A 70952-nucleotide genomic window follows, 5' to 3' on the forward strand; every position below is an offset into this window, starting at 1 on the left:
CCATTCTCCTTGCATAATTTCACATTTGCATATGAGGCAGAAATATGCCTAACTCCCTAAACAATCAATTGTCCGTTTCACATATAAGGCAAAGCTTATCCACAGGCCTTTCCAATGTACTGGACTTGGTTTTGACCCACACCCGACGAACAAGCCCTTTAGCGTCTGATGTGGTTTGCACCACTCTTCCCAGAAGCCAAGAGCTCCGGGGTGCGTTTTCATCCAGGATCATCACTATGTCTCCTGGCACAAGATTTTGTTTGACTTTAAACCATTTTTGGCGTTCCTGTATGCTGGGCAGGTACTCGCGCACCCACCTCTTCCAAAACAGATCAGCAAGATACTGAGTCTGCCTCCATCTGCGTCTAGAATAGTTGTCATCTTTGCTAAAAAGTCCTGGGGGAAGCAAGGGCTGTTTCTTTAGTAACAGCAGATGATTTGGTGTCAGCGCTTCCAGATCATTTAGATCTCCCGAGGATGTAGTCAGTGGCCTGTCATTAAGTATGCTCTCGACCTCGCATAGCAGTGTCTGTAGGCATTCATCATCTATTGTTTGCTCGTGCAACACTGACTTTATGATTTTTTTTACAGATCTTACTTGCCTTTCCCATACTCCTCCGAAGTGTGGACCGGCAGGCGCGTTGAAAATCCACTGGATAACCTTTTGTGCCAAAGCATCTTGTATTTTGGCTTGATTCCAATGCTTCATAGCTGCCCGCAAAACTTTGTCTGCACTGACTTGGTTGGTGCCGTTGTCCGACCTCATGATTGAAACTTGACCTCTCCTGCACAAGAAGCGACGGAGAGCGTTGAGGCAGGAGTCCGTGTCTAGTGTGTGAGAGACCTCAAGGTGCACGGCACGGGTTGTCAAACAGGTAAACAGCACGCCGTATCTTTTAACGATACTACGACCTCTTTTGACTTCCATAGGCCCGAAATAGTCCACGCCTACATTGGTGAAAGGTGGTTTGTCTGCTAGCAGTCTATCTGGTGGTAAGTCTGCCATTTTTTGCCCAAGAGCCTTTGCTTGCAATCTTCTGCATGTGACACACCTGGATATGAGTTTTCTCACTGCTGAGTTAGCTGCCGGGACCCAGAATTTCTGGCGTAGGCGAGAAAGCATAAAGTTTCTCCCAGCATGTCCAATCTTCTCATGTATGTCCCGCAGGAGCAGCATTGTGGGATGCACGTCATTTGGCATGATAATGGGATGTTTTGATTCCTCAGGCATCGCTGACTTACTGAGGCGACCCCCGACTCTCAGAATGCCATTTTGTAGCACTGGGTCCAGCTTACGGATTGGGCTGTTCCCTTTCACTAGCCCTTTCTTTTGTTCCAGTACTGAGATTTCTGTCTTGAACCTGCGGCGTTGGCAGTAACTGATGATCTCCAATTCTGCTTTGTTCAAGTTCTCCACTGTAAGTGGCCCTTTGTTCAATGACAACTTATACTGTTGCATCTTGCTTTTCTTATTATCCACTTGTTTGCTTGAGCCAGTATCATCCTGGGAAACTGCAACCTCCAACTCTTGACGCTTTTTGCTCAAAAGCAGCAGATTTTTTCTGAGTCGGAGCATCCATGCTATAGCTCCTTTTAAACGATGCCAGCTAGAATAGTGGTTCATTAACCTGTCCAAAGTATCAGAGCCTTCGGTTACCGCAGTGCGGTGCACGATGACAGCCTTCCTCACCTCATCATCATCCTCAGAAAGCTTCTCCAAGTCGAGCGTTTCTGAACATTGAACGTCTGGAACCTTTAAGACTGGCCCTTCAATCCAGCTCTGCTTGGCCATGAACTGCTTTGCAGATAGCCCACGGGAGGCACAGTCAGCTGGGTTCTCTGCGGTGCTGATGTACCGCCATTGGTCCGCTGTAGTTGCCCCTCTGTTGGCAACAAAGGTTTTAAGACGCAGTGACTCATTTGCTATGTATTTCAGCACAGCGGTGCTGTCGGTCCAGAACACTGAGTCCTGTAACTCCAGCTGGAGCTCCTTCTTTAATATTTTGTCCATGTTGACAGCTACCACAGCAGCAGTTAGCTCCATGCGTGGAATGGTGGTTTGCTTTAGTGGAGCCACCCGCGCCTTGCCCATCATGAAGGCACAATGCACATGTCCCTCACCATTTGTCAGTTTCAGAAATGCCACTGTTCCATAGCCAGTCTCGCTTGCATCCGAGAAATGATGCAGCTGTGCAGTAACGATAGGTCCAAATGTCTCAGGTTTAATGCATCTCCTTACTTGAAAGGTGGAAAGCTGAGACAGTTCATTAATCCAAGCGTTCCAGTAGAGTGCAAGGTGGTCGGGCATTTCCTCGTCCCATGTAAGCTTTCCTTTGCACAGCTGCTGGAGAAAGATCTTGGCTGGAAGCACAACTGGAGCAAGGAGCCCTAGCGGGTCGTATATGGAGCTTACGACCGACAAAACTCCTCTTCTTGTATTTGCCTTCCTGCCTATGTTAACTCTGACCTTGAAACAGTCAGACTCAATACACCAGAGCACGCCTAGCGCTCTTTCGACAGGAAGCACGTCTTTAGTCAGATCTAGGTCTTTTACCTCCTTGGCCCTCTCCCTCTCTGGAATCTCCATCAAAAAGGTGCGGCTATTGCTTGTCCACTTTGTCAGGTGAAACCCTCCTGAGGCGCACAAGGTTGTGAGGTCATTATACAGTGCGACGGCATCAGCGTGGTGACTGACTGACCTCAAGCAATCATCGACGTAGAAATTCTTGAGAACAGTGGCCACTGCTTCGGATGAGGCCCCAGACCTGTTCTCCTCCGCAGTTCTTCTTAAAGCGAAGTTGGCACAGCTAGCAGAAGAAGTGGCACCGAAGAGGTGGACAACCATTTTGTACTCTTCCATCTCCTGCTCCAGATCCCCTTCCGGCCACCACAAAAAGCGCAGAAGGTCTGTGTCTTCTTCTGGAACTCTCACTTGGTGATACATGGCTTCCACATCAGCCATCATAGCGACATAATCCTGTCGGAAGCGTGCCAGCACTCCAATGAGGGAGTTAGTCAGGTCCGGACCCTGAAGCAGCTCTTTGTTTAGTGACGTCCCCTGAAAGCTAGCAGCGCAGTCGAAGACCACACGCAGCTTCTTCTTCTGTGGGTGGTACACCCCATGGTGCGGGATGTACCACACTCTTCCGTCCTGTCGGGTCAGCTGAACTTCTGGTACCTTGACTGCGTACCCCTTTTTCAGCATGTCACCTATACAGCTTGTGTATTCTTGGTGAAATCCACTGCTTTTGCTGAGCTTCCTCCTGAGATTCAGCGCACGCTGCACTGCGGCACTTCTGTTAATTGGAACATTGATCACAGGTTTTTTCGTGGAGAGGTTGATGTAATAATGCCCATCTGTATGACATACTGACCCGGATACAGAGCCGATAAACCGCTTGTCGTCTTGTGACATTTCCAGAGTGTCATTGCAACTACGCTCAGGAAAATCTGCATTGTATTGCTGGATGAGTTGTTCTTCAACTGACTCTAGGGAAATCCTGTTGACTGTGACTGGGTGCTGTTCACTGTCGTCTAACTCACTGTCTCTGTGTTCTCTAAGCGGGCCATTAACGGTCCAACCAAGAACAGTTTTCACAGCATATGGGCCGCTGTCTTGGCTGTGAATAACATTCCATGGCTCAAAGGCTTCATGAACATTATTACCTATAAGAAGCCCTATTTCAGCATCAATGCACGGCAACTTCACTCCCTGAAGATATGGCCACTTTCCCACGTCCTCCTGTGACGGAATATGCTCCTTTGTTACCGGGATGCCTTTTTGGGTGAAAACCTTTGGCAAGTCGATGAAGTTATCTTCCTGAAGTCCACTGACCTCCAAGTCTCTGAGAAGGCAACTTTTTACATGTTTAGTTGAACTCATTGTAGTTAAGACGAGCTCAGTACTCTTTCCCTGAAGATTCAGCTGCCTTGCCAAGGAATCCGTGCAAAACGTAGCAGAGCTCCCAGGGTCAACAAATGCATACGTTTGCACAACTTTGCTACCTCTCTTTGCCTTGACATAGACTGGAAGAATAGCAAGAACACACTTGTCTCCGGCCTCATCACAGGCAATTTTCTTCTGATTTAGACTTACAAGTGTGCTTGAAACTACTGTTTGTTCTGAAAAAGCCTCCTCCTGACTTTCTGCACCTGCCTGTTGGGAAACAGCTTCCTTTCTTTGAATGTGCAGCATGCTCGGATGTTTTTGTGAACATACCTGACATGTCATTCTCCTTTTAAAGTCCTTACTTACATGCCCTTTAACTAGGCATCCAAGGCAGAGACCAGCCTTCTTGATGAAATCCAGCTTTTCCTTATGTGGTTTTTCTGCAATACCATGGCACTCCACTAGTGTATGATTCTTTTTGCAGAACAAACATGGCTTATTGAGAGCAGCATAGATTGGTGTTCCAATTGCATTCCCTTTTGAATGGTCGTTTTCGCCCCGTTTTGATGCAGCTACATTAGTAGCAAAGCTGCTTCCTTTTAGCCTTTCTTGCCTTCTTCCCTCCAGAAACTTTGTTTGTTCTTTCTTTTCAGTTGAGGCGCCTTGTAAATCTCCAAAGAGAGGGTCTGTGGCGATCTTAGCCTGCTTGTCTACAAAGGCAACGAGGTCATTGAATCTCACTCTCCGCCGACTCCTTTCCTGAATTTCAAAGGCTTGCGACCTCCACTTTTCTCTGTACTTGTAGGGCAACTTAGAGACGATAACTCTCATGTTGGTGGGGTTATCAAGCTCGTCCATATAATCCACATCCTGCAAGGCGTGACGGCAACTCAGAAGGAAAACTGAAAAGTTGTTGAGTGCCTTTGCATCCTCTGACTTTATTTGCGGCCACTTAAACACCTTTTCCAATAGCGCAGTGGCGATTTTCAGTGGGTTGCCATAGCGATCCTCCAACAGGTCCATGGCTTGCTGGTAACCATGGTCAGCAGGCATGTGCTGACAGCCCTTTACGAGGTCTTGTGGCTCACCTTTTGTATATTGCTCTAAAAAGTACAACTTATCTGCACTGTTGTCAGATCTTGAGTCCACTGTGTGCTGGAACGCTTTCAGAAAGGATCTGAAGTCAAGTGGGTCGCCACTGAACACAGGAACATCCCGCTGTGGCAGACGAGCCAACTGCTGACTTTTTACAAGCAGCTCTGTGATATCGTTCTGCTGCTTCATGACGTTGCAGATGTCATTTGCAGCGCTACCTTGTTGCTGCGGAAACCCGCTGGCTGATTGGTAAGTACTGTCCGCCTTTAGCAACTTTGGTCTAGCTCCAGCGAACGCATAGGACTTGACTGGCAGCTTTACATCCAATGTTTTGGCTGGGGAACTATTTTCTGCTTGTTACTCTGCAGGAGTGCGTGGCGTGTTGGCATCATCAGCATACTCGTATGTGATATCACCATTTTCCTGGGCGTCATATTCTTCGTAAATCTTGATTTTAGCCTTAGACATAGCCAAAGCCGTTTTAATTTTCAACTCCTCCTGCTCTGCTTTGAGCTGAGCCTCCTTTAATTCTTACGCTTGTTTTTGCTTAAGCCCAGCCGCCTTGGCTTCCAGAGCTGCGCGCTTAGCTTCTTCCTTTAAGCATGCAGAAGACGCTGATGACGCATTGGAACGTCCACTGCCAGACTTGGAAATACTGGAACGTGTCACAATAGAAACACTGTCCATATGAGCAACTCCAACTTCACATGCTTGAGTAAGTTCAACATCCTTAATCCACACATCAGCTGCTTGGATAAAGCTCTCAAATTTATCTGCTTTAGGTTCGTACCAATCATCCTGATCGACACTCTTTTCATCCTCATTAAGATGAAGCAGAACTGCGGTGTTACATTTCTTGAAATCCTCAAAAAGTGTTTTGAAATATTCCATCCTGTCTTTAACTTCCTCCAAGTTAAGGCCATTTTCCATTAACTCTTCAACTCTGTTAGACCTTCCAGTAAGTTGCCTTAATCTTCCTCTTCTTGCATTAATACAGTCATGCAACTTTCCACTCACAGTTTTTTCTGTGTCTTCGACCGCCCTCTTTTGGTCATCATCCGCAACTGCACCATTTGCAACCGCTTCACCGTCGGCTGGCTCAGCCATGACGTAGCCAGCCCCAATCAGCTCACGGCAGTTGCTCTTTTAAGGATACTGGAATCAGAAACTAACGTGAAACAGCCAACGTCCAGCCATAAAAGGTAACAATGTATCCACTGTCAATTTAGCGCTTTATATTCCTTATTTCTTCTTTGATCACTGTCGGCAATCCAAAGTAGTCAGGCGCGCTATCCAACGGCTCCAGAAATTAGCCTGATCCCTCGGGCTCGTTATCCAAACACCATCTGTCCATTTCGAAAGTTTTTGACTTAATGTTGTGGCCGACTAACCATAAAGGCCATATAGTTTGTAGGTTGTTGTAATTCGATGCTTTGACGCATGTGTCGTATCCAATCTTATTCCAAAAGAACCCATAGAACTCACGAGGAAGCAGGATAACTTGTGCGGGGTTTATTTATCCAAAAAAAAAAAAAAAAAAACATCAGGTAATCCAAGTTTACATGTTCTTCGGTCCAATACCGAATAGATGTTCAAAGTTATGATCCCTTTTTCTTTTACATGTTCATCCAATAGAACATGCCATGGAAACACGACGACGAAGACGACGACGACGACGAAGACGACGACGATCAAAAACTTATTTCGATCCACACCTACCAACTTCTCCGTTCTCCAAAAACCAACATAGAAACATTACTCTAACAGTCATGCGCAGAACCACAAGTTACGGCATTAATCGGTCGTAAAACAACAATAGACAACGCAAACTGACTGAACGCAAAACTAAAACATATTAAGTATTATTCAAAACGTTTCCTTACTTATAGATATAGCACTAAAAATAACACACCTTTACAAATTGAAAATAAACTAAAATTGGCTCTTACAACCCTGTTTCCCCAGCATACGTGTCACTTCCACAATACGTTTCAAGTATTCCCTTCTCTCAGTTATCTCACTGGAACTTGCAGACTCTATTTGCTGTAGAACACTGCCTGTTGATTTACTTGCTTTATAGCTATGCCAGCAGAGTACACTGTCTTTGTGGCATTGTTTGGTTTCATGTTTCTGAAACATGCTCAGTGCATGTTTCCAATTTTTGATCCCACCATTCACAAATTCCTCCTTTTTTAATCTCTTGCCGAACACCCTACAAGCAAAACAGAATGCAGCATTTCTTCTCAATGAATATTCTAGCCAAGTAAAACTCTGGAACCAGTTAGACTGAAAGGCTCTCTTTTGTATTCCAAACTGATCTTGTGGGTACTGAGGCAGCTTCAGTTGTTTAGGACCAGTGTCCTTATCACCTAGATTACAAGCCATATCTGCAGACACTGTTGCTTCCACTTTCTCCTTTATTTGTGCTTTTTCATGCACCTCTCTGGTCTGCTGCTCACCTTCCAAACACTCTCCTTGCTCTTCTCTTTCTCCTTAGTAACATAAACATAAATATTTAAAGACAGTCATCCATGAAATGAAGTTTAGACATAATGTGCTTTCTTTATATAGTTAGTGAGGTTGTTTGCCCCTATAACAATCAATGCCTTTTTCTCACCTGCTTCTTCCAGGTCTCGCACCCTCAGTGTGTCCCCCATCTCTCCATCCTGCTCTTGCCCTCTTTGCATTCGCACTCTCTCCATGCTCCTATCTCGCTCTTTACATACATTCAAACGTTTAGTAAGGAAGTAGTTATAAACTTTCAAAATAATAAATAAAGCAAACAAGCCGAGGGGCAAATGTCTGAGGTAAATAAAGTAGGCCTACACTATAACCTGTCCATGTGCAGTGGGACAGAGCAGTTTGTAAAGATTGAGTAGATAAATATGGGCAAATGCAATAAATGTGGTCAAAAATATGCTTATTATGGTCTTCTTGACTACCTGATCATGTTATCACCTGTTTCATCTTGCTCTCTTTTTTTCTCCCTCTCCTCATCTCCCCTTCTTCGTGCTGTCAGCAAAAAATACAAAGTAATACAGTATAACAACTAACAACAAAGAAATAAAGGCTAACACATTATTTGTTGCTAGATTTATATTATCTCACCTGGCTGACTTCTTTTAAAAAAATAACGTATGTCCATCTATGGAAAGCAGAAATGTGCATAAAGAAACTATGAATTAAAATGACTATCATTGTAAGCACAAACAGATGATCATGGGCATCAGGGCTATATATGTAGTCATAAAACAACTGGTACAACGTTATGGTAGCCAATACCGACTATGTGATCTGCTTCTTTCAAAACATAATCACAACGGTGCTGGAGCGCGACGCTTCCTATTGATGCTAGGGGCGGCATTTGACGTGCAAACTGCGCACCGCAGCGCTTCGGCGCCGGTGTGTTAGCTTATCATGCTTTAGCTTATCATGCTACGGAGTACGGACCATTACAAGCCCGACTAAAGCATGAAGCAATTCAAGAAGAGGCATAGATAGAATCGCCTTGCGGTCAACTGTCATTTAATAGATATCTAACAGATTATGTCAAGGTTTTAAAATGAATTATTACCTGGTCATGTTATGACGGACGAAACAGCAGAAACTATGTTATGTGCGCTCGAGCTGCATTTCGGATTTGTCAAACAGGAGACGCCCACCCACCAATCAGAGGTGAGAGTTTCCTGCAGGAATGTTGCGCTCGATTTCACTAGCCCATTTGAGCATGTTCATTAGTGTACTGTACAGCATCCATCCTCTCGTTGCTTGTGTAAAAAAAAAACGGTAGAATATTCGATTTGAGGACGAAACGATAGGACGGGCTAAGGCAGGTTTTGGGTGGGCTTGAGCCCACCCAAAAAAGGTCTAGCTTCGCCTCTGGTCCACAGACATGGTGACTAATATGATAGTAAGCAATATTGGCCCTTAAAATTAATATTCAGAAACAACACTGCCTCAAAAGGCTATTGGCCTAAGCAACACCAGTAGAGCCATATACTTTTCCTTGAAATGTAAACGTTGCAAACGTGCAAAGACATATCTATATGTTTATGTGGCATTCAGTCCAATGCTTAAAGGGGACATATCATACCACCAGGTGTGAGTGTGATTAGCCATTACAAGTAGGTTTGAAAATGTGCAGCATTTTGACATCACAGGTTGGCGTGTCCATCTATCCGTCACACATCTAGATGGACACGCCCACCTGTGATGTCACAATGCTGCACATTTTGAAAACGGCTTGTAATGGCTAATCACACTCACACCTGGTGGTATGATATGTCCCCTTTAAAATGTATCTGTGGCATTCAGTAGGCCAATGCTGTGGTAAAGTGTGTAAGTATGACCAAGTGTTTCTTTCTGTTCAAATGCCCACGTGTGTTTTAACCATCACTGATGGGTGTGATATTCCTAAATCGTCTGTATTGCAAAGTTACATTTTCCTTCTAGCTAAATATCTAAGTGTTGCCAAACATTTTATCTCCGGACTGATCAGGTTATTCCTGTTTGTTGGGGACGTCATCCCGCACTAATTTAACCACAAGTTTGATACCCTCACAATTTAGCCTATATCTATTTATGCCTATATCTTTATCAATTTGCAGTACTCCATTGTCTCCAAAACTTTTCTCGCTGCAGCCATTTTCAGATTCTTTGTGAATAGTTCTTACTGAGTTAGGAATCCTCTTGAGGACTTCTAAGTTCTCCTAGACTTAGGTGCTACTTTTAGGCCTAAAATGCTTTGTAAATTGCTCTTAGTCGAATAAATTAGGAGTCCTAAATGTAAGACTGACACATGAATTATTTTTAGGAGTTTCTCCTAAATCTGCCACTTATGAGTTACTTTTAGCCCTAAGATTCTTTGTGAATACGGGCAATGGTCGACCTGGCTGTTAACTTAACTCTTTGTGTCTTGTTTTGTTTGATTGGTGTGACTGTATGCCGATAATGGTGTAAATCAACACAACTATAAGTGAACAACTGTTGAATGACGCATGGCATATTGAACTTGTCAAATAGTTTAGATTGGAAAGATGATTTGATATTCACGCTCTGTGATGAATTCTACACTACATAACCCCTGAACCCTCCGTCTGAAAGAAGAGGAGGCGGTAGGATCACACACAGGTGTTGTTTGCTTACAACATATCTGAGCATACCACCTTCTCATTCTGGTCATCTCCCAGGTTACCTATAGAAACATTGCTTGGAACAAGTCCAGCAGGTGTAGCAGAGTGGCAGGTGTGAGTCACTTATCAAGTGGTTTACAAGTTAGTTGGTTTAAAAGATACCATGAGCAACCATACTGTAGCTTCACAGGGTAACCAGTTTCCACCATCGTCCCAGTCTACAAACCGACTGCTCCCAAGTGTGTCGACTTTTGGAGCTGTTGGACTGTAGACTTCTGTTGGACTGTGTCTGTGTGCTGCCGGAGCCAACAGGAGATCCGGAACCGTTGCTGAATCCCTGAAGCTGAGGGGTAACGATTTGGAGGGCCTTTGGAGTGTAGGGATGAAGGCTATGTAGCCCTACCAACACCCCCACCACAGACAGGAGCCCCACAGGTCATCCAGTCAGTATCTTTGATGTATAAGCAACACCAGTGGCCAATAAAGGGGTCCCTTCCCAGCACGATCATTACATTTCATCAAATTCAAGTTGGGGCGATGATGATAAACTGAGTGAGGGAATCGTGACAGCTGAAGCCCGACAATCACAATGGGGTAATGCCGGTAAGCACACTTTCCCATATCACCTTCAAGGACCTGCCATTGGCTGGAGGGCCGTGGCCGGGGTTGTGGCTCAGTCAAGGACACATGGAGAATCCCAGTTTGTAGCCGCAATTAGGATTATATATTTGGATCCTTGGCCGCAAGATTAGGAAGAGAACCACTGATGGGTTGAAGGAGTATCTCAGATCTGCACATTGGGAAGAACATTTTGGATGGGAGGTGGTAACCAGGACCTTTCTTCGTCACAAGCAAGGGGAAATACGAAGAGGACACCGTTTGGTAGAGAAAAAAACGCAGATCACAAGGCCCCTTCAGAATGACCGGGTTTTGGGGTGTTTAGGAGCGGGGCTTGTATGTTCACGGCAGATGAATGTCACTTATGACAGACATACAAATCATTCTATTTAAGTTTCTCATAAAACCTCATTCGTTTCATATTAGAAGAATCTCCCATGGAGTTAAATAGGTCGCTATCCTAAAATAAACCTCAAATTGGCTAGAGTACAGGATGGGGCTCTTAAAGTGGGAACACTGCCATGTCCCTGCACACAAGCTAACTAAAGTACAAGAAGAAGCAAACAGATTGAAGACCTTTCCTTGGATCCGAATGACAACCCTGACTTGTATTCGCCCACCTGCAGACCACAGCGTCAGGGAAAGCTGTTTACCCTCATCAGAGTCTTGCCTTAGAAAACCGCTTGGCCATCAGATTCATGACACGAGAGAGAAGAAAAACTTTTTCAGAGCTATGGATTAGTATTATCCCTTTTATTATTGGTCCAATATATCTAAATGATGATGTGAGGTAAAGATAATTTGCATCAAAACGACATCAATATACAGGCGTTTTTTTATTTAATTTTTTTAATCATGACAATGTTATTTAGCATCCAAAAGATGGTTAGAACAGATTTAGAAATGACAGACATGGATCAGCGGCCAGAAGCCAAGAACATGACCCAGAGCTGAATAACAGAGGGAGGGGAGCTGGATGCTAGTAGGCTGTCCCCAATAAGAACCCCTACCTAACCCTTATTACTGATGCGATAAACACGGATGAGTGTTTACTACACGTCTGTCTGTCTGTCTGTGAGAGAGCAAGAGCGAGAGAAAGAGAGAGACACACACACACTCCTGCCAATCAGGCTACCTGTCCGTACCATTCTTAATGGTGTGTCTTAATAAATTTATAATTATTAATATACAGTTACCTCAACACCCATATCCAGGCAAACATACACCTCATTGTAAACACATCAGTCAACATACCTGTTCCCATTATAAAAATAGATTCTTCACTTTGTATATTTTAAGTTATATTTGGGGATAAACTGTACGTAATGCATTAAAGCAGATAAATGTCATTGTCCAAAAGTCCCGGGTGCATTTTAAAGGTGATGTATAATGGCAGGGGGGTCTTCAGTACAGAGGGCGGTCAACCTCCCCTTCAGCCTAAACACTAGGGTTCACATTCTCTGGCCCAGTACCTCTCCAGAAACACACATCATATCCGGGTTTAATAAGAAGGCTGTCTCATGTTACTCCATTCATAGGCCAATAAAACGAAGCAGCCTCCATCTGAGGCAACACCTTGACTCAATGGACGTCAACGCTGCATATTTACATCTCGTCATGTCAAACATGAAAGGATTCTTCATGGTGTTATAAATCCATCCCGACACATTACAACTGTCAAGAGTCTTTCAAAGAAAACAGGGAAACAACAGATCTTGAAAAGTAGTTACAAAACAATTATGGTACAAAATACAATTTAAAAAATAAACTGGTCCCCCAGTAGAGTCGTTTGTTTACAGGGTTCAAAGGTGATAGAGGAGGGCGGACAAGAGGCCATAATGGTGGGAAAACATGTCATAAAAATGATATTAACAAAACCGCTGACCAAACCCCAGCCGTTGTTGCTGTAGACGTAGAGAAGGCTGTATCTACATCCGTACTTCTCACATGCTTAAAGTCACACACTGGTGTTTGAAGCAAGGACACACCATCCTGTTCAGTTTGTGTACAAAGAGACACTCTAACATCTTTAAGAGCCATTTCTAAATATACCCTATGGTGACATCCAAGCGTCCACCCAGATTCGGCCTGTACAAGTTGGTAATGTCCAGGTGATGGGGAATTTATCCAACTATGTGGCGGCTGTCTTCCTATACATGTATCTGGGTGGCCACGCCTACTTGTGACGTCAAAATTGGCTTGGAGTAATCCTCCCACCCCTTTATCAAAGCAGCCCTCAAACAAAGTTTGCATTGGTTAAATAGAGGAACCGCTGCCGTCAACCACTAGTAAACCTTTTGCTTATAAGAAAAGGCAATTGTTGGGAAATGTTTTGAGCACTACAAATGTGGTCAATATATTTTGTAGGAGTTACTGGTACACTTTGAGTGGCGAGGTGGCGGTGTTTCTCCAGTCAGTTCTCCACCTAGCCAGATATGGTCATTAAAAGATGTTTCGACGCCACTACCTGTTCTTATTAACTCACAGGGTTGTGGACACCAAAAATACAGACAATAACTCTGTGGGAAACAACCACAACTTCCAACAATCCCTTAACTCTGACCGAATATCTGTGTCATTCTTTAAGAACATAAAGAAGGGGGAATCACGGTTTAATCTGAGATGAAATCAAGATCAAGACTTAATCAAACATTTTCTCAGATAGAATTACACCTTGGGACAGACCTCTGGAATGTCCTGCCTCTGTCCTCTTCTTTCTTTGAACAATAGCATTACTCCATCACTATCAGCCAGTGAAACCAAACCAACCAACCAACCAACTGGAGTTCTGGATCATCGTCAAACGGAGCACAATGAAGGGCGTAGATTTTATTAGTGGCTCCTGCAGATAATTAGTGAGTAAATAAGAGGAATTAAGAACAGATATTCTGCTGAACAGGAGAAACAGAACAAACAGTGGAACCGGAGGCGACTGAAGACCACTCACCTAAAGTATGCAAACGCATTAAAGAGAGAATGATGGGTTCTCATTGGCCTTGGATGTGTTCACATGTGTGGAAGCAGTGAATAGTGATGGTATCAAAACTCTGCTCTCCAAAGACAGAAGAGCCTTTCCCCTGCCCTGGCCTGGAGCCAGGCATCCAAGGGCAGTTCAGACTGAATACATCCAAGTCTCCGTCTTCCAGGCCCCTGGAATAAAGGCCTAGATACAACCTCATCTAAAGCGTGAGCATCTAGAGGTCGGGGCGGTGGAGAGACACGAAGGCGGACCACCGGCCACTGAGTCGTCTACAGATATAAAATACAAAAGGTCTTAGAAAACAACCGAAAAATCACAACATCACAAGCGTCTCCACCTCCCTCCACTGTTCCTTTATCCTCATCACCGTGGTGTTGGTGGGGGCGGAGGCACCAGTCATCTCTTCTTCCAGTGACATCAGGTCACATGGAAAAAGGGGGGAGGGGCCAAGTCCAGCACTTAAAGTAGCCCGATTGGTCCTTTTTCCTTGGCATCGGAGAGTGTGTGTCTGTGTTAGTGTGCAATCTGTATCTGTCTCTGTGTGTGTGTGTGTGTGTGTGTGTGTGTGTGTGTGTGTGTGTGTGTGTGTGTGTGTGTGTGTGTGTGTGTGTGTGTGTGTGTGTGTGTGTGTGTGTGTGTGTGTGTGTGTGTGTATATATACGCGTCTGCATTAGTCGCAGTTTGTCTCATTGGTATTCTCTGCCTGGTCGTCCTGTAACTGAGAGACCAGAGACTCCCACGCTGACTGGCACTGGAGGGAGGGAGGGAGGGAGGGAGGTATAAATCAATTAATGACATCACAATTTTTTTGCATCTCACATCATAAATAGACAGCATCATGTTGTATTCTTTGTCAGAACACAGTATCTCCATCTCTCTATCTTCATGGGGAACGTGACCCTTTGGATGGAGCCCCCAGCCTCAGGCCCAGACGTACCTTCTCGAAGTAGTTAATGTTCTTGTCGGCCATGCTGGTGAGCAGCTGTCTGAAGTCCTGTCTCTTGTTGCTCTGCCAGCGCTCCCAGTCTGCCTTCAGGTCCGCATTGAAACACTCCACCCTGTCCTGGCACTTCTCCACCTCCACCGGCACCTGGGTACACAGAACTACAACTACAGCAGCCTTCAGAGGACAAACTACAACTACAGCCACCTTCAGAGGACAAACTACAACCACAGCAGCTTTCAGAGGACACACAGAACTACAACTACAGCAGCCTTCAGAGGACAAACTACAACTACAGCCACCGTCAGAGGACAAACTACAACTACAGCAGCCTTCAGATAACACACACAGAACTACAACAGTCTTCAGAGGACAAAATACAACCACAGCAGCCTTGAGGACAAACTACAACTACAGCAGCCTTCAGAGGACCAATTACTACAGCAGCCTTGAGGACAAACTACAACTACAGCAGACTTGAGGACAAACTACAGCAGCCTGGAGGACAAACTACAAAGACAGAAGCCTTTAGAGGAAAAACTGGAAAAACAGCAGCCTTGAGAACTCAAACTAAAATGACAGAAGCCTTTAGAGGGTCAAAAGATTTGACATTTTCTCACTTCCTTGTTGAAACGTGGAACAAAATTGAATATAAATGCTACCCCCTTCTGGTGGGAATTGTGCACCGCAACCCAAATCTAGCAATTTGACAGGAGTGAAGTCCTACCGGCGTCTTCTCCTCCTGTTTGCGTATGACGGCGGCCTCCAGCCGGCCTTCGTACTCAGCCTGGCTCTGGTCCCTCTTCTTCAACACGTTCTGGAACATAAATGTTTTGTTACAACAAAACATTCATGTGATCAGAAAGATTTTTACTAAAACATGTAAAAGGCCACTGTGGGAAGGTGGCTGTGTTTGCACTTGGTTTGTGTTCCGGTGTGGATCAGAGTCACATAAGAAATGTGCAGAGTCAGGAATGGGGAAGAGGATGTGAGTCACGCATAACTTCCTGTGCAGAACACGGTCAAAGGTTTTAAACCACTGCACATCCCTCAGGGTTATGAAGACCATGATGGTGCAACTCACTGTGAGATGGCAAGGCGGTTTCGTAATAGAGTTATGCCTTTACAATAAACAATAGGGTTAAACAATTAACAGACAACTCTATGTTTGCGGATTAACAAAACCTAGCATGTATTTTCTGTAGAGCCTTCCTACGAGTTGTAGTTCAGTAATACAACAGAAGATCACAGTACTGAACTGTTGGACCATCAAGTACAACAACAGGATTAGGACGTTTTTTGTACATTGGGTTTATCGTTTAATTACAGGGGACGACATAAGCTCAGGAAGTAGGCCAAAATGTAAATTACATTGTGCAGTTACATTGCACCAACACAGCGGATGAGCAAGGCTGACACTATTCTGCTCACAGGAATACGTCAGAACGGGTCGGAGGACCGTTCAGCCAGCCCAAACCGGTTTGGTTCTGGACCCCATGAGGCTCACCTTCATGGAATCGATGTAGAGGACATACTCTCTGAGGACCGGCAGCAGCTCCTGGCTCATGCCCTCACTCAGGTCCTCCATGGCCCCGCAGCACGTGGACACACAGCCGGCCACGCCCTCCAGGGGGCGCGTCAGGGCGTCCTCCGACCCCGCCCAGCCCGCGTACACCGAGCCGTACTCCCTCAGCTCCACCAGGTACTCTGAGAAACAGGAGACCGGTCACCACCCATAACACCCCCCATAGGACAACACCACCCATAACACCCTCCATAGGACAACACCACCCATAACACCCCACATAGGAAAACACCCCCCATAGAACAACACCACCCATAACGCCCCGCATAGGAAAACACCCCCCATAGGACAACACCACCCATAACACCACCCATAAGACAAGACCACCCATAGGATAACACCAATCATAACACCACCCAGGGGACAACACCACCCATAGGATAACACACCATAACTTAAACCTCTCCCTGAACACACCTTAACTTAACAATCTCCCTGAAAACACCTTAACTTAACCATCTCCCTGAACACACCTTAACTTAACCCTCTCCCTTAACACACCTTAACTTAACCCTCTCCCTTTACACACCTTAACTGAACCATCTTCCTGAACACACCTTATCTTAACCACTTCCCAGAATAGACCTTAACTTAACCATCTCCCTGAACCAACCTTAACTTAACCATCTCCCTGAACACACCTTAACTTAACCCTCTCCCTTAACACACCTTAACTTAACCCTCTCCCTTTACACACCTTAACTGAACCATCTTCCTGAACACACCTTATCTTAACCACCTCCCAGAATAGACCTTAACTTAACCATCTCCCTGAACCAACCTTAACTTAACCATCTCCCTGAACACACCTTAACTTAACCCTCTCCCTTAACACACCTTAACTTAACCCTCTCCCTTTACACACCTTAACTGAACCATCTTCCTGAACACACCTTATCTTAACCACCTCCCAGAATAGACCTTAACTTAACCATCTCCCTGAACCAACCTTAACTTAACCATCTCCCTGAACAGACCTAAATTTAACCATCGTAAGAATGATAACTTATAGTGATACCTAAAAATAAGGACCTAGGTCAAATAAGCACTAAGCTGTACCTTAACATTGATAAGGGTCTACTTGAGCTGTTATTATCTGTATCTATAACTCAGTGTGTTAACAGATCATTTCTTGCCTACTGTGCCACCATATGAGAAGGGAATCACAACCTGAATCAACCAGGATTGTTCTTGTTCTTGTCCCCCGGATAGCCTCCTGTCTGGTACCTGTCTGCTCCTTGAGGATCCTCTGGCTACCCTCCAGCTAGTGCTAACCCCGGATAGCCCCCTGTCTGGTACCGGTCTGCTCCTTGAGGATCCTCTGGCTACCCTCCAGCTAGTGCTAACCCCGGATAGCCCCCTGTCTGGTACCGGTCTGCTCCTTGAGGATCCTCTGGCTACCCTCCAGCTAGTGCTAACCCCGGATAGCCCCCTGTCTGGTACCGGTCTGCTCCTTGAGGATCCTCTGGCTACCCTTCAGCTAGTGCTAACCCCGGATAGCCCCCTGTCTGGTACCAGTCTGCTCCTTCAGGATTCTCTGGGCGATGCGGTCCATGGTGCCCAGCTTCTGGTTGAAGGTGTCGAGGTACTCCCCCATCACGCAGTACTCCGGTGGCCGCGCCCGCAGCTTGTAGCCCCCCGCCGCCTGCTTCACCGACTCCCCCACCTTGGTCAGCAGCGCCAGGCCCTGTCGCTTGTTGAGGTCCTGGGCGTAAGGGGACAAGACATGTTATGTCTACACACGCACAAAAAACACACACACACACACACACACACACACACACACACACACGCGCATACACAAACCCCCCCCCCCCCCGATAGCAAGACACTGTGGTGGTTGAAAACAAAACAACAGATGATAATCATGTGATTCCATCCGGCTTGTTAGGGTCTAGAAGCCTTGAATGCATCCATAAAACTGATTTCTAGTAGGTATCAGAATTCGCTGCTGTCAGGCCTGTGTGGCATCACAACCACTTGTACTTTTGGACTTTTGCGCTGTGCTTGCCAAGACAATCTAGACGGTTGACTCTAAACATTTAGAATTTGTGGACCTGATGGTAAATAGACAATCAATGATTATTTTCTGACAGCAACCCTTTGGTTTTTGTGGGATAGCTCAAGCGTGCCGGCTCGTTTATGGACCAGAACTAGTTTGTTACAGCGCTGGAGAAGGCTCTGAGGAGCATAACCAGTGTCCCAATTCACCTCATCCACTGCTTTACATGTTCCCCCAATACTGTACTATACATGAGGGGATTGGGGAAGGATACAACATTTTCACAAGAAGCGGCCTTGCACTGTCTTTCTCCGGGCTCTCTTTGACAACGGAGGTGTCTTCAGAGGTGTGACCTTACCTTGGCGGTTAGGAAGGCGTTGAGGTGGGGGTTGAAGGAGAGGACGGGGTGGTCCGCCACCCTCTTCAAGAACTTGTCTAGTGCCTTCATCCTGGTCTCCACAAACTCCTCTGAGAAGCGATCCACCACACCCTTCATCACAAACTTCTCTGGGAGAGGCTGGAGACAGGAGGAGGAGAAGAGAGGAGATGGTTGAGAGGAGGCCCCTGCTGTCATTCATCATCATCGTCCTTCAATTAGAATCGCAGATAAAATGATCTTCATTTCTTACGGATATATCTCAGCAATATAAAATATTCTGAAAATGTCGATTCAGTACAAATTCTGTATGAAGAAAGGAATCCCTTTACCAGATGAGTATTACACAGGACAGCATTCCTGGTGCCCAGTCCATCCACTTAAAAGCTGTAGATCTGCAGTTCTCCATCTTAGCCCGATTCTTAAGATTGATTGACTTGTAATTATCCTCATGCTTATTGTCCATGTACTGAATCAGACAGGCACTGCATTATAGTAAGTGTATTTCACCACCAAGCAATTCATAGTGAAACCGGCTCCAGTCCATCCCTAAACCGACCCACCGCTCTTCAGTGAGGTAGTGCTGTTCTCTCCACCGCCCCACTCCCAAATTAAACACTCGACCGACCCCATTAGGCCCTTCTGCTTTCAGCCAGCCCTGCGGTGAGGATGTAGCATGCCTCCAGTGGTCTGGTCTCCAGCAGCAAGTTAAAACAGGATTACACAGCCAACTGCCTCATATCACACTCCATCACTCAGTGAACTGTGTGTCGTCTCTGACTGCTGCAGTGTGAGCTGGCTGCTCCAGGCCTCGTCCCTGGGCTTGTTTACTACCTCAGCCCAGCCCACATGATGGAGAGAGCGGTGTTACAGCTGAATAATGGCGTGGCGTCTGCTGTCACAGCACAAGGGAGGCTCTGGGATTGATTGGAGGACAACAAAGGAATTCTAGAGCGCCGAAGGTACGTGGTTTCCTTTGGGTGAACCTCTAGAGACAATAGCCATGAGCGGAGAGGAAAGCATGCTGTCTTTGCTCTGTGGTGTATTGAGATGGGGGTCATGTGGCAGCTTGTGGTGTGTTAGGGGGCGGGATAGTGTAGCGTGAGCGGGGTTAGACTCCCGGCTAGGGCTTGGAGTCTTACATTAAGGAGATTCAATAAGTCAACCGACAGATAATTAATCCAATCTGTTTTTGATAATTGATTAGGCAAACAAACATATGCTGCTCAATGTTACAGTTCAATTCCAATGATTGGATCATGGATCAGAATTAAATGAAAGGTTGATTTTCCTGGCTGCTTGTCAGATGAAGAATTTAGGATATCACTTTGGAATGTGGTAACTTGTAATGGCATTTGCTATTATTTTTGTCCATTTATAGACTCTTAAGATTCATCGAAAATGATCATTTGATTTTTTTACTATGAAAATTATTGTTACTCGCAGCTCCAATGGCCACAGACAACCTGTAAGTCTCCCAGAGCAACAGGCCCTAACTCCTCCCTGCTCCCTGATGACCTGTAAGCACCCAGAGCAACAGGCCCTCGCTCCTCCCTGATGACCTGCCTCGGATGGAAAGTCCACCCCTTTGGGTAAAAAGGTCAGACACATTTCTCAATAGAAGAAACAGCAATGACATGGTCATGTGACATACTGGGATGAGGTGTGTTGGTTGGCTGTCTTCAAGCTTCATCCTGAGCCAATCAAAGTCCTGGTATCTCCGGCGCAGGTTGTACTCCGGCAGGTCGAACTCGATGCGCGAGGTCTTAAGGTGGAGGGAGGAGGAGTCAGGCTGGGTCCACACACAAACTACTGTTACACGCCTCATTACTGTCCGATTGCCTGCACTAGCATCTTCATGGCTCATCACTAACACAAATGTAATTTCTGATGACCTAAGGTCATTTCTATCCACAAGCCAACATCTGTTTAACCTTATGACCGACCACACACACACACACACACACACACACACACACACACACACACACACACACACACACACACACACACACACACACACACACACACACACACACACACACACACACACAGACAGACAGACAGACAGACAGACAGACAGACAGACAGACAGACAGACAGACAGACAGACAGACAGACAGACACACACACACACACACACACACACACAGTGGCTCTGTGTTAAAGATGGCCTTAATTATCACTTGGTGTCCATATTGGGCTTTGATGTTTGTTCGTGTTCCAGTGACACCAACACCATGAGAAAATCAAATTCCCTTTCTAACGTTCAAACCTTTTCTATCATCAACAAAAGATGCTAAATCCCTGCTACTCCCAGCAAATGGCAGACCTTAGTGCCGACTAACTAGCCAATAGCAGACCTTGGTGGAGACTCTGTAGGTGATGTAGGTCTCCATGGTGGAGACGTGTTTCTTGGGATCGTCAACGGTGACGAAGAGGTCGCGTGTTTCCGTGGAGGCGTAGAGGTCAAGCGTGTCAGCTTCCAGGTCATCGTCCAGTTGGAGTCGGTTGAGTAGCGATGACGCCGAGGCAGGACTTGATGTCTCAACCGGCTTGCCATTGGTCAGCACGACTTCCTGTTAAGACACGAGCCAAAAGGGACTTGACATTTGAGTGTTCCTGTGTTGTTATTGATGATTATAATGATTCCCTCCTACAATGGAACCCTTATTGATACTGCTGCAGCATGCACGCACAAACGCGCAAGCACACGCACACACACGCTGGGCATATAGCCTGGCGGTTAGTGTACGCTACAGAAAGTTTATGTGGGAGAACAACAAGATTGCATAAAGATTAAATCCTCAAATGGAAGAAGATCTCATTCAACTGATGTGCACTTTTGTTGACCCCTTCTGCCGAGATACAATATCTCTGCGTATCTCTTAGTTTCTGGTGAATTCAGAATGAACTTTGTTCTTCAAACATTGTGTACAATGAACCGTTGATCCTGTGTACCACCCCCTTCATTCTTTGCAACTAGGTCAAGCGTCTGCTAAAAGACTGAATGTGTATATGAATGTACTGTATATGAATGAATGCCCAGCTGTTTCATAATAACTCCTGGGTAGAAAATCTTCCTGCACTTCCTTTACGGGGGTACATGACAACAGGGTACTGTTCCCAGATAGGAAAAGACTCCCTCACTTGTATAAACCTCCACATGATTAGTGTTTGACTACAGTATGTGTTTGTGGCCTAGTGTGGACTTGTTAAAAATAGTAGAGAGTAACTGGGATTATTGGCTAAACAGATAACCTGGATGCGATCGATGGAAGAAACAATTCCTTCAGAGTTTGTTCCAGCCACCATGAGAGCTAAAGGCACACTATCCAATCTCACCTAGTAACTAACTATCACTCATCCTTCACCACTACATGCCGTAAGCCTAAAACAACTATCAAAGAATGTTCTATGCTATAACCGAAACTATTACAAATCCATACACTTTACAAATAACATCCAACATAACATTTCTGTAGGTGAGACCCGCAAACATATTGTGGACAGGATGGTCTACTGATAATTGAGGGTGTTTGAGGCCCAGGTCATAGGTTCTAGGTTCAAACCCTGAGGTACCAGTCAAGCTGTAGGCATCACTCAGCCAGAACCCCCACCTGCTCCATAATGTGTAATCTGTCTGAACCCACCCTAAAATCACTTGAAGAACAGAGTATGTGATGTGAATACAGGTTATATGTTCGGAAAAAACGGTCATGGGAATTTTGAATCACTCACAAAAAAGCAAATTAAAATCACGTTAGGTAAATAAAGCAGAGACGCTGATTTAAAGTGAGACTGTTTCTACAGTAATGGTTTGTATTAGCCTCAAGCGTATTTATAATCATTCCTTCTTTCTGCACATTCATTATATTTGTGTCGACGTTCACTCTAGTCCCATGGATTTATCCCATCACCTCTTTCCATCTCGAATACACGGCCACCGCTGATGGAAATGACCTTTTCACACTGGGATCATCTCACAAGATGGTGTGGATGTATGGCCACTGGATAATAAACCACGTCGATTAGGGAACTTAACTAACAAGATTTAACAGGACGTCTACATCCACACATCTCATATGCATGTATGCTGATGTATAGTTATTTTTAGTTGCCGACCTTGTTAACAATGAAGACGACTGTGGTCTGAGATGGACCAAGAGCCTATGACACAACCATCACAGAAGACTCAGGCTTTAGTTGGCTCTTGGGATCATTCTATTCAGGGTATCGTTGTCTGAATCGGTCACCCAGGGCGACTGTTGATTCAGGCTCAGGAGTGGTGACTGTCACCGTTTCTCTACTCTGCTCCACATATGGGAAAACCACCATACAAAAATGCAGATTAATCATACGCAGAAATATATTCATGCATTTAGAAACACAAGCCGAGGGTAGAGAGTACCCACCTTATCTCCTCCACCACCACCACTGCCGCTGCTGTTGGGGATGTGGCAGCTGGCGGTGACATCTGGGACCGGGGAGAGCGTCTCCTGGACGGCGGACAGGGGGTGGGTGGTCCCGGTGACGGGCTGCAGGCCCCGCGGCGCACCGATAATCATCGTGGTGCTCGACACCCGGGGATCCTCCGCTCAGTGCCCGCGGTCAATCGACCCTCCTCGCGGTCGCTACGGTCGGTTCAGAGGTTGCTTTTCCAGGGTCTTTGGCGAGATGCTACACTCGCTAGTCGGTCACAACTGTCACCTGATTCGCGCTGCGCAGGTCCGGAAGTAGTAACGCCCGAGCCAGGAAGTAAACACAAGGGCTGCGTTGACACGTGATCACAGGCGGGTATTAAACAGACCGAGCGGCGCTCTGCTTCTGTGATAGGAAAGCACGTTTAATACACATGAGAGACATCATACGACCGACTGTTGACTCTTCATTCTCAATAAGCTGTACAGTACTGCACCCTAGTAGCTGCATATGTGTTAAAGAGCTGAATAAGCCGAGTATTAACGGAACAAAGTGAGTCCTGTGTAGTGGTATGCTAAGTGATGCTAACGTTAGCGCGGTGAGCCGGAGCGGTGACGTCATCAATTCTGCAGCCTCTTTCTCTTCTCTTTCTCTCTAAAATGACCTCAAACCCTCCGAGACCAGGTACATATCATCTATTTAGTCCTTTATGGAGAACGGGTGGGTTCTTATGCTGTTAGGGGTTTATTCAAATACGCCACGTGAATAATACGTGAGCTGTGTGTACTGTTAACGGCTGTGTTTTGGTTCCGTGATGCAGTCCTTCATCTATCTGATGCGTGTCACAAAAGATCACTATGATTATTAATACCAGAAGGGTACAAGTGAATAAAAATATGGATAAAACCATTACATTGTTCAAACAGAATCGAGTTTAAATCTAGTTTATATAACAAATTAAATAATATCGTCAACTAATTTTTCCATCAGCTTTCCAAAACAAACGTGTAGCGATCTTGGCGGAGCTGGATAAGACAAAGAGACAGCTCCAGAACCAGTCCATGAACAACCCTGGCGGCAGGTAACGCACCCTCGTTGGGTCTTTGTGTCGCTTTGTCACAGCTGGGGGGAAATTATTTCAACACCCCTTTTGCTGTTGATCTTCATCTACATCTGTAATTTTCTCTTCTCTCTCTGTATCTCTCTTTTTACATCGCTCGGTCTCTGTACATCCCTCTCCCCCTCTAGCATCTCTCTCTCCAGGCCGAACCTGAAGGAGTTTCGGGACAATGCAGAACAGCAACACATTGCAGCTCAACAGAAGGCTGCTCTGCAGGTAGCTCTATAACCAGGGGTGCACATAACTTTTTTAGTGAGTTACTCAGGTGAGTGCCGGGAGATGGTGTTTGGTACGTACCCCAAACATAGCCCCACATGAAACATCTGATCTTTTGAAACTTACCCAGTTTCACAAGGGAGATTCCATTTTAAATACACAACTTCTTAAGCACAGCAGTGTTTTTTGCTCCACCTTTTTTTATGAAACTGCAGCAGCTTGACCACGGAGCGTTTGAATATCTCACAGTAAGGAACGTTGTAATCAGCTGATTTTGCGCAGTTGTCCAGTGCGTCCACGGTGCACGGCGCACGGCGCACATGAGCACACATTTCAGTGCGCTTATCATTCGTTCGAGCCACGGCACACCTTGCCTTGGCGCCAAAAAATATTTTCTTCTGCTCTGGCTCCGTTTGCCTTTTCTTTGCAGGTGGCGAACACCAAAGTATCTGCTCAGTGTATTTTGTTTATTCAATTTCTTTCGATCTCCTGTTAGTTACGTAAAAGCGTTGTAGTGACGCAAGTGGCGTTACGCATCCCTGATTATAGACGCGTATGCGTACTTGTGTACCACTTATGTGCACCCTTGTCTATAACACACTCGTGAAGCAATAAATAATCTCACATTTGCCATACTGAACCATAATTCCTCCTTCGCTTTTATATTTTATGATTTGAATTGCTTATTGTGCATTTTATTGTTAAATGACTTAGTTCAATGTTTTAACGTGTTTAAACATTGGATCATGTTGTGGTTGTTTTTGTGTATAATGTAGATCATTTATGTTGTGTGTTTGCAGCACGCACACGCCCACTCGTCCGGATTCTTTATCACTCAGGACTCATCGTTCGGGAACCTCATCCTTCCAGTCCTCCCCCGCCTGGAGGCAGCCGAGTCCTGACCTCTGACCTCTGGAGGCACTGTACTGACCTCTGACCCCTGGGAACCCCTGTCCTGATCTCCGACCCCTGGGAACCCCTTTCCTGACCTCCGACCCTTGGGAACCCCTATCTTGAGCTCCGACCCCCATAGTCCCTCTCCTGATCTCTGACCCATGGAGAACCCCGGATCTTCAACCTCTGCGGACCCTGACCAGACCCCTGGGGACCGCCTGCCTGACCTCCAAATCAGTCTCCAGACCTCAGGTTGGGGGCAGGGCTTCAAGAGCAAGATGACCGGTCAATCCTTCCCTTCAAACAAGGGTCCAGTCGTATGGACGGCTGCTTTGATTGGTTGGCTAAGTCTTCTTGCCCAGATATTAAATCCACAGCCGCCCCCCCACCACTCCCCCACTCACATGTTATGTTTCCACGCCGTCTTTCCATGTATCTTTCTATGGCTCTTTTAAAATGCTATCCCTTGTCATTTCAAGTTCACTAGGATGCTGCCCTCTAGAGGACAGGTCCAGACTCAGTTAGTTTTATTGTTCTTAACTGTTTTTTACATGGGTGCAGAGAAGTTGCCGTTGCCAAGTTGCCATCTCGGTTGCATTGCTTATATATGTGTTTGTTTGTGTGTCCAAGGCTTTTTCACATGGGACATTAATACATATATATATTTATGTAGGTATGCTATACATTGATCATTTAAGTACATATATATATGTTGGTATACAATGTAATCTTTTAATGGCCGTGGTTAAGTCTCGTACTCTGCAGTTTAATAAATCGTTGGAAATAAAGGAGGTGTTTAAGTTTGGCTGCTACAGAAGGAGAGTTTGAAGTAAGTTATTAGGCCCAGTACTTAAGGTTGGCTGAGGTTATGGAGGAACAAAAGGGACATATGAAGTGAATTTAATGATATTTATTTTTTCATGCAAGTTCAAATATCTGAGAAATGAACATGTATGAGATTTGTAGTGTCACGAATCAACTTGATTTTGACAATCTCACTTAAAATTCCAGGGTAAAATGTCCCCTCAAAGTATGGACACAATAAAGTGGACCAAGCATAATAGGATTGTAGGACTACGGGATTAATTTCAAACCTATGGAGATAATGTTTCAGTCAAAAAATCCATGAATTATGGAAGTATTATCCATATGCAATGTGTAAAATCGTATCACACATTTATACAGTTAGAACTTAATTTTTTCAAAATGGAGGTCTTGGTGGACCATTTTGGAAACAAAACTATTAAAATACATGTGACATCAAACTAATCAGATGTCTCTGTAGCCCATGTCTATCCTTCGTTTGCTCTAGCGGCCAAGATAAGTAACTTGATCTCTGGATAGGACCATTACAAATAGGCTAATTGATAAGCATGACCATAACATAACAACTCTTTAGAATAAGAATAGTCATTGGAAAAATAACTAGGTTATGCTACCTTTAACTCTATGACCATGGAACTATAGAGGTTATAATGAATGAATCCACACTCCGAGGTAATTTACATAATGTCGCCTATAATCTGCTGTTTTTTTAAAAATATATTTTTTCGTTTTTGGAATAAAGTTGTGTTATTCTTATTTTACTCATTGTCTCTCTATTGTTCTACATATGTAATGTACTTTGACCTGTATCTTTCCTATGAAATGGGATACATACAAATATCTAATTTTAGGAAGCTATTATATTGCATTGGTGATATATAACCGTGCTATGTTGTAGAGTCCATGGAATAATCAGAAATATGGAGATGTTTAAACCTGACAAAACATGTAGCCTGAGTCTAGTCCACATTGTTGAGTAAAGCCCCACCCTCTGTTACTCATGTTAATACGTGTTAGGACTGGGGCTGCTGGAGAACCCGAGCATCTGGAAAACACCACTTTTTTGCTCCCGGTACTCTGCTCTTTACTGGAAACAAGTAGACTGGTAGTCTCGTTTTGATTCAGGTTAGTTGGGACTACTCTGCGTGTTTTGTGAGTTCTCCGACTCGGATTAAGTTGTGCATGGAGCGACATCTGACCCTCCGACCGGAGTGAAACCAGAGGGGGTTCGGAGACGATCCGACGGCAGCACACGGCTCTACATGAGCTGACATTGCATCGGAGACACAGGGTTTTACTTATTAACTTATTGGTTTATATCAGGTCCTAACTTTAAACTGCGAACCATGGCGTTAAAGGCGAGAGTTCTGTACGACTTCAGCTCGGAGAACCCGGGGGAGATCTCTATCGCCGAGAACGAGCTGGTGACTTTATACACCGAGGAGGAGTTCGACGGCTGGTTCGAAGGGGAAAACCACCGAGGAGAGGCCGGCCTGTTCCCGGCCACATACGTGGAAATCATCCGATCCGACGTGTCTCCCAACAACAATAATAACGGCCCCTCGACGGGCTTCGAGTCCCAGTCCCAGTCCCAGTACGACACCTCGGTCCGCTCAAGCGCCGTGGACATCAGCAAAGCCTCCCCGCCCCCCCTCGCCGTCTACCCGACCCCGGCCCAGCAGCCCCCTCAGCGGGGCAGCTACCAGACCAGCCAGGGCAGTGATGATGACTGGGACGACGACTGGGATGACCAGTCTACTGCGACTGAGGACACGGCCAGTGTGGCCAGTGGCCGGCCCTCCACCTACACGGTGGCCACTTCACTGCCCGGCCCGGGGGGGCATTCGGGGCAACAGGCCAAAAGCTCCGCAACAGTTGGCCGGAACCTTAACCGCTTCTCCACCTTCGTCAAGTCCGGAGGAGAGGCGTTCCTGCTCGGGGAGGCCGCGGCCTTCGTGAAGGACGGGGACCAGATCTGCGTGGTGATGGGGCAGTGCGGTCCGGAGTGGCAGAAGAACCCGTACCCCTTCTCTTGTGCCATCGACGACCCAAAAAAGCAGACCAAGTTCAAAGGCATGAAGAGCTACATGTCCTACGGCCTGACCCCCACCCTCACCAATGTACAAGTCAACCGCAGGTACTGATGAGCACGTTGTGTGTGTGCTTTTGTGTAGACACAAGAAACCTATGGTTTTAACGACTATAGGCCCCTGGTCCGGGCCACCCTGGCAGATCTCTCCTCCCTTTAGGAGGAGGGGAGAGTGGGCGATCTGCCCTCCTTTGATCATTTCAGCCCCACCCATCAATAGCATCGCCATCTCGTATGTTTATGTATTTGTGATGTATATATCATGCCCTGCCGGCTGCATCTCCCTAAGGGATTCGGTTAATATGAGCTGAACTTCATCCATCAACACTTTATTCTCTCTCTCTCGCTCTCTCGCTTTCACTCTAATGCCTACATGTTGCTGACATTGGGGATTGACACCAGGTCCTTTATACTCCCCTAGCTACTACACAATACTGCCCCCCCCCCCTCTCTTCCTCTGCCACATTCTTGTCTACTCCTATGATCATGATGATCTATTCTCTTCTGTTTTTATATCCCCCCCCCCCATATGTATTCCTCCACTTTTGAGCAAAAGTGGAGGAATACATATCGCTCATTGGCTTAACAGAGGACCCCTAACTGTATTCTCATTGGTTTAAAGCTTCCTGAACACTGAAAGGGTTTGTTTAAAAAGCGTATTTCCAGCTGTGTTTGTTTGAGGCACCAACACTTTGATTGGCTTTAGAGAGAGGGCTGAGGGGATGTTTTTAAAAGGGTACTTCCTGTTGGGTTTAGGTACAAACACTTTGATTGGCTCTATGCGCGGCTGGTGGAGCGGTTCCCGGTCATCTCGGTGCCCCACCTCCCGGAGAAGCAGGCGACGGGGCGCTTCGAGGAGGACTTCATCACCAAGCGGAGGAAGGGCCTCATCTGGTGGATGAACCACATGAGCAGCCACCCGGTGCTGGGCCGCTGCGACGTCTTCCAGCACTTCCTGACCTGCGGGGCCGACGAGAAGGCCTGGAAACTGGGCAAGAGGAGGGCCGAGAGGGACGAGATGGTTGGGGCCAACTTCTTCCTCACCATCAGGTCAGTGAAGGGGGCTGAGAGGGGGAACTAGGGATGAGGGAAGCTCATATCGGGGCCCGACGGTGGCCCTCTCTAAAGCTTGGGGTTAGCCCTCACGGCCAAATCATACCTCTGTGTTGAATTGCAAGCCTCGAAGCTAACCAAATTAACTGGAAATTGTAGCACGAAAGACAAACTGGTGTGTCCATCGTTTTGCATTTTTGGTAACTACGGCAACAGCCTCTATGTCTACACTTGTTACTGAGAGACCCACTGGGTACCTAGGCGGGAGTTTGACACGGAAGTATGATTTGAATATTGGGTCATGGGGCATAAAACAGTCTGAACAAAAGCTTAATGTTTATTCTTCTTGTTTGCATTAAGCTGAGCACATCCAACTGGTTTAATATTGACATGCTTTGTTTTCATGCAGCTATGAGCATAATGATGAAGAAATAGAATAAAGATAGCTCACTAATGATAATGATGAGCTGATGCAGTTGGTGACTCGTAAGTCAACAGACTGTTTCCCAGAAAGTGAACATTAAAGGCCAAATAATACTTCTAGCTAAAACACCTTTCCAAAAATGTAACCAGGTCAGGGTGGAGGATGATCCATTGACACTATTTGTACGGCACATCATCCTCACATTATTAAGATCACCACCGCCACAGAGAGCCAAGGTGTACTTATTGCAGCTGTTCAATGCCGATGTATAATCTGGCCTTATGTCACAGCTACAACCACCACCAGAGGAAAGTTCACAAATTCTACGAACTTAAACCAGTTTCCATTCCCCACTGCTGCTAGTCCTCCGGTCGTTCCCCTGGACCTCCAGGAGGTGGAAAGCAAGATCGAGGGTTTCAAGTCTTTCACAAAGCGGCTGGATGAGAACATCGTGGTGGTGAACACTACCATCAATGAGTTTGCCCGCAAGCAGATCACCGGCTTCAAGAAGGAGTACCAGCGCGTGGGTCAGTCCTTCAGGCTGCTGGGCCAGGCCTTTGAAATGGACCAGCAGACCTACTCCACAGGCCTCAACCAGGCCCTGGCCTACACCGGGGAGGCCTACGAGACCATCGGGGAATACTTTGCCGAGCAGCCCCGCCAAGACCTTGACCCCATCTCAGACCTGCTGGACCTGTACCGAGGACACCTGGCCAACTACCCGGACATCATCCACGTGCAGAAAGGTAGGACCAGGAACTAGAGAAAGGTCTTCACCAGGTCAAAGTGAAATGGCAGTGGCCCCATTTACCAAGGGGAATAACGCTGGATTAAAAATGCGTAAACAAGTATGGAAGCGGTGTAGCAGTGATGGATTATCAAGAACAGGCTACAGAGTTTGTTTCAGTGCACATACACGCACAAACACATGCACACACACACACACACACACACACACACACACACACACACACACACACACACACACACACACACACACACACACACACACACTGTGGCGACCCGGCCCCAGGAAAGTCTCGGTCAGGCAGGAATTACCACACGTCACTGCTCGTTCAAAGCCCGGAAGGGCATTTATTCGTGCTTGAACAGAAAACGCGTGGATGAGGGTCCAACGCGGGGAAAACGACAATCATACTATGGCTCCGTGAGCCATGAAAAAGGGTCAATGCTCTGGTCTCTCCGGACCAGCCGGTCTCGTCCCGAAAGAGGGAGGTCGCTCCGGTCTGGGGCTCCGATCTGCGGCGGCGATCCTTGTCCGGCGTGCGTCCTCCTTTGGACGTGCCGGGAACGGCTCAGTTAAGTCCAAATGTCCTCTCGTCCATGCTGGGTCCTGGGGGTTTTCTGCTCCTCCCATGTCTCCCAACTTCTGCCCTTAAGAACACGAGACACAGCCTTTTAAAGGGTACCTCTTCCTCATCGTTCTCTGCCGCAGGTGTTCTCTATTCGGCCGATTAGGGTGACGTAATGGACACCCTCTGGCTCCGTCTGCTAGATACCGGCAGTACACGCCCTCCAAAACCTCTCCCCTGGGCCGCCTGGCCCGAGTGATTGGGGCCGGGTTGCCACAACACACACACACACACACACACACACACACACACACACACACACACACACACACACACACACACACACACACACACACACACACACACACCTCCAAATCTCTGTAAAATGCCTATATCCATCAGTGTCTGGCTTTCCTTCTCTTTTATTTTACATTCATTCATAAAGCAGATGCTTCTGTCCAAAGAGAATTTGGAAAATGAGTCTCTTAAAGGAACAGCCACCATCAGTAATACTGCAGGACCAGGGTCAAACCCAACCAGATCAGTGCAAGGTATCTGTAGGACTCTTGAGTCTGGAAGGAGGTGGATCTGCTGGCAAAGCCACGCCTGATGCTCGCCAAGTCCGGAGGCGGCGTCTCGTTGTGTTCCTTAACCCTGTTCTCTAGCTACCAATGGTAGCCCAGAACTATGTGCAACACACGCGCGGTCCTAGCACTCATGTTAAACCTCCAGCAGGTTCCCTGTGCGTTTGGGTACCAGGGCAGGTATTAGGAGCCTGGGAAGCTGGTAAAACACTTCAGACTCCTTCTGAATCTGCAAGTGATATAAAAAATAATGGAATCACTCTCGGCACTAGAGTTGTTGTTGAAGAACAGAATAGCTATTTATTTACCCCAAGGGCAATTAGTCCTGCCCCTGCAGAAGCTCTGCAAACAAAAAGTGCTAAAAAAAGAATTAAGTGAACATTTAAAAAGGAAAACAAATAATCAACCCACTTACCAAATACACCTTGCAATACATAACATGTTAATATTAATACAAGGCACACTGTTTCTTTGTAGATAACATTGCTATCGCATAGCTGTAAACTGCGGTGATCACACAAACGACTGATGCGGTTTGAGGTCACCTTCTGAATCCAAACCTCAAAAGACATCTTTTTAACTATTCATTGACTTTTATTGTCGTTTCTGTTGGATTTTTTTTACTGACAGTGGTGTAACGTGCAAGGCCTATGCTCCTTTACTTACTGGCTGACACGCCAACTAATTAGAGAGCCCTTGACGTCATCACTGACATAGTTTAATAAGCTGTTTCCTTTCTTTTAGCATATTTTCCATTTCCAACCTCTTTCTGAGTCATCTATACGTAGTGAATACCTAGTGTCCTAAACAGTGGACGCACTGAAGATCGCTTTATCAAGAAAGCCATCACATTAAGCCATAGGTTGATTTGACCTTGGATTTCAAGAGAACTTGTACTTGAAACTAGAAACTAGATTTTGACACATACTCTCCTTTGGTTTTGTTCAGAACGTACACATTAATAAAGGTTTACAGTTCCAAAGAACAGGCTTCAAAACATGTGTGAGTGGAACGTTTGTTTTAAGCAACAAGGAAACTATTTGGGTGGCCTTTGGTTTTCCTGCAAGCTAATCTTTCTGTATTTTAATGGCAAAAGAACAATTCCCTTACTAACAACAATAGGCACCAAAGTCTGGGCTGACCCCTCCCCTCTCGTGCTTTATGTGTGTTTCTTGGAAAAGAGATTGTCTTCAACATGAACCCAGCCAAAATACTTGCCCTAAAAGTTTGACCATTGATGTCACGGCACGAACACAAGTCTGGACCAATGTCGTCAACTGTCAAACCTTTACCCAGAACTGAGTTGTTATCGCAGACAAGGTTTTTTTCACACGCATAAAGCAGTACTCTCTTAAAAATAAGAGAGCTATGAGTGACGATTCCCCTTTTAAAATAGTCTAACTCCCAGAACCTTTGTCTGTACATCTGACTTAAAACAGTCTAACTCCCAGAACCTATGTCTCTCTACATCTGATTTGAAGGAGGCTCTTTCTCAGAGATCCCCTTGAGGCAGGAATGCAGAGAATAGCCGACTCCAAATGATCTGTCTCCGCCTGTCTACTACACTCCCTCTTCTCGTCGGCGTGGGGCAGAAATGGAGTTGGCATCTTCCTCCTTCTCAGGGGACTCCTGATTATCCTCCTCTTTCATGCTTTTCTCTTCTCCCTCCCCCCCTCTTTCCCTCCTTGCTGCTAATAGAGAGAAAGAACAGAGGAGGAGGGAATTGGTGGATGTGTGTGTAGGGGTGAGGTGGTTAAGGTAACAGAGTTTACAAATTTTCCCAGCATGCATCTGGTTCCCCAGCTTTTAGTTTTTATAGCGGCTGTAAGCTCATTAGCCTGGTGAGCAAAGTTCAATTGCTCTAGAAAACTGAAGCGGTCTAGTAGGGATGAACAATTAATAGAATTCAAACCGACATGACGATGTAAAGGATTTGTTACTGTTACTGACTTGAGATCACCATGATTCGTATTTATTTTTCTTCTACAATTCAATAGTTAAATAAAGATGTTTATAATATCAATTCAGCAATCAATTCATGTCAACATATAGGCATGGCCTAAAGGAAAGAACAGTTCAATGTTCACTGCTTCCAGTATGTGTGTATGTGTATGTGTATTAGTATTTAATAGCACATTTTTACAGGTTGTGAACATAAGCAAAGAGACTGAAGAAAGGAAAACAAAGAAAAAATACAATAAAAATAACATAAGAACATTCAAAACATACAAAAACAACACACTTATAAATCGATAAGACATACCTATGTATGTGTATATAATTGTATGTTTGGCTGTTGGGTAGACTGAGGTAGAGAGAGATACAGAGAGACCAGAGAAACCAGACTAATTCCAACAAGTTACTGTAGTTGTTTGTTTGTGTGTGTGTGTGTAAGAGAGGGACAGATTGAGTCAGGGTCTGAGGGTCTGTATCAGAGGAGGGTTGTGATGTCCAGACGCCAGGCCACTTCCTGAGCGTGCTCGTGTTGAGTCAGCCTGGCTGTTGAGCCACACTTCCTCCTCCCTCCTGCTTCCAGACGTTGAGCTGACACTTGACCCCGGAGAATGGCCGCAGTGATGGTAGAGGCCATTAGGGAGGTCAGGTCGAAGCATCTTGAATCCAACTGATGACGCTGCAGACATTGGGGATTGAACCCAGAGCCTTTCAGCTAGGAGCTAAGGAGCCACCATGCCCGTTGTGTTGGCCACGATCCTTTTACCTAAACCCTTTCCATTGGTTTTAAGACTTAAAGACTTAATTGCAGTATGATTCATTATTTCTTGTTTATTTCCAAACAACCCAGTAAAACAACCAAAGGCGGGGTTTTGCTGCTGTTTACCAGTATGTTATGTCCGATGGAAACATGTTTAAGTTATCACAGCTAAGCAAAGGTAGCCACCATCATGTTGGCAAAGAAATCTAAAATGGCTGACATAGGCATACTTCAACCGAACCTCACCTTTTATGTTTATTTTTTTAGTATCCCGGGTCTGAACCCAACGTATTGTTGTGCTTTTTTGTTATAAATATTCCTATGCCTTTTAGAAACGATGTTCGATGAAGTCATAGCAAAACCTTATTACATCAAAAATATAATGATGGAATGGGCCTACAGCAGTAGTTGATGAATATCGTCATAAGCCTAAAGATATTGGTTTATGAATTGTTGGCAGCCTATAGTAATAGTTTTTCTATATTTTCTGCCTATAGTGATAGTTTATGAATATCGGTCCTGGTCTTTAGTGGTAATAGTTTATGTTCATCGTTATCTGCCTATTGTAATAGTTTATGGTCGATATCGGTGAACTTGGGTTCATCCCTTATGTTCTAGTAACATCTCTTTCTCCTCCTCCTCTTCCTCTAGGAGCTCTGACCAAGGTGAAGGACTGCCAGAAGTCAGACGCCGAACTCCACAACCGCTGCAACATCATCTCGTGCGCCACGCTTGCCGAGGTGCAGCACTTCCACCGCACCCGCGTACGGGACTTCCGCAGCCAGATGCAGCACCACCTCAGCCAGCAGATCCTCTTCTTCCAGAAGATCACCGCCAAGCTGCAGGAGGCCCTGCAGAAGTATGATGAGTAGGGCCAACCACAACCACCACCTTCTAATCCTCTGAAAGAAACACCTGTTTTTATGATAAAAAGGAAATGAATTGATGAGCGGGAACCTGAGTCACCCTGAAGCCCTGTGGATGGAGAAGGAGAAGGAATAAGAGATACATGTGCTCTTGGAGTTGATTGATGGATACGAACTTGTCCAATAGGAGAGAGACAACCTGTTGTGGGACCCTGCACTTACAAAGGAAAAAGACGATGCTATAAAAGAGATCGCTATGGAAACTTTCAAGGGGAAACCGGAGTGAACAAGGTTGTCAATAAGACAATTACAAAAAGTGTCCTTGCGGGAGAGACTAAATGTAACAGCTCCTACCACACAGTCCCCTAAACTCAGGTGATATTAATATTAAGAAATGAAATGTTATAAAGACTGGCGGACCGAATGTCTTTGCAAAGCTCTTCAGGTGCAGGAGTTTGAAATGGTATCGTATAGGATTCTTGATGTTAAGGTATAGTTTGAAATGGTTACGTTTAGGATTATGGATGTTAAGGTATACAGTTTGAAATGGCTATGTTTAAGATTCTGGATGTTAAGGTATACAGTTTGAATTGGTTATGTTTAGGACTGTATATTTAGATATACAGTTTGAAATGGAAATGTTTAGGATTATATATTTAGGCATACAGTTTGAAATGGTTAGGTTCAGGGTCAGGAAGGATGAAGTTTCAGTGCTCTGCTAAAAACGACTAAGTGTAAATGTGTTTGGTAAGAGATATAGTTAGGGTATGGGGTCAGACTGTGTGGGTGTGCCAGGTGTGTGCGTTTAGTCTCTGTGTGTCTTGCAGTGTTCTACCTACTGGTTCCTCATCATGTGACCCATAATGCACTGTGATATATATCCATGACACTCCATCAACGAGACATTATATTCACCCTATTTTACCGCTTTTCACGATTTTGAAAGACGTACCTACAGAACTAATTTTTATCCTTTTAATCTTTACTTGAATGGCCTTCTCAGTGTTGTTTTGTCATCTATGTCTTTTAACCCTTTAACTTTTGTGGTCCGAATCCCTGGATCTGACAGTACACTCAACTCACACAGTGGGACAACACGGCTGAGAATAATCAAGGGTTCATCAGTTCCCCGCTCTGACACACCGTCATCGTACAAGATGGACAGCACCGGAGTGTGTGAAGCACGTCTGGGTCAAAGTGGTACACCAGAGCTCCTGGGCCTTGGCTGAGTCTACAGATTTGAGCACACCACAAGATGACAACAAGAGAGATTGAGAGAATCATTTCTTTTGTTACGTTTAGATCAGTGAGAAAATCTATTCCGTCTTTCATAGTTCTTATGATGAGTGATAGTACTCGTATCATAGTACTACTTAATGATGCCTTTTAGTGCCTTTTAGTCAAAGTTTTTGACACATCCTATGCGCTCTTATTAAAATCCTCTTGATACTACTTGGTATTGACGGCTATATCGAAAACATAACTAACTGTTTTGTCAAATGGCTCAGTTTCAGGCAACATGGATCATGCTGATGATACTACTCACTATCTGGTGATCGATTATAACTAGTCTTTTATTTTGTATTGAATAGGCAAGTAATCGTCATTTAGTCCATCACTTTGAGTAGTGCAGTCAGATGGGCCTACAGACATTCAGGAAGTAATAAAAGATGAATGTATTCTGAAAAGTATCTGAGTGTACCATATTGTTGACTTATATAACCTCATTAAATATTATAATTTAATTTATGACTTCCATTTCAGACATGAACCTAAAAAGTATTTAAGCACCTTTTGAAAATGTATTGAACAAAGTAATATGACTTGCAAAGCAAGCCCTCATCTGAATAACTGAGATGTGATGATGATCATTAGAAACAACTTTCTAAATTATGGTTTCACTAACTGCTATGTTTCGGAACATTTCCAGACTGCCTGGATGGTAGACAGGTATCCTCCTACCCGACTAAAGAGAACCATCACTGGTGGATCAGATTACTATGGCTCCCAGCTCGTCAATAATTAGACCTTTTCCAATATGTACACACTATCTGTTTATCGTTTGATTGAATCCTGATACATTGCCATTTTAAGGTTGTTAATGAATGATTACTTAATATTCGCACAAAGTCAAATGTTTAAGGGTGATATGTTCTACATTATAATTAAAAATGTTTAAGACACAGGATACTTAAAATAAACATAAAGGTGATGTTCATAAGTAGGCCTACGCCTATCCATATAGGCCAATATGTTAGATAGTTTATTTAATATTTATATATTGTGGCAACCCGGCCCCAAACTCTCAGGCCAGGCGGCCCGAGGGAGAGGTGGTGGATGGCGTGTACCGCCGATATCCACCAGCCGGAGCCAGAGAGCATCCATTTCGTAACTCTAATCAACGCAATGGAGAACACCTGCGGCAGAGGGGGAGGAAGCTCAGGTACCCTTAAAGAAGCCGTTTGTTGTTCTCCCAGGAGAGGGAACCGGGAGTCCGAGCGGAGCAGAGTACCTCCAGGATCCGATACGGACATGCAGACTCGTGGTTATAACAGACTTTCCGCAGCGGCCACGAGAGAACCGTTATGCCAGGACAACGCACGTCGACACGGCACACACCACCGGGACGGCATCACCGACGAGTGACCTCCCTAGCCAGGGACGAGACCGGCCCGGCTGGAGAGACAATTCCCCTGGACACCACCGTGGCTCACGGAGTCACCCGTATGATTTTTGGTTTACCCGCGTTGGGCACAGACCCCACGGGTTTTTCCGTTTTATTTAATGAATAAACGCCCTACCGGGCTTTGAACAGGTCTTGGTGTGTGGTGTCTCTGCGTGAGAGACATTCCTGGGGCCGGGTCGCCACATATGGTGGAGAATGCAGGCAACCTGACCACGCTATGGATCACTCAGGCTTACCAACCCACCCGCCCATGCAGAGCCCGGATGGGGCCGCCGCTGCCCAGCGTCAACAGCGGGACCAAGCCCTGGCCGCTGTCACGCAGAGGGACACCGCCGAGAGCCTCGTCCTCCTCCGGGAGGCGGTACTACGCCTCACACAACAGGCAGTTCGTGAGGCCCCGACCAGCCGCCTCACCAAGCTCGGTCCGGACGACGACGTTGAGGCCTACCTGGAGGTCTTTGAGAGGACAGCACGTCGGGACAGCTGGCCGGAGTAGCAGTGGGCCCACATCCTGTCCCCCTTTCTCACCGGACCCGCACAGCAGGCCAGCCAAGACCTGGCGCCGGAGCGCGCCAGCCAGTCCCCAGCCCTGAAACAGGCGATATTGGCCTACTATGGACATAGCCTCGCCGCCAGGGCCCAACGCTTCCATGAATGGTGATTTGACTGCCGGGGCGCCGTGCGGACGCAAATTTCCCAACACGGAGGATGATCCGCAGATGGCTTGCGAACGGAGACGGACCCAGTCTCCTGGACAGGGAACTGATAGACAATACAATCCGTCAACTCACGGCCGACGCCTGGAGAACCCTCGCCGCCAACCACCCCGACACGGTAGATGAGCTGGTCCGGCAACTGCAAAACTGGCAGGTGGCTCAACAATTGAGTCTGAGCATCCGGAACCCCTCGCGGCCCACCGAGACGCACCGGGACCGACGAGGACCAAATCCCGAAAACCCTGAAACAGATGCTTGAGAAAAACATGGACGCTGACGGGAAGAACTGGGACCAGCTCCTGCCCCATGTCCTGTTCGCAGTCCGGGAAGAGCCCCAAGCCTCCACGGGTTTATCCCCCTTCGAGCTGTTATACGGGGGAAGACCAAGGGGACTCCTCGACCTTGCCAAGGAAGCGTGGGAGACTCGGCCATCCCCCCATCGTACTATGGTGGAGCAGGTGAGGGACCGCATGGCGCAGGTCTGGCCCATCGTCAGGAACCATCTCAGGCTACGTTTACATGATGAGGGTCTGAACAGAAGACGAAAAAGTGACGTCGCGTCTAACTTTTTATTCCGCGTTTAAATCTGCGTGCATACGGTGACGCAAAAGTGTGTGGATTTCGATTGGGTATCAGGGGCGAATCTACAGGTGGGCCTGGTTGGTACAGGCCCACCCAGATTGACAGTGGGCCCACCCAATCAGATTCATGGAAAAAAAAATATATATATATATTTTTTAAATGTTTAATTTTCTTTTCTCATACAATATAGGTTTTTTTCTTGAATACATTTATAATTTCAAATATTTACAGTAGCTACCAAAAAATATTAATATTCAGAAACCCCTCTCGTACTCTATTAGTTCTGTCCAGTGACGTCTTTACGCAACATCATGGTCGACGCAGACAGCGGATGGCGGTTTCATGCACCATCAGATAGCAGCCTCAATTAGCAATGGCTAAACAGCTCTCTTTGAGTCACTTATGATGACATAATCAACTTTTTCAACTCGAAACCTAGGAGACTCCGCCTATTGTAGAAGCTCCGGTTAGACCGGGTTTTTGTATGCTGGCCCGCCGTGGCATTATTGCTGTTTCTGAAAGTTTTTTCTGAATATTAATTCATTCGATTCGTTTGATCCATTTATATTCATGTAGGCCTATGGGTTGTAGTCACTATATAACGTGAGCTATGCAGTGTTGGATTTGTGTTTTTATTTTATTATCCTACATCTGCCTATGTGATATGACATGAGTATAAGGCATATTAAAATACTACAGATTTGCAAGTTCTCTCCACTTAATAATTTTATATAGGTAGGCTATATAAGACTCTGCCTTGTGTAGAAGCTCCGGTTAGACCGGGTTTCTGCTGGCCCGCCGTGGCATTATTGCTGTTTCTGAAAGTTTTTTTCTAAATATTAATTAATTCGATTCGTTTGATCCATATTCATGTTCGGGTTGTAGTCACGTGTCGACGCCATTTTGTTTTTAAGACTCGATAGGTGGATTGAAGAACACAGAGATTGTGACATCCGTCAGCCACACGCAAACTCTGTGTTCCCCAATCTACTTATCGAGTCTTAAAAACAAAATGGCATTGACGGGTGATCTACTGATGGTATTGTGTGCATAAAATGTCCTTTTTAATAAACAATCTGTACACTTACAAAGTTCTCAATGCCTCGTTTTATATGTTAAGACCCTTTATTATACTACCAAAGAAGTGTCGGGCTACTTTTAGCCTTTTAAGTGGTTTAAAATAGTGATTTAGTTTTTACCATAACCAGTGCCCCCATCGTTCCAAGTTTATAGCGTTTTGATAGAATCGGCTAAAAACAGCCAACTGAAGAAAGCGTCTATATGCGGTTTTTGTGCTCCAAAACGAACGTTTCAACTCGTTATCATACAAAACATATCCCAAATCCATTTTACACCGGAATTACCCTTTAATGAATAAACGCCCTACCGGGCTTTGAAAGGGTCTTGGCGTGTGGTGATTTCTGCGTGAGAGAGACATTCCTGGGGCCGGGTCGCCACAATATATATATATATATATATATATATATATATATATATATATATATATATATATATATATAAACATGAGAGGCTCATGCAAATGAGTTGGCCGTATTTATGTCCGCATAATAATTGATCAGTATTTTATAGCGATTTTCTAAGTTCTCAAAGACGCTATACAAATAAAGGAATACAGACAATCAATAAACACCACAACAATAGGCAACACATTACGAGAGCGGGAGAGAGTGGAAGATGGAGGAGGATGATTTGTCAAATGTTGTAGGTGGTCTTAACGCTGAAAGTATAAAGTATAATCTTTATATACTCTATAATATGGACCCGAACCCGAACCCCTTGTCAGGTTGTTCAACAGAGACTACACTTTATTTTGCCTGTTTGAATGACTGACGTTTTGAAAAACCCAGGTACGCATAGATTTACTTTTGATAATTGGCCAACTCACATCTTACAACATCGATGCAGGTTTATTTTTCTACCACGAAGTGATCGTGGCATGCGTCGTTTATCATAGTTAAAAAAACGACGAGCCAGCCAGGAGTCGAACCTGGAATCTTCTGATCCGTAGTCAGACGCGTTATCCATTGCGCCACTGGCCCTATACAAAACTGGTTAGGGATTTGATTTTATCTGCTACGTAATAATAAGTAGCAGTAAACTATCGAATACGATCGTATTTGGTTCATACTGCAAGCACATCTACTGTTCTTAAGTTGTCTTTATTCCGTTTGCCTGTTTTTTGTGCAGTTAACTGCTCCTGCATACTTTCAGCTACAGAAACCATTCAACTATCAAGACGTGGGGGCCAGTTTCACCTCATTCATCAATTGTGTTAATGCATAACAATAAAACACTGCAAACGAATGTAATTAAAATATGTATTTGTGTTGTCTGGTTTACAACGAGCAGGGATTTAGACGGGAATGGCTATTTTTGACAGAAGCAATGCATTGAACATCACCAAATGACAATGAGCTAATTGAGTTGTTTTGAGACTGTAGGAGAGATCTGTTTAATGTGTCGGCCTATATAAAACATATAAACATAATTAAAACAATATTCACAACTGATTAATAAGTTGAGAACGGACTAATCGGCCAGCGATATCTTCATTTGCTCTAGCTGGAACCACGTCTTCCTCGGGGACTGCCGGTGGCTGATGGTGTCTGGGGAGAGGGATTCTCTTGGAGGTGTTGTGCAGAACGGTGCACTCAGCTATTTCTACCGGGGTGAAATTGGTTTTACATTCGACATTCGTCTATTTTCCGGGGTTGTATCTGTAACAGCGTCACGAAAACCGCACCAATTTCCTCCAGGATATTTATTTTGTACAGAAAACTAAGACTGACATTTCACAGGTTTGATCAACTCACCAAAATCAGCGAGTCTGGCGAAAGATCAAAGAAACCCCGCCGCATATACTTCCTAGTGCCATACGGCAGCTGAGTGCTTAGGGACCGTCAAAAAAGTGCAACGTCTTTTTTTTCAATTCTTAATAACTCACTGGAAATTCATCCTATCAACATCAAACCACTTCTGATGTGTTTATGAACTCGTTTTGTAGTTCCCACTACCTTTGTTTTAAAGAAAAACCTTTTAATTAAAAAAAAAGAGACAAAAGTAGTCAGTGCATATATAGCATCCATATTTAAGGTGTGTATTTGTGTATTTGCCATTGCAGAAGTATATAATTATTCGGATTTCTGGCAATATACGTTTTGGGCGGATTTTAGGTTGATTGGGCGGTTTTAAGTCTATAGTTGAGCTGGAAATTGCCAACAGAACAGCTCAGCTATCCTATATTTTATCTCAATTGTATTCAAACTTGATCACATTAGCTATTTGTTTAACTTTTACATTGTTTACTCCATTTAGACTCTGCTCAAATCCCTTCACTTGATTTACATTTAGGGCATGTAAGCCATTTAACATTTCTTTACGTCTTAAACTATGCGGCTTTACAAAAATATATTTTCAACCTCATTTTGATCTACAGCAATCACAGCATTTTCTGCAGGAAATGCATTTTCTAGTTAAACACATCATTCATAGCTCTCTGTAATAACATATATGTGCTTGAAGAATGAAAATATAGTTACGTTAATTTGATGTCCTTTATTTAAGAAAATCATCTGTAAAAGCTACTGAATGAAATTTTAGTGAAACAAAAGAAAAATGAACTGGGTTACAGTCTACGTCTCAAAATGGAGACATTAACCAATAAGAATTTATACAGAAAAACAATATCCAACAACCAAATAGTAGAATTATCAAATATATTCGGTGTCGTTAATCAAGTTAAATCTGCAGTCCTCAAAGCATATTAAAATATCACAAACGCTCACTGTGGACCTAACCATGATTCAATATATCAGATCAATGACATAAATGGCAAAATGATAAAAACTGAATGAAGGGGGAGTAGAAAGTAACAGTGTAGAGACTGGAAGTTTTACTTAAAACCTATCAACAACTTGCTGTTCATTCTGTGGAAGGCTTTTTTGACGAAACACACAGCATTTGTCACTATACATCCATCCTAATGCAGTTAGTATCTACATTACAGTCCCTATAACCAGTGTTGAAGTTACTTAACTCATTTGACCAATACTATCACAGCCATGGTTTTACACTGCATTTGAATTAAGGCAAGACAGGACAGGTCGTGTACAAATGTTTCCTCCTTTAGAAATCAATCCATGAGCCAACCATCAACATTAAAATTATTTCAACAATCAAAACAAAAGGAAAGCAAACAGAATGCATTTTAATAATGCCCTTAAAAATGGAAAACTGCAGTAGTTATTCAAATACAATATCCTCATTGGATGGGAACTGTTTGTATTATAGAGATAGAACAGTCAATATACCATGTATTCCCTTCTAGCTGCTTCTGTGTTCCGAAACGCACCCTTAGAGGCAATCACATATGATCTCATATTTACTGATCTAACCAGGAAGATATTCGCTGAGAAGAGGAGGATTTGGTGATTCACCCCAATAGGCGTTATCACGACCACATGAGGACTATGAACCTCTTTAAAGACAAAATCATACTTTAAACGTTTGGTTGCATTATGGTGCAGTGATACCCTGTTTAACAAATAATGAGTAATGAATGCATTTGCTTTGGTATGAAAATGTCTGTAATTCTACTTTGCAATGTGCAATATAAAACATGCTATTCCATTCCCAATTTGCAGTCTATTTATAGCTTTGACAGATGACCAAAAAAACAATTTCATAGACAAAAAATTTGAAAAACATAATGACCTCCCCAAAATACTTGTACTTGCCCAAAATGTATTGAAGTTCCACTTCAGTTAAATATACATGAACATGTTCAAGTAATTCTACTGTTGTGCCGTAAGTATTTATTCCACTGAGTTCTAAGTTATGTTGTCATACCCAGTACTGATTGTTCTTCAGAGAGGGGGAAGGGCTCCTGGGTATCTGACAGACCCTCAGCCTCCCAACGCTGGGGGTACTAGAGGTAACACCACTTGGGTGACCTCCAGGACCTCCAAGGTCTCCCATCCTACCACCACCAGCCCTCACGTTGGTCTCCTGCCGGCCGCTCAGCATGATGCTAGGGGCCAGGCTCCTCCTCCTGGGGAACTGGGCCACCACCGGGGAGCTGGGGCAGCTCCGGGGGACCATGGGGGTCACCACCACCGAGGGCATGGCAGGGCTGCGCTCCGGCCGGCCCAGGTATGGGCTGCCGTCCATGGGCAGCACTACAGCCGCCAGCTCCTGGAGGAGGCGGATGCGGGCCCGCTTCTCTCTGCGGTGCCTGAACACGCGGCACAGCACCACCAGGATGACAATGAGCAGCAGGCAGGCCAGCAGCGGAAGGATGAGCAGCAGGGGGTTGGAGGCGGGCTGGGGGAGGACCTCCATCTGCACAGGATGGAGGTTCGGAGGAGGGCCGCGTGCCAGGCCGGGGTTCCTCTGTACCGGAGGGTGGCTGTCGGGGGGTGGAGCGTGTTTCTTTCCGCCTGCACCTCCATCCCTCAACACATCCCCCACCGACCTCCCCGCTTCACCTGCAGCCCGGGTGTGGTTGGCCCCGCGATGGTGGTGGTGGTGGTGGGCCCTGGTCTTGTTGTGGAGCGTCCGGTTGTGGGCTCTGTGGGACAGGATGTGAGTGTTGGAGGGCACACTGGGCTTCGTGTGGGTCACGGTAGCTCCTCCTTCTCTGCCCCTCCCCCGGCCTTCCCTGAAGGAGTTGGTTTTGTTTGCCCCCGCGTGGTCCTTCTTAGGGCCGCTGTGATGCATGTGGTGGTGGGGCAGGATGGTGAAGTGCAGCTCCCCCACGGCCGGCTGCACCTGGCCCGCCCGCACCAGGAAGGTGAAGGAGTCATTGCGGGGCGTGGCGGGGGCGTGGCCTCGCGGGGGGGTCCCAGTCGACCCGTTGAGGAGTGGGAGGTCGTCGCTGAGCGTCTCCTGGATGGCCACGCGGCCTTGTACAACGTCCCGGAAGGTGAACGCCGTCAGGACCTCCGAGGTGTGGTCCAGGTCATAGGTCACCTGTGTTTTTTAAGGACGTGAGAAGGCAGATTACGTTGGGATCATTTTGGAGACAAAGTCACAGGTGTGTTTTGTTATATGAGATGTATTGGTTCATAGGTTGAACTGAAAAACATGTTCAAGGCACATCGGAGATGAATACAGCCATTGCGATTACCTTATGAACATTTGAAACTTTCTCTTGAGCAAGGTAGATTGTTTAGAGCAGTGGTTCTCATACTTTTTATACCGTAAACCACCTCATAAAATATTTGTCTCCCCAAGTACCACCATTATGAACGATGTTATAAAATATAACAAAATACAGTAGCATAGGCCGGCCCTATTCATCTATGCACAGTTCACGCAGGAGGCACTTCCCCCCCCACACACACACTGTTAGACTGTGTACCAACTGTGTACCAACAACCTTTTTACAAATGTTAGGCTGAATATAAATAATATAAAAAGTTCAGTTATCATGTTGATAACTGGACGTTTGTTCATCCAGTTGGTCACAGTAATATTTGCAGAACTGTTGTCCGCGCGATACGATGATGTTGTTCCTGACTATTGAATCGTGGGTTTTGGACTGCTTTAATCCAAGAAGTTTTCCTAGGGAAAATAAACTGTTTTTTTTTTTCAGTTCTGCGTGTTCGGTTGTAAGATTACGTTTGAGATGCAATAATTTCATAGATTAATTTCTAAGAACATCATCAAATACCACCTGTTCTCTTTTCACTGTCACAGATTCTACAATCTGCCTGAAATATTCTCCTCCTGTCTGCACTTGTTAGCCACCTGTTTTTTAACCATTCATAATTCTAGCGCTTATATCTTGCCGACAGTTTAGCTTGTAATCATAGTACTTAATTGTAGTTCTTAATTGTGTAGCATCTGCAGTAGCTAGCTATCACTGCTGTATACGTGGAATGGGTTAGCCTAGCAATGGTTAGTACTTGCACTTGGTTCTATGAACATCTTTACTGTACCGACAGCGATGTATTGTTTCACTTCTAATGACAAATGTACTTATTGTATGTCACGTTGGATAAAAGCGTCTGCTGAATGCCCTAAATGTAAATTTAAATGTAAATGTAATCGTGGATGTTTTCCACCCGCCACAACCCGTCTACGAAACAGGCTGATATTGAAACAAAAATATTACAGTAAAGGCAAAACCTTATTTTAAACTCCCATTTTAATTGTCTCATGGTTTATTTAGTTTTCATTAGTACAAGTATTTATTATTATATTATTATTATATTATATTATATTATATTATATTATATTATATTATATTATTATAATATAATAATTATATTATATTATTATTATATTATTAGATCAATACATTATTATTATGTTAAAAAATACATTAATATATATGTATATTTAGTATATCCTACATGTGAACCTCCTTAGATGTCGCAATTTGATTGGTTTCGCAATCATGGGATATTGGGCAATATTCCATGATTGTGATCTCAAACTCGGGATTGTGTTTTCATGCGGTCGTTTCTTCACGTTAATAAAAACGAATCAACCGCTAACAAAACCAATTAAATCCCGGCAAAAAGTGTAATCTTGTTTATTTTTGGAGTGTTCACGTGTAGTTTATACTAAAACAATTACTAACCTCAGGCTCCGTGAATTCCCCACTATTCACTTCGCCTTCGGCGAATAATTGTTAAATATCCACCAAATAGCGCATCGCGTACCACCAGTGGTATGCTTACCATAGTTAGAGAACCACTGGTCTAGAATGACTGCTGTTGTGCTGGGCAGCTCGAGTGTCTGACTGTATCAATGAGGTCAAAACGAATCCCAAATGTATCTGGTGACAACACTGAGGGCCGACCAAAGCGAGGGAGTTACCTTCACCAGTCGGCCGTGCTTGGGCGGAGAGAGGACGTGGAAGACGGGGTCGGCCCGGCTGACCCTGGCCAGCTCTGAAGCGTCCATCATGGCCTTGGACAGCTTGACCGCCACCCCGCTGGGCACGCGCACCTCCTCCCTCAGGAAGACCAGCGGCCGCACCGTCACGCTCACCACCTGCTCCGTCAGGTCCCTGTACACCACGCCGGGGTAGGAGGACGCTGACACTGACAACTTAAAGCTGTCTTCTGATTCGCTGAGCTCGGTCATGTGATACACCACCCGACCCGACCGTAGGTCCTCGTGTCTGAAGGCGACCACCTCCAGGTCGTTGATGGCGATGCGTCCATGGCGAGGGTGCGTCGTGACGGTGTAGGTGATGTTGCCAGGGTGACGGCCATTTGTTTGGGCGGCCAGCTGAGTGGTGGTGAGGACCACCGCGGTTCTGCTTTGAACCAATGAGAGGCCGGTGTTGTTCACCATGGAGATGGTGGCCTTGGTGACCTCCAGACTGAAGATCTTATAAAGCGGCCGGTGGTATCCGTCGGTCACGTTGAAGTAGAACACTCCAGTGGAGGGCACCCCCTAGAGGTGGGAGGACACATTTATTATATAATGCACTAATTCCGTCTGGTAAATCCTTTTATAGCGTGAGTTCCTGAATCTAGCCCAATCTAAATCGTTTTATCTCAACCCATCAGGCCCATCTGTGTCTCCCATCAACAGCCAGCTAAAGGAACCACAGTTAAAGCAGGATGTAGTGGTAAGAGTAGAGGAGTGGTCAGGGACCTGCTGGACGAAATGCAGCCGCCCGTGGTTGACGTCATACTGGGTGAAGGACGCCACCGCCTCCGGCCTCTCCCCCAGGGTCAGGTACCCGTTGCTGGGCTTGCGGACCACGCTGTAGTGCAGCTCCTCTGGAGGGGTGTCCTGGTCGTCCACCTGGATACAGTGAAGGTTTGGGGTACGTCCGGGCTACTGCTTCTTTTCAATTCTGAAGCTTCCACAATTCAGTTCACAAATGACCATTTTTGGCATAGACAAAGACAAATCGATCCACAACTGACCTGGAAGCCCTAATAAGAAAACACTGAAGTCTACAGATTACAGTCACACTACGTTCAGACTACATTCACACTACATTCACACTATATTTACACTTCATTCAGACTACATTCACACTACAATCACACTACATTCACAGTACATTCAGCCTATATTCAGACTCTATGCAGACTACAGTCACACTACGTTCAGATCACATTCACACTACAGTCACACTACATTCAGACTACATTCACACTACATTCAGACTACATTCACACTACATTCAGACTACATCACACTACATTCAAACTACAGTCACACTACAATCACACTACATTCACACTACATTCACACTACATTCAAACTTCAGTCAAACTACATTCACGCAATATTTAGAATGCATACATACTACATTCAGACAGAAGTCACTACATTCAAACTCCAGTCACACTGCATTCAGACTAGTCAACCTACATTTAGACTTCAGTCACACTACATTCAAACTACAGTCACACTACATTCAGACTACCTTCAGACCACATTCAGAATAAATTCAGACTAAATTGAGGCTACATTCAGACTACATTCAGACTGCATTCAGGCTACAATCAGACTAAACTGAGATCCCATTCACCAAACGTAGAACTGTGGTGCCAGATATCCATTCAGTTCACATCCCCTCAATGCAAAGGGCTAGCCCGACCTGAAGGTTCTCTGGCCCCAGGGTAATGGTCTCCCCCACCACCACCTGGACCCCCGGGGCGCTGGTCCTGAGGAGGGGGGGCTGGTCGTTGACAGGCTTCACCGATATGCTGAACCTCTCCATCACCTCCACTCGGTCCTCCGAGCGCCGCTGAGGAGGCCTGGCGAAGGAGGAGAGAGACAACGGCTCTGGGAGCGGGGACGGTGACCATGATGAGGATGATGACGATGACAACGATGATGATGATGAGGAGCAGGGAGGTGTGGAAGAAGAGAGTTTTTCCGAAGAAGCGACCCAGGCTCGGAAGACGAAACCGTCGTTGATGGTGTCTGAGTTGTCATGGATGTACGCAACGCCGTGCGTTTCCAGAGACTTCTGGGAGAAGATCAGATGTTCCCTGGAGGAGGACGAGAAAACAAGAAGGTCTTTTTTAGACAATGTTGTATAATTACCTCTGTGGAGATAATACCTGACTGTAATTAGTTAGGCAACCTCCACGTACTGCAGTACTTTTCAACTTCCATATCCAGCACTGTGTTTAGCTGGTTCTTGAGGAAAACGTGGGCACACAATGATTTATGTTAGGGTGTCAGTGGGGAGATACAGAGCCATACATCTTGGAGAACCAACTATCTTCTTAGAGCAAAGCCTACCCACAAGCATTTATGATACAGGGGCTAAGGGGTCGAGGGGCCTAACATGGGAGGGACTAAGGCTAATGCTCCCCACATGTGACCTATGGCCTCAAGCAATGTTTATGACATCTTCAGAGCCGGAAGGGATCATTTAGGGGTTACTTTAGGGACGATTGATCTGACCATATACACACAAGGAACATGCTCATCTAAAGGTTCTACTAAACGTAATTTTCAATCTTAAAATGCGGTCGTCGCGGTACTCACTTGCTGAGATTCTTTCCTCCAATAGAAAGCATCCCATGGCGGGGCAAGGCGATCACATGGTACAGCACCCGGTGACCATGACGACAGGGTTCTGGAACTCTCCCCATGAGGTTGGAGGCGTCCAACTTGTACCTGTCAATCATAACCTTACCCCCCTCCTCCACCAGAGCACCTGGGAGAGAGAGGGGGAAGGGAGAGAGGGAGGGTGAGAGAGAGAGAGGGAGGGGGAGAGAGAGAGAGCGGGAGAGGGAGGGGGAGGGGGAGAGAGAGAGAGAGAGAGGGAGGGGGAGAGAAAGAGGGAGAGGGGTCGAATTTCAGGTACAATCTATATTGAACTTGCGGAATCTACAATATAATATGCTATCTTTCAACGACAAGCAGGTGAAAGAGAAACATTTAGCCGTCTAGCATAGACGGCTAAATGTTTGCACTCGCCCATGATCACCCCAGTGGAATTCTAATGGAACTTCAACCAAGTTCGATACAATGGGGCTCAATAGAGAGTGCGCAAGCTCTCCGGGCTCTGGTGGTGCTCTGTTGTTAGAGCTTGCAGAGATTGCAACAGTAAGAGGTTCCATTTCGACACTGTATGTAAGTCTGGGCCAAGTCCCAAGAGCGTAAGGCTGACCTGTGTTGGCCCGGAGCTGGGATTTGCCAGCATGGCTGTCCTCATCAGAGGGTGTCTGGTCCTCTGACTGGGTCTCCCCAGCATTGGGGTCGTGGAGGTCGTTGAGGGGATGGTGGTGGTGAGGGGGTTGGGGGCTGGCGGTGGGAGAGTGGGAGAGGCGGCCGTCAGATGTGCTGCCCACCAGCGGGGTCTTGACAGTGGGAGGGTGTTGCGGGGGGCTGGTGGAGGTGCGGACGTAGTCTGTGAGGGGGGTACTGTGTGCGGTGATGAGGATGGTGAAGGTGTGTGGTGGGAGGGAAGCGGGCGGGGCGGAGACTGTGAAGAGGAAGGCGTCCTCCGCTGACCAGCCCACCGCTTCTGGAAGGTTCTGGTCGTACAGGATCACTCCAGCGTTCACCTGAGTCCCAGAGAATCAACAGATACGTAGGTCAACAGGAGGACAGCGGACACCTCCCTTCAGATTTAAACTAAGAACCCCCAAACAGAGCTGTGATGGGCTCTTGTTTCAGGCCTGGTTTGGTTTCTGCGAGCACCGGATTGGATGGCAGACTCAGTGTTTATGATGTCATTATCACCCACCATGCCCTGGGTGAATGAGGACACCGGCCGGCTAGAGTTGTCGGCGATCTGCTCCACCAGGCGCCCCAGTTTCGGGGGCGTGGTCACCGTGAACACAGCAGAATGGCTTCTCGTGATGTCACCGTCGTTATCGGTTACCACCTGAAGCACTTCCTTGGAGAGTGTCGTCACGGAGCCTAGAGGACAACCAGGAAATGACTCATCACCCCTTTCAACCAATGGTGAGGAATCAACACCAATTATACCTGCTGCTATCAGAACTGATAAACAGTTACACATATATAATATAAATACTTTAACAGGTGTCCACATTAGTTACAGTTTGAGCCTAGAAAACACAAAACTAAATGTTGGAAATGCCAAATTCAAGTGTTTTGAATTCTGTGAATATTCTTGGTAATATGATATTCTAAATTAGAAGTCAGCCTTTCAAACTTGTATCATAACATCAGACCGTACGTTTGAAACAACCTACTTTAGCTTTTCCTGTTCTCACGAGTCCTTCCAATCAACGGCACAGTCTCACCTAATGGACTTCAGATAAGGTTGTATTTATAGACGCAGGTTAGCCTGGTGCCATCAGACAAGAGCACAGAGTCAATATGTTCGAACGCTAACACCAGGAAACGGAGCGGTTGTGGGATCCCCGTTTAGAAATGGACTCATGCATGCAGCTCCACCAAGATCCAAATGATAGGCCACCCAGGGGCCTCAGTTATCAGCTGTACTTACGCACAGATTTGGGCGTAAAAAGTGCCAAATGTACTTATATTTAGGAATGTGTCTAAATATAAGCACAGCTCTGGCAATGCGTACGAACAGTATCTAGTGGTAGATTAGCGATGTTACAAGCAAAAAGCAAAAGCATTTAAGAGTGTCAACGTATGCATTAGGCAATCAACATCCACATACAGTATGTCCCATGTTTACTTTAATTAGAAAACATTAAATTACTCCTTTGTCTAATTATTTATTTTAAAAACAAATGTCAAACCATATAAAAGTCAAGGGTGGAAAAGGTTTTAAATGTAGTTCAATTGCTTATCTTGCGTTATTGGAAGACTTGGCATACCAGGAACTCCGCAGGGAGTGCGTTTTCAAAGACCGGCATGGCGGGTTGCTGACGTCTCACGTCTGTGGGCTGTGCCTCTTTTTTTAGACTTCAGATAGTGTTCTCACTTCCGGCCATACTGGATAAACTGCATCAGTCAGTTTTTCCGATGCAGCAAGCTTTCTTTTATTTGTAATGCCCCCTGCACTAAGTGAGCCAAAAAGTAACTTTTGGTCTAATTCAACCTCGTCTACGAGCGATTCCATTTTAATGCTGGATACGTTTATTTTCTTCGCTCTCTTTGCCATTATAGCGGTGAGGGGAAGAACACATTCTCATGGTTGATAAAGGATGCGTTGTGACTTCATCCTCATCTTCCAACCGCTTATCCGGGGTCGGGTCGCGGGGGCAGCTGATCCAGCATGGGACTGTGACCATACATGGTTAATTGGAGGAGTTTCTGAATGCAAATGGTCTGAGCGTAAACGCGCATGGTACTTAAGAACAGGTGGGATTTATCAAGATTCCTTACTTACTGATGGGTCTATGATTGCCTTTTGCCCGTTTAATAAGTACCGATTTTTTGTGCATAGGGTTCTACATAGGGTTGATAAATGAGGCCCTAGGACAGGGGTATTCAACTAAAATTTAACTAAAATTCAAATAGGTCCAGTTAGAGAAAATGTCCTCAAGCAAAGGTCCGGAACATCATAATGTCTAACTTGCGTTATGATTCAGTGTGATATATATTGAATTAGCCTAGTAGTTGTATCAACGTCTGCATGTAATCAACAACTGACTGTCAGATCAATACAGGAAGAACAATTCAATAACATTTCGGCAAGATAGGAGATATGTATTATTTAAGGAGGTTCAACTGACTAAACTGAAACTAATCTCATCAATGAAAAGAAGGGCTACATTTAAAATCAAAATGGTGAAAATAAATATAATAATAATGTTAAAATAGATAAAATCTATACTTCATTTTGGAAAAATAAAATAAAGTATAGCAGCAGCTTGAGTTTCCCCTTTTTCTTTGTGAATGTTTTAACAGTTTCAACCAATTTCAAAAACAGATATCTCAACACATCTTAACAACAATCTCAACAAAACAGTTTTAGCTTCTCTTTTATCCAACTCCCCCACTTTCTGTTGTTCAGTGAGAGAACTGAGCTCTAGCTTGTCCTGCCAGGAGTTTAAATCTAGGCTGGAATGATGTCAGGGCCATTCTCATGCACATGTGCAGGTGCTCATTGGTGAGCCTGGATCGATATTTACTTTTAATTATGTTCAGGCTGAGTAGCATCACGTGTGATGGCTTAACTCAAATGCAAATGGTCAATGGATTTCCTGATTCGCTAAACCAGTACCGTAATGTCTAGAAACGCTGCACTGGTCAAAATAGAAGCGCCCGTCAAAATTAAAAATACTTGAATAATTTATTGACTATAGGTCCGGGTCCGTACAGGACGGCGTCTGGGTCCGGACCCGGACCGCGGTCCGCCTGTTAGTGACCCCTGTCCTAGGAGATCAGAGCATTCAAACAAGGAGACAGAGGCTACGAGGCCGCTTAAACTCTTCCATAGCTGTGAGATAGCCATGACATTTAGGTCCTGATTCAAATCACCTGAGAACCACATGGTCCATGGCCTTTCTGTATTGGTGAATGGGTGTGTGTCATGAACAATATTCTTCATGACACACACCCATGCACCAACACAGACACAACTCATGGGTGTCGAGGGATCAACTACAAGGCTGCTGGTTCAATCCCCAGCTCATGCAGGTAAAATGGTGGAGGTATCCCTGGAAACAAGCTGGTTGTTAGCTTGCATGATTCACCCCAGCCACCGTTGTGTGGGAAGGTGAAGGGCCGGTTGTGCAGGGGGTGGGAGAGGCTGATCAGAATGAGGACATGTATGGGAGGTTGAGGACCACACCTGGGTACACCTCCAGGGGCTGGTTCCTGTGCAGGCTGAGCAGACGGGAGCGAGCGACTGTGCTGAAGATCTGCCGGGGGGCAAAGTTCACCCCATCATTGACCTGGAAGTGGAATCCCCCAGACAGCGCGCCTGCATACAACACACAAACAACATCAACATCTTTCTTTGTTTAATCCAACCACAATTAAGTAGCGTTTAGAATCGATAGTTATGATATTATAACTCTAGTTCTATGATTGTAGGCGTAGCCGTCTGGGCTTCGCCTTATGGGCTTGTCCCGTGCGCATGCTCGCGCACACTGAAAATTTCAACTATGCACCAATCAACATGGGCACCACCCACATTTCCCACGGCACTGTGTATATAAGGCGGCGCATACTCCACGCTATTCTTTCAGCATTTGGAGGGTACAGCAGGTGGGAAACTAGACGGCTACGCCTACAATCATAGGACTAGAGTTATAATATCATAATTATCATTCTATTTCATGTAGGCTACGCCGTCTAGGCTTCACCTTATGGGCTAAGGCGAACTTCTGCTGGACCCCAGTCAAAAAACTTCAACTGGCGAGCCAATAGGAACCCCTCTAGTCCGTTTTTCATTTGAAAAACGGCGGGAGAGAAATACTGGCAGTCAAATCGAACTCGCCAGAGGGCGAGAGGATATTAACGACGCTGCTTAAAAGAACATGCCCATATTCTTAAGCCGTAGAAGGGGCCCCGGACTCCAACACAGAGTGGCCGAGTGAGCCCCTGGACATGTCTAACATGTAAAAACGGAAAAAGGGGCCGGGGGAAGACCAAGACGCAGCCGCGCAGATGTCTTCCACCAAAACGCCTCTGAGTAGAGCCGTTGAAGCAGCCACGCCCCGTGTCGAGTGAGCTTTAATGCCCAACAGTGGCGCTAAGCCCTGCCGAGAGTAGGCTAAGCAAACACCCTCACATATCCAGCGAGAAAACCACTGTTTAGAGAGAGCGCGGCCCCTGCCAGCGTCGCTAAAAAACACAAACTGTTGTGTGGAGCGGAACGCGGCCGAGCGTTTCACATAGCCAGCGTCTGCACCGGGCACAGGAAATGCAACTACGCCTCCGCCTCACTAGAATGAGGCAGGGGGTGAAAAGCCTTAGGCATGATATCTCTCAACCGGAAAGAACTGTTAATGTTCTTTGGGAGGAACGCAGGATTAGGTCTGAGCAGCGCAAAGGAGCTGTCCTCGTTAAGCAACAAGCAGCTCGGGCTGACAGACTGAGCAGTCAACTCACTGGCCCGCTTGGCAAAAACCAAAGCCAATAAGAGGGCCGTCTTAAAGGACAGGGCATCCAAAGGGTTCGAGACAGAGGCTCGAAAGGGTCCCTGGACAACCCGCGCAACACGGTGGGGAGATCCCATCATGGTGTAACCACGTGCGAAACAGGCCTAACACATCTAGCCCACGCAAGAATCTCTTGACCACTGGATGGCTGAAGATCGGTCTACCATCACAGCCTGCATGGCCAGCCGAAACGGCTGCCGCATAGACATTGATAGTGGAGAAGACCAAACCTTTTTCCAATCAGTAGACCTACTGAAGAAACGCAAGCACACTTCCCACTTCGCATTGAGATGGGACAGCGTGGTTCCTGTCACACCAATTAGAGAAAGCGCCCCACTTCACCGCATAGAGGGAAGACGTAGAAGGTGCACAAGCACTCTGGATAGTGTTGATAACCGCTGGAGTTATCAACACTATCCAGAGTGCAGGAGCACTCTGGATAGTGTTGGAGGAGCCAAACCAACAGCCGTCCCGAAACATCTGGCGGGTGGTGCACTGTCCCGTGGGCCTGTGAAAGCGCGTCCGATCTGAACGGTACCGGCCACTGCGCCGTCCGTGAGAGCGCCGCTAGTTCTGGAAACCACAGAGCTCAATAGTTCCCAATATTCCTGGTCTGGTGACACTGAACGGGGTACAAGGAGCACCCTGAGCTTGTGTCGCATGGGGTCCAACCGTTGACGAGCAAACCACCGCTGGAGTCTGCGCATAAAGAGCAGACCCAGGGGAACCACGGGATGGGCGGCTGCCATCAGCCCTAACAGGCGCATGGTGGACAGTGCGGTCACGTTTCTGCGAATGTGAAAGCGGGAGAGTGCCAACAGGACGGCGTCTCGTCGAGGAGGCAAGAGCATCACTGTTATGGTGGCTGAGTCTAGGCAAAGCCCCAAGTAGACTATCTGCCGGCTGGGGAGCGGGGAGCTCTTTTCCCAGTTGATGGCAAAACCAAGGAAAGAGAGATGGTTAATCACCGTCATGGTGTCCCTTCTCGCAGCTTCCTCTGAGTTGCTCAGAATAAGTAGGTCGTCGAGGTACAAGAGAACCCTCTTTCCCTGATGCCTGCGTCCCAACGCCGTCTCCACACTCTTTGAGAAGTTGCGCGGGGCCAGGGAGTAGCCGAATGGCAGGCACTGGTACTCGTATGCCACCCCCATAAAGGCAAAGCGGAGAAACTTACTGTGCGCCTGCCGAACAGGGACTTGGAAGTAAGCATCCTTGAGATCCAGGGATGTGAACCAGTCGCCCTCTCTCACACATCGGAGCAGCGCTCTGATAGTGAGCATTCTGAATTTCCTTGCGGAAACAAATCTGTTGAACACGCAAAGATCCAGAATAGGTCTATTCTCCTCTGACCTCTTGGAAACCAGGAAGTAGCGGGAGTAAAACCCCAGCTGTGACTCGTGGGGGAGAACGGTAGTGATGGCCGCCTTCTCCAAGAGACGGGCCACCTCTGCTGCCAGAGCCGTGCTTGCCGCTGGGTCCCGTAGCCTGGTCTCCACGAAGCCCATAATTGGTGGGGGATGGCGCTTGAACTGTATGGGATGGCCCCATCTCAACGTGTTGTCCAACCACGATGGTAGAATGCACCACTCTTGCCAACAGGAATAGCAGTCGGAGAGAGGGCGAGCTGACAGCTGAGGAACGCTGTCCAGGAATAACCCGTATTCCTCGGCCCCTACTGCCTCCACACTTTGTGTGAACCAAGGGCCCCCTCCCATGAAAGGGAGGGGGCTCAGCGAGCGTACAAACAGTGAGCTGTCTAGACGCTGCCCTCATTTCTGCTGAACAGGAAGCGAGCCGTCTAGCCTCTGCACTCGTGCCCGATGAACGAGCAACGAGCTGTCTAGCCGCCGCGCTAGGATCGCTGCGTTGTCCGCTAGCTGTAACCACAGCGCGCAGACCCATCTTCCCACCTTCCACAGACTGTAGGAGGGAGGTAGAGGGGATAATGTGGGGAACTAGTAGCCTGGTACACGCATCCGTATCTACGGCCTTGTGTAAGGAGTCTCCAGACCGCCCACAAAGCTTAAAGGGACGCCACTTATTTGAAGCAGGTGAACCAGAGGTTATGTAAACACGCCGTCCGGCCGACCACCCTACAGCCACCAGACTGAGAGGGGGAAAGAGGCAGCCTAGAGGAATGCACAACAAGCGTAGGATGCAGTTGGCCTAGGGAATATCGCTCTTTAGGAAGTATGTTACAGACTTCAGACCCGCTGATGCCTCCACCCTGTCCAACGACCCCTCCTTTCCAGATGAGCTAAAGAAGTTCTATGCTCGTTTTGACTGCAACAACGAGATGGCCAGCAAGGCCACTCTCCCTGCAAACCACTTGCCCTTCACACTCTCCCCTACAAAGGGGAGGGCAGCACTGAGCAGAACCAACAAATGCAAGGCCGCTGGCCCCGATGGCATCCCCGGATTTGTACTCAACACCTGTGCAGAGCAGCTGGCCGGGGTCATGACCAGCATTTCCAACCTGTCTCTATCCCAAGCAAAAGTCCCTGCGTTCTTCAAATCCACCTCAATTGTGCCTGTCCCTAAACACCGTTCCCCAAAGAGCCTGAATGATTACCGACCTGTGGCACTCACTTCCACCATCATGAGATGCTTCGAGAGGCTGGTTTTAGCCCACCTGAAAACCAAACTTCCACCCACACTAGACCTCTATCAGTTTGCCTACCGTCATAACAGGAGCACGGACGATGCCATCACCACAGTCCCAGCCCTTTACCACCTGAACCTGTGTAACACCTACGTAAGGCTGCTGTTTATTGATTTCAGCTCGACATTCAATTCAATCATCCCCTCAAAACTAATCAATAAGCTCAGTGTCCTTGGCATCGACACCCCCCCCCCCCCCCCCCCCCCCCCCCCCCCCGCAATTGGATACTGGACTTTCTGACCAACAGACCCCAGCATGTCAGACTGGATAAGCTCACCTCCCAAACACTCATCATGAACAATGGTCTTCCTCAGAGCTGCGTGCTGAGTCCCCTCCTCTACTCCCTCTTCACACATGACTGCAGTTCTGTTCATGCTTCAAACACAATCGTAAAGTTTGCAGACGATACAACCGTGGTCGGGCTCATCAGCAAAAACGATGAGTCGGCATACAGGGAAGAGGTCCACCTGGCAGAGTGGTGCAGCAACAACAACCTTGCCCTCAACACAAGCAAGACTAAAGAGATCATTGTGGACTTCAGAAGGAGCAAATAGGCACACACCCCCCTGTCCATATCAATGGGGAGGCGGTCAAGCGTGTCACCAGCTTTAAGTTCCTTGGAGTCCACATCTCTGAGGACCTCTCCTGGACCCCCAACATCACAACCCTGATCAAGAAGGCACACAAGCGCATGTTCTTCCTCAGCAAATTGGCTAAAGTCCTTCTATCCCCCCAAATGCTGCTGAACTTTTACCGCTGTACCATCGAGAGAATCCTCACCACCTGCATCATAGTCTGGTACGGCAACTGCACCATCAAGGACCAAAAATCACTGCAGAGGGTGGTGAAGATCGCCCAACGCATCACCAAGACCACTCTCCCTACCATAACCTCAATACACGAGAAGAGGTGCCTTCGAAAAGCACGCAACATCATAAAGGATACCTCTCACCCCAACCATGGACTGTACCCTTCAACGTGGCACCCGCTCTGGGGCACACTAACGCAGCCTCCCAGGTTAAACTAACAGGACTATATACAGCTTCTTCTCCTCAGCTGTCAGACTGCATACAAAATACCCATCCATATCTCATACTGCCTAGTCCACTGCTAATTCACGCTTTTCTGCACTACCTGCACTTTATTGTATAACTGTTGTAATTAACTGTAATTAATTTGCTGCACAGATATTATATTGTAAATATATTTATACATGTTGCTCAAACTGATCTTTGCCCTCTGGTTAGACCCACCTACATTTCGTTGCATTGTAACCCATTACTGTGCAATGACAATAAAGTGAATCTAATCTGATCTAATGTACTGCCGTTCGGCCGAACGGTCTTTATTATCTTTATCGAAAGGTTGGAAAGAAAAACTGGGAGCCAGCTTGCGGTGCGTCTGGCTCCGCTGTGTTGCTCTCCCCTGCTGCGTAGGCGGCGGCTGCGGCATCGGGGTTGGAGGCTGCCCCCTGGAGCGTTGGGACCGGGCTCGACCCCGCTTCTTTCCGGCCTGCTGGTGGGAGGAGCCCGTGAGAATCGCCCCAAACCAGGAACGATTCTCACGGACAGACTGCTGGTGCGCGAGCACCTCCGAGAACCGAGGCCCAAATAGTCCATCCGGAGCTAATGGGCCCTGGACGAGGCTGGCCCGCTCTCGTTCCGGCACTGCAGTGTGGGAGAGCCATATGGCCCTCTGGATCATGGTCGTCCAGGCCATATGCCGGCCGGCCGAAACGGCTATCGGCTGGTATAGCTGGAGGATGGCGCTGGAGAAGCGGAAAACCACCAGCCATCTTGCGGCTTCCTCCGGGCCGTATGCCAGCCGACATGGAGGCCAGGGCAGAGGAGAGCAGGGCGAGGTTGTTGATCACCGCCGCAGATTGTGAGGCACAGATGAACCCTCTGTCCGTCAGGCCGACAATCTCGCCAAACCCCCTCGCCTGAGTATCAGCCCACCCCTCCACTTCCTTGAAGTCGGAGAAGGCCTTCACCAGGGACTTCAATGTAGAAGGGTCCCCACCCGCAGTGGTGAAGAAATGCTGAACGGGTGGGAACAGGGGGCACTGGGTAGCCCACCAGGAGGAAGACAGGGTGCCAAAGCACTCGCCTTGCATGTCATCCGACATGGGGGCGAGAGGCAGGGCTGGCATAGGGATGCCCTTGATGGCCGCCGCCTCACCCATGATTTCGCAGAACAGATCGGCCATCCGGTGTGGCTTCTCCCTGGGGACGACCGTGGCGGTGGAAGCCCTGGAGTGGGAGAACCCGGACGCAGAGTCCGCAAAGACGTCGTCCAAGGAGGCGTCGTTGTCCACCTCGATATGGCCGTTGTCGTCTTCAACGTCCAGGACTAAGGCCTTAAAAATGTCGACGGCCTCGGAGAGGTCCACCGACGGTGAGAAGAAGAGGTGCCTGGAGAGGAGCCCCACTTTAGGCAGCGCACGGCAGGCGGCGGGGGTAACCAAGGCAACCAAGGCATGTTCAGCGCCGAGGCATCTGAAACACGGCAGGTGCCCGTCACCCTGCGCCAGAGAAGCGGGACAGGAAGCACAATGAGGCCCTGAAAAGGGCCCAGCTCTTAAGGAAGCGCTCTCCAGTGGCCCTGAAAAGGGCCATTGGTCTGTCGCCTCGCCCACGCCGCTGCCACAAGGTTCTTGAAGCTTAGAAGTCATTATCTGCTGTTGATCAGTACAATGCTGAAAGAAAAGGGAGGATGAGCGGCGGTATGCGCCGCCTTACATACACACGGTGCCATGGGAAATGCGGGCGGTGCCCACGTTGATTGGTGCATAGTTCTCACCTCTATGTGGATGGAGCTGGGGGTGGTGTTGTTAGTGGTACATGGAGCAGGGGGTGGTGTTGTTAGTGGGCCTGTCTCACCTCTATGTGGATGGACCTGGGGTGATGTTGTTAGCCCGTCTCACCTCTATGTGGATTGACCTGGGGGTGGTGTTGTTAGCCCGTCTCACCTCTATGTGGAGGGACCAGGGGCTGGTGTTGTTGGCCCGTCTCACCTCTGTGTATGAACAGGAGCTGTCGGCTGTGGATGTCCCTCTGGGTGAAGCTGAGGATGCTCCTGGACGGGGCGGTCCTCAGGGCCAGGTGTCCGTTGCTGGGGGGCGTGACCTGGAACTCCAGCCCCTCTGGGCCTGTGTCCTGGTCCTCTGCACTCAGCTCCTCCTCCGTCACCTCCGTCACGGAGCCCACCCACACCTGGTGGGGGGAGGGGGAGGGGAGGAAGGAGAGAGAGAACCAAAAGAACACACATAAAAACACAATTACCATAACAGTTTCCAACTGCTTGGGGACAGAGTCCGTCTCTGATAACGAGGTTTGATTGAATGTCACACCTCCTAATCTTTAATGAAGAAGAGCTCAACCGAAACGGAGAAGAGCGCCCTCTAGTGGTGAATTGCTAGATTCAAGTGTCTGTGCTTGTATTCATGTATATTTAATATGTATTTATGTATATTTACGTGTATATGAGTGGGTCATTATATGTATGTGTGTGTGTTTGTGTGTGTGTGTGTGTGTGTGTATGTGTGTGTGTGTGTGTGTGTGTGTGCTAGTGTGTGTGTATACGTGTGTTTTTGTGTGTGTTTGAGTGTGTGTGAGACCTTGAGCATCTTGTTAGTGGTGACGGTGGGGGTTTGGTCGTTGATGGGTGTGATAGTGATGGAGACGTTGGCCCGCCCACTGTGCTTCCTGCTCTCCGTCTGATTGGCTCTGATGGTGAAGCTGTCACTCAACGTGTCGCTGCCATCATGGATGTAGAATATATACTCTCGCTCCAACTGGAACATGTAGAATATATATATAGAGAGGGAGAGAGAGAGAGAGAAAGAGAGAGAGAGAGAGAGAGAGAGAGAGAGAGAGAGTATTAGCCTGGCTATTGCCAAACCAAGCTCAATCGTAGATTGCACGTTGGTCTGGGGAAGCTGCCGTCATTTTCTTCAGCACAATAGGCTTGATCAATGGGCCTAGTTCAAATGACTCTGTACGCAATTGGCTGCCTGCCGTCGCTTCCCTGTGTTCATTGTGTTAAACCAGCCAATAGTGCGCCGGGGGAAAAGCCAGCTTGGTGATTTGCTCCCGCAAAAACGTATCAGAAGCAGAAAGAAATGTATTGCTCTTCTCCAGACCCTTCTGCAGGTCAAACTCAAATCGCCGGCAGAATTGGCGAGGCTACCCAGTCTAGGAGAACATGTAGATAATAAGAATACGTATATCTATATATCTATATATAGATATATAGATACCAGTAAGCCATGAGTACCTAGCAAACCATGTAGCACTCACAACATTGACGTTGCCATTACTTTTGGTGATCTCGATTTTGGTAAGTGGTCTAACGTTTCCTTTGGTCGCTAACATGGTACTGTAACTCAATGAATGGAATGCTTTGTGTAATAAAACATGAACAATGTCCTCTGTTTCCAATGTTTCCATTGTACACTTTATTTGCAAATGTTAGAATCTCGCTATCGTTCAGAGGATTTCACTTGCTTTGCGTCTCTTGGACTGAGCGGCAATGCAGAGCGGGTTTGTTATCGACAGCGTTGCCAGATTGGGCAGATTTCCCGCCCAATGATAATTTTTCCAGACTAACGTGATTAAAAGTAGCCCAATTGGGTGGGAAATCTGCCCAATCTGGCAACACTGCTCACCAGCCACGGATCCTGCTTATTGGTTAATAGCGCAGCGCAAATAGATTTTAGCGCGAATCAGACCCCTTAAGGTCACACCCACTCAGAGGAGGACTTTCCTCCTCTCTCCCTTTGAAACCTATGTTATTCACCGGCCGCCAGTACTTTTGGGGAAATGAATGGGAGTCAATGGAGGCTGAGGGAGGAACGCCCTCCCTGAAGTAATTGTCAATAGGCGATAGGGGGTGCTAATGTCCCTTTAACCAGGGAAACAAACATTATATATTCAAAGGCATATCTAAGGGCATTAATTCATAACAGTAGTCTGGGCAATGTACATTTTTTATTCTCAACAATGTTAAGGAGGATCTTCCTCCCTCTCCTCAATGGAGAAGCCTCCACTGATACCTATTGTGGGGGGACGTGCGACGTCTGGCCTGCAGGGGGAGTATGGACAGGTTGGGAGCGCACGGGATTGGCTGGGGGGATTGGACCTGGGGGCGAGCAGGTGTCTGCACTCAGGTCAATCAGGGAGGGTGTACTTATGTGCCTGCTTTCTGTTGTAGTAGGAGAAGGAAAACCCGGAGCATGGACCCCCGAGATCCCCACGAGGGAAACCCACACGAGTCCCGAGAGAGAGAGACATTGTGGGAACGAACCCCTTTTTCGTTACCGTTACGAGTTTTTGTGTTCTCGTTTTAAAAACAATAAAAGAGACCTCCCGCTGAGGGACAGCACCCCTGCCTGCTCACCTTTGTGTGTGCGTGGACCTGTTACAGTGGAGCCCAAAGTGGGGCGCGAGCACGGGAGGATGGACCAGTCCCCATTGGGAAATGTACTCGGGCACCTGGCCCAGATGGCCGAGCGGCAAGGCCAGCTCCACCAAGCCCAGAATGAGGCGCTCACGGAGCTGGCCCAGTCCTTGGCCGCCGATCGGGCCATGCTCCGTTCCGAAAATGGGGGAGGCCGACGACGCGGAAGCCTTCCTTGAGACCTTCCAGGGGGTGGCCGAGGTCTCGGGGTGGCCTCGCCCGGAGTGGGCGCACCGGCTCCTGCCGCTCCTGACCAGAGAGGCGCAGCTCGCGGCCCACAGCCTGCCGGCCGGAGCCCAGCAGGACTACGACGCCATCACCAGGGCCATCCGGGACCGGCTGGGCCTCTACCCTGAGGAACATCGGGGGCGGTTCCGGGCTCTGGCCTTCAGCGAGGGGGACCGACCCTACGCCTTCGCCCAGCAGCTGAGGGACCAGGCCTGGAGGTGGTTTTCCCAGACCGGAACACAGCGGAGGACGTGGTCGAGCAGCCCTGGAAAGATTTGTGGAGGGGCTGCCGGCTCAGACCTCCGCCTGGCTCCGGTACCACCAGCCCGAGAGTCTCGCTGTGCCGCGGTCGTCCTGGCGGAGAGCCACCTGCAGCCACCACCGGCGGGCCCACGTACCGGGGCGGCTGCCCCACGGCGGGAGAGGCCAACCCCGACGCCGAGGGCGAGATGGGGGGGGGGGGGGCGGTCCAGAGCGGGCACATGAGTCGCCTTCCCCCCCCACTCCACAGACGGGTGCTCAGGCGGCAGGGGAGGGGTGTTGGCGGTGTGGGCGGCCTGGCCTCGCCACGGCGGGAGTGCCCCATGATGGAGGTGGGTCAGGTCGTCCGCGTCACCGGGGCCCCGTCTCCTCCCCACGGTCCCGGCGAGGCGTACCGTATCCCGGTGAGGATACAGCGGGGGACGCACCAGGCGCTGTTGGACTCGGGCTGATGATCCATGACCATGATCCACCAGCGCCTGGTGCGGTCCGAGGCATTGGTGGAGGCGTCGAGCGTTTCGGTGAGCTGTATACACGGGGATGTGCACGAGTATCCTTTGGTCCCCATCGAAATTCGTTGTGGGGGTAGAAAAAATAGGGTCAAGGTGGCGGTTAGTTCGAGCCTCTCGCATCCCCTGATTCTTGGGTTGGATTGGGCGGGGTTTCCACAGCAACCCTGCCTGCTCACCTTTGTGTGTGTGTGGACCCGTTACACCTATATATACATATATATATAGTTTAGGGGCGTGATTGCCCGTGTCGCAAGGGAGGGTTTGCAAAGTCTGTGTGTTTGATTGGGGGGTTGTGTGCGTACCTCTGTCGGTGTCTGTACCTGTGTGTGTATATACCTCTTTGTGTATGTGTGTGTGTGTGTGGGTGTGTGTGTGTGGGTGTGTGTGTGTGTGTGTGTGTGTGTGTGTGTGTGTGTGTGTGTGTGTGTGTATGTGTGTGTGTGTATGTGTGTGTATGTGTGTGGGCATGTGTGTACCTGTGTGTGTGTGTGCGTTTTTGTGTGTGTTTTTGTGTGTACCTGTGTGTGTTTGTGTGTGTGTGTGTACCTCAGTCTGTGTGAAGGCGCTGATTGGCATGCCAGGGATCCTGCTGTGCTCCAGGTGTCCGTGCCGCGGCGCTGCGATGACCTCATACAGGAAGTTCATCCCTCGAAAGTGGTGGTTGGTCACCCTTATGACATCAGGGGTCAGAGGTTTGGTGGAGCCCTCGTCCAGGGTCATCCCCAACACCTGTTAGTCAATAAACAATATCACACATAACCACCGTCATTACACGTATTTAAAGGTTGTTTAGTCAATGCAATATATGAAATAACTGTCCATAGTGTCAGGAGAAAGCTGGACCTGAAGTGGGAGGAGCTTGGGGATTACATCAATCTCCACTGTGATTGGTCCAACCTCTGTCACTCCATTGGTGGCGACCAATAAGAGAGAGTCATTTGTGCCTCCTGTGGCTTCATGTCTGTAGGAGACCCTCCCCCGGTTGAGGTCTTCCTGGCTGAAAGAGGTGATTGGATGCTGTGTGTTGCCCTGGGCAACAGAGAGATGAGGGATCAGCAATGATTAAACAACAGAATAACTATTAATAGAGGTTACACAACAGTCTAAAGAAAGATTATATCTCTGCATCAATAGGCTCCTGGGTCTCAACACCCTGGTTTTCATCAATGGTTCTGGGTCTGTGATTTTGAGCATAGTGAGCAAAAAAGTGATCAAAAGTCACAAATTCAGTGACATCTGATGTTCAGATTTGAAGATGGTGTGTCCTCTGAAACGTGTCCATCATAAACGGAGCGTTAGAGGGAACAGAGGAAGGGGACTGTGGGTCGCCAAGACCTGTGGTTAGAACCCTTGTTGGGACGTGGGCCTCACCCACGCTGTGGTGTGGAGACCCGTGGCGCTCGTACATGACGAGTTAACACAGATAGATCATTTGGACTGGCTGGAGTCCTTCCCAGAGGTGAGGTTGAGCTGTCACCTGGTGGTGTCGGTGGTGGAGCAGGTTGTGCTCCGTCTGGTCTCCTGAGGTCTTCAGGAGGGAGCCCAGCGAGGGAGGCCTCTGGACAGAGAACACGATCCCTGACGCCGGGCTGTCCTCGTGGGTCACCTGAAGATCAGGTCAGATGGAACGTGTTACTGCTTCTGTACCATACTGTTTCATGTACTACAATGTCCTCCTACTCCTTAATGTAACATGTTAACCTACTGTTTCATGTACTACAATGTCCTCCTAGTCCTTGCAGTAACATGTTAACCTACTGCTAACTGTAACAAGTTAACCTACTGTTTCATGTACTACAATGTCCTCCTACTCCTTAATGTAACATGTTAACCTACTGCTTCAGGTACTACAATGTCCTCCTACTCCTTACAGTAACATGTTAACCTACTGCTAACTGTAACATGTTAACCTACTGCTTCAGGTACTACAATGTCCTCCTACTCCTTACAGTAACATGTTAACCTACTGCTTCAGGTACTACAATGTCCTCCTACACCTTAAAGTAAAATGTTAACCTACTGTTTCATGTACTACAATGTCCTCCTACTACTTACAGTAACATGTTAACCTACTGCTTCAGGTACTACAATGTCCTCCTACTCCTTAAAGTAACATGTTAACCTACTGTTTCATGTACTACAATGTCCTCCTACTCCTTACAGTAACATGTTAACCTACTGCTTCAGGTACTACAATGTCATCCTACTCCTTACAGTAACATGTAACCTACTGCTTCAGGTACTACAATGTCCTCCTACTCCTTACAGTAACATGTTAACCTACTGCTTCAGGTACTACAATGTCCTCCTACTCCTTACAGTAACATGTAACCTACTGCTAACTGTAACATGTTAACCTACTGTTTCATGTACTACAATGTCCTCCTACTTCAAACAGTAACATGTTAACCTACTGCTTCAGGTACTACAATGTCCTCCTACTCCTTATTGTAACATGTTAACCTACTGATTCAGGTACTACAATGTCCTCCTACTCCTTAGAGTAACATGTTAACCTACTGTTTCATGTACCACAAATTCCTCCTACTCCTTAATGTAACATGTTAACCTACTGCTTCAGGTACTACAATGTCCTCCTACTCGTTACAGTAACATGTTAACCTACTGCTAACTGTAACATGTTAACCTACTGCTTCAGGTACTACAATGTCCTCCTACTCCTTACAGTAACATGTTAACCTACTGCTAACTGTTACATGTTAACCTACTGCTTCAGGTACTACAATGTCCTCCTACTCCTTACTGTAACATGTTAACCTACTGCTTCAGGTACTACAATGTCCTCCTACTCCTTACAGTAACATGTTAACCTACTGCTTCAGGTACTACAATGTCCTCCTACTCCTTACTGTAACATGTTAACCTACTGCTTCAGGTACTACAATGTCCTCCTACTCCTTACAGTAACATGTTAACCTACTGCTAACTGTAACATGTTAACCTACTGCTTCAGGTACCACAATGTCCTCCTACTCCATACAGTAATATGTTAACCTACTGCTAACTGTAACATGTTAACCTACTGCTTCAGGTACTACAATGTCCTCCTACTCCTTATAGTAACATGTTAACCTACTGCTTCAGGTACTACAATGTCCTCCTACTCCTTACAGTAACATGTTAACCTACTGCTTCAGGTACTACAATGTCCTCCTACTCCTTACAGTAACATGTTAACCTACTGCTAACTGTAACATGTTAACCTACTGCTTCAGGTACTACAATGTCCTCCTACTCCTTACAGTAACATGTTAACCTACTGCTTCAGGAACTACAATGTCCTCCTACTCCTTACAGTAACATGTTAACCTACTGCTTCAGGTACTACAATGTCCTCCTACTCCTTAATGTAACATGTCAACTTACTGCTTCAGGTACTACAATGTCCTCCTACTCCTTACAGTAACATGTTAACCTACCGTTTCATGTACTACAATGTCCTCCTACTCCTTACAGTAACATGTTAACCTACTGCTAACTGTAACATGTTAACCTACTGCTTCAGGTACTACAATGTCCTCCTACTCCTTAATGTAACATGTTCACCTACTGCCTCAGGTACTACAATGTCCTCCTACTCCTTAAAGTAACATGTTAACCTACTGCTTCAGGTACTACAATGTCATCCTACTCCTTAATGTAACATGTTAACCTACTGCTTCAGGTACTACAATGTCATCCTACTCCTTACAGTAACATGTTAACCTACTGCTTCAGGTACTACAATGTCCTCCTACTCCTTAATGTAACATGTAAACCTACTGCTTCAGGTACTACAATGTCATCCTACTCCTTACAGTAACATGTTAACCTACTGCTTCAGGTACTACAATGTCCTCCTACTCCTTACAGTAACATGTGAACCTACTGCTTACTGTAACATGTTAACCTACTGCTTCATGTACTACAATGTCCTCCTACTAGTTACTGTTACATGTTAACCTACTGCTTACTGTTACATGTTAAAAGAATGCTTACTGTAAAATGTAAAGCTACTGCTTACTGTAACATGTTAACCTACTGCTTCATGTACTATAATGTCCTGCTACTGCTTACTGTTACATGTTAACTTATGGCTTACTGTTACATGTTAAATTACTGCTTACTTTAACATGTTAACCTACTGCTTACTGTTACATTTTAACCTACTGCTTATGTTAACCTACTGCTTACGTTACATGTTAACCTACTGCTTGCTGTAACATGTTAATAACAATGCATACTATCCGGCCCAAAAATTTGATTTTAACATTTAAATGTAATATTTACGAGTTTCAAATAGCTGACCACCACTCCCCTGCCCAAAGTACATACTGTCTCCTCACCTTCAACTAAATATTTTCAAACTAAAAGTTCCCCCTCCTCTTACCTCCAGGAGCTCCCTGCCGACGGAGGCTGTGCTGCCCTCCTCCACCACCAGGGGACGGTGTGTCAGCACGGTGGGGGGTCTCTGGTGGCTCTCCAGGTACACCCTCACCACCACCCCGATGTCCAGGTGCACCTCTCTGCCCCCTCGTTCCGTCAGCCCCCTCTCCCCCGCTGTCCCCCTCCTCTCCTCCCCTCCTCGCTCCCTCACCCTGGCCGTCACGTTAAAGCCGTCGGACAGCTGGAGGCTGTTGTCATGACGATAGACCAGCAGACCGGCCCTCAGGTCCAGCTCGGTGAAGGTGGAGACGCCGCCGGTTGCCGTGGTAACCTCCTGATGGTTGGGGTCTGTGAGGAGGAGGACCCCGTGTGTGGGCGGGATGTAGACCTCGTAGGTCACCTCCCCCGGCGTTCTGACGTCCAGGTTGGTGAGGACACTGAGGTTGGCGGAGGTCAGGGTCGCGACCCCGCCCCGCTCCACCCAGAGCCCCGTGTTGCTGTCCACCTGCAGGTAGGGGTCCTCCGCCTTCACCTGCACCCCCAAACCAGCAGGAAAGATGTCAAATCACATCTAATAGCCCTAGCCCTGTTCCAAAGTGTCCTAGCCCTGTTCCAAAGTGTCCTAGCCATGTTCCCAAGTGTCCGAGCCCTGTTCCCAAGTGTCCTAAAAAGGTTCCTAAGTGTATTGTGTGTATTTATGTGTTCTTTCGCTGATGGTCTCAGTGTTTATGTCTGTGCTTGTGCTTTGAGTCCGTTTTAAGACTATAATAATTGGAGATATTTATACTAATATTCATGTTACCTCGAGCAGTGTTGAAACGTAGTGTTTTCCGTCGGTAACAAAGAGAACGAAACGACCAAAGCTCACTCCCCGATGGATGAACAGAACCTTGTTCTACAGACGAGCAAATGGAGAAAACAACAAGATAAGAAAACACAGAGTAGAGATATAGGCCTATAAATAATACTTTATCATTATTATTATGTCTAGGGCTGAGCCCATAGTCGACTTATTAGTCGCAGAGCTCTGAGCCGACTTAGGTTTGAGTCCATTAATCAGAACCAACACATATGTTATGATCAACACATGCTTTCATCGTTATTATAGTCTCCCAAGGATTCATTGTTTTTGAGGGTAAAATAGCTACATTTGCCTGTTTTAACGTCTCAGCATTAAAAGAGAAGGGAAATTAAGCCGCTTAATGCTGCTGTGTGGTTGAGTCTTTGAGGACGTTTGCTTTTAAGGTAGAAAGATATCGAATATGTAACAGATATTGAAACTCAATATTAAAGTTAACCAACACGGGGACCTAAAAACTGTAATCAAATACACCGTCCAAATCTCAACCATTGGGCAGTTTCTCCATTTTGCTCAAAAAACATTCATGCTAGTTTTCAACAATTTATACATATCGAAAGTCTAGATGTGCATTAGACCCATCCGCAACTTTGTTTCTACAGCCTTTCAATGAGCCAGCAAGATTCTACCAAGCGCTTGGAGGTGACAGAGATGGGTTTAGTAAAGACGCTCTGTAAGTAATTTGAACACACTTTAAGAACTAAAATAGAACAAGGCAAGAATGTAATTATATTGCTATTAGAGATAGATAAAATACAGCTATAATAGCCGTAAGAATGTGTCGTAGGACAACGACACATTCTTAACTTTTTATATATAAATAAGTAATTATACATATATTAATATGTAATTATATATATATATTACTATGTTATTATTTATATTAATATGTAATTCAGACGTAGGCTATTCCATAGCGTCTTTAAACGATGCGTCTTACTAAAGTGTGCGTCCAAATGACTCGCCTAGTCCACTACTAGTCCTCATGGATGATTTTTGTCGACTAAGGAGGTTCTCGGACAGCCTTTATTATGCAATGTGTTATTGCATGTCTTTGTGTATTAGTGTTGTCGTGGTTACCTGCTGGAGGTCTTGCTGGGTGAACTGGTAAAGACTGTGTGTGGTGTCGTTGGAGGAGACCAGCTCCCCCATCGGGATGCCGCGCCGCGTGTACACCAGCCGCCCGTCGTCAAAGTCTGAGTCGTCGTCGTGGTAACGCAGGACATCTGCCGTCAGCAGCCTCTGGCCGTCGCGTGCCACTTGGAAAATTTTATCGACCACCCTGACAGGGCGCTGGTCGTTGACGAGCTGCACGGAGATGTTGAAGGTATGCAGGTCGTCCTTCCTCGCCGATGCTTTGTGCGGCCTCTGCGGCCTGTAAACATTGACGCTGAACACGAACGCGTCGTGCTGCGTCTCGCTGTCGTCGTGGAAGTACAGCAGCC

At 46.7% G+C, this 70952-nt stretch overlaps 4 protein-coding genes across 7 annotated transcripts in view; 2 read left to right on the forward strand and 2 right to left on the reverse strand.

The window, feature by feature from the left end:
• Positions 1–11589: 11589 nt before the first annotated feature.
• snx30 (sorting nexin family member 30) lies at positions 11590–23323 on the reverse strand. 3 transcript variants are annotated; one of them, XR_013812622.1, is made up of 10 exons: positions 23036–23323; positions 20984–21199; positions 20275–20412; positions 18603–18761; positions 17758–17947; positions 16165–16364; positions 15385–15474; positions 14652–14804; positions 13682–14465; positions 11590–13576 (listed from the first exon to the last, which is right to left on the reverse strand). XR_013812622.1 is itself a non-coding variant. In XM_079755877.1 (9 exons), exons 1-9 carry the CDS (start codon positions 23186–23188, stop codon positions 14385–14387), a joined length of 1353 nt encoding a protein of 450 aa, XP_079612003.1. In that variant the 5' UTR covers positions 23189–23323; the 3' UTR covers positions 11590–14384. The 3 variants fall into 3 exon arrangements, 2 of the variants coding, with proteins under 2 accessions (XP_079612003.1, XP_079612002.1); XM_079755877.1 differs by having other exon boundaries at positions 11590–14465; positions 20275–20385; XM_079755876.1 differs by having other exon boundaries at positions 11590–14465.
• A 96-nt stretch (positions 23324–23419) lies between these two features.
• inip (ints3 and nabp interacting protein) lies at positions 23420–26720 on the forward strand. Its single transcript, XM_079755403.1, has 4 exons — positions 23420–23726; positions 24033–24123; positions 24291–24378; positions 25179–26720. Exons 1-4 carry the CDS (start codon positions 23702–23704, stop codon positions 25278–25280), a joined length of 306 nt encoding a protein of 101 aa, XP_079611529.1. The 5' UTR covers positions 23420–23701; the 3' UTR covers positions 25281–26720.
• Positions 26721–27124: 404 nt separating this feature from the next.
• Positions 27125–36821, forward strand: LOC307089216 (sorting nexin-18-like). The gene is made up of 4 exons (XM_079755384.1): positions 27125–28234; positions 28943–29236; positions 30027–30409; positions 34925–36821. The coding sequence occupies exons 1-4, from the start codon at positions 27444–27446 to the stop codon at positions 35143–35145; spliced, it is 1689 nt and encodes a 562-aa protein (XP_079611510.1). The 5' UTR covers positions 27125–27443; the 3' UTR covers positions 35146–36821.
• A 5883-nt stretch (positions 36822–42704) lies between these two features.
• The window catches only part of LOC307089413 (chondroitin sulfate proteoglycan 4-like), a 38790-nt gene continuing 10542 nt past the window's right edge, over positions 42705–70952 (reverse strand). Inside the window, exons 7-22 of one of the 2 annotated variants that reach the window (XM_079755695.1) lie at positions 70588–70952; positions 69451–69543; positions 68653–69180; positions 65740–65868; positions 65106–65291; positions 64809–64991; positions 61421–61597; positions 60818–61016; positions 53825–53956; positions 50831–51006; positions 50252–50648; positions 49624–49795; positions 48722–49118; positions 47761–47913; positions 46972–47556; positions 42705–45114 (exon numbers count right to left, since the gene is read on the reverse strand). The exon at positions 70588–70952 is cut by the window's right edge and continues 973 nt beyond it. In XM_079755695.1, the coding sequence (XP_079611821.1) occupies positions 43987–45114; positions 46972–47556; positions 47761–47913; positions 48722–49118; positions 49624–49795; positions 50252–50648; positions 50831–51006; positions 53825–53956; positions 60818–61016; positions 61421–61597; positions 64809–64991; positions 65106–65291; positions 65740–65868; positions 68653–69180; positions 69451–69543; positions 70588–70952 (5000 nt within the window). In that variant the 3' untranslated portion in view covers positions 42705–43986. The remainder of the gene's footprint in view (positions 45115–46971; positions 47557–47760; positions 47914–48721; positions 49119–49623; positions 49796–50251; positions 50649–50830; positions 51007–53824; positions 53957–60817; positions 61017–61420; positions 61598–64808; positions 64992–65105; positions 65292–65739; positions 65869–68652; positions 69181–69450; positions 69544–70587) is intronic. The other variant, XM_079755696.1, reaches the window with a different exon arrangement.

Source organism: Pollachius pollachius (genome assembly GCF_949987615.1).
Source record: "Pollachius pollachius genome assembly, chromosome: 18".
Taxonomy (NCBI): domain Eukaryota; kingdom Metazoa; phylum Chordata; class Actinopteri; order Gadiformes; family Gadidae; genus Pollachius; species Pollachius pollachius.

Bases quoted from the DNA above. Each gene is read 5' to 3' on its own strand.
- LOC307089216 (XM_079755384.1), top strand. From the start codon at position 27,444: ATGGCGTTAAAGGCGAGAGTTCTGTACGACTTCAGCTCGGAGAACCCG. The intron at 28,235-28,942 runs GTACTGATGAGC...TGTTGGGTTTAG, and splicing joins AATGTACAAGTCAACCGCAG to GTACAAACACTTTGATTGGC. The intron at 29,237-30,026 runs GTCAGTGAAGGG...CACTGCTGCTAG, and splicing joins AACTTCTTCCTCACCATCAG to TCCTCCGGTCGTTCCCCTGG.
- snx30 (XM_079755876.1), bottom strand. From the start codon at position 23,188: ATGATTATCGGTGCGCCGCGGGGCCTGCAGCCCGTCACCGGGACCACC. The intron at 16,365-17,757 runs GTACCAGACAGG...CCTGTTTCTCAG, and splicing joins AATCCTGAAGGAGCAGACTG to AGTACCTGGTGGAGCTGAGG. The intron at 15,475-16,164 runs GTGAGCCTCATG...TTTATGTTCCAG, and splicing joins TCTACATCGATTCCATGAAG to AACGTGTTGAAGAAGAGGGA.
- inip (XM_079755403.1), top strand. From the start codon at position 23,702: ATGACCTCAAACCCTCCGAGACCAG. The intron at 24,124-24,290 runs GTAACGCACCCT...CTCCCCCTCTAG, and splicing joins ATGAACAACCCTGGCGGCAG to CATCTCTCTCTCCAGGCCGA. The intron at 24,379-25,178 runs GTAGCTCTATAA...GTGTGTTTGCAG, and splicing joins AACAGAAGGCTGCTCTGCAG to CACGCACACGCCCACTCGTC.